This window comes from Arachis hypogaea, chromosome 20 (genome assembly GCF_003086295.3).
Source record: "Arachis hypogaea cultivar Tifrunner chromosome 20, arahy.Tifrunner.gnm2.J5K5, whole genome shotgun sequence".
Taxonomy (NCBI): Eukaryota; Viridiplantae; Streptophyta; class Magnoliopsida; order Fabales; family Fabaceae; genus Arachis; species Arachis hypogaea.
In genome coordinates, this window is record NC_092055.1 from 14,234,076 (window position 1) to 14,306,164 (window position 72,089).

Consider the following 72,089-nt stretch of genomic DNA (forward strand, 5'->3'; position numbering starts at 1 on the left):
TTTTTATCATCCATCTCCCCCCATATAAACCTGCGCTGTGCTTTTTCTATTTCACTGCATACTCCTTTAGGAATTCTTGTGTGTTGCATCTCGTAGTTGGCCATCAGAGCAATAGCAGTTTTAGCAAGGGTTATCCTACCTGCTAGGCTTAAGCATTGTCTCTTCCACTCACTTAATTTATTCTTCACCCTTTGTAGGATGGAAATGAACTTCTCCTTCCCTTTCCTCTGATTGGTGAAAGTAGCTCCTAGGTATCTCCCTAGGCAATGTTGTTCTTGATAGTTACATAAATCAATAATGACTTTTTTTTCTCTTGTGGGACATTTTTTGAGAAGAATATGTACGTTTTAGCTTCACTAACCTTTAAACCCGATGCTTGACAAAATTGCTTCAAAACCTCACAAACAATCCTAATTTGCTCTTTATTCGCTTCGGCAAAAACGAGTAGATCATCTGCAAATAGTAGATGTGAAATGGCCGGTCCCAACTGTCCCACCTTTATAGGCCTCCATTGTTGGTTTTCCACGCTGCTCTCTATTATTTGTGACAGTTTATCCATAGCTATCACAAATAAATAGGGAGAAATAGGATCCCCTTGCCTTAAACCTCTAGATGGGGAAAAATCCTCCGTTTTTCCTCCATTCCACAAAAGGTTATATGAGACTGAGGTCACACATTCCATTATAAGATTCACCATATTCTAATTGAGACCAAACTCAAGGAGGCATGATTTGAGATAGCTCCACCTTAGGCGATCATAGGCTTTTTCAAAGTCAAACTTGATTGCCATGAATCCGCTTCTTCCTCTTATTTTCTTCATTATATGGACCATCTCCTTTCCAATTAAGATATTATCTTGAATTTTTCTTCCAGGTATAAAACTTGATTGGCAAGATGAACCGTCAGTTGTCCAAACTCAAACAATCCTCGGCAACGGCACCAAAAACTTGGGGCACGAAATCGTGATCTATATGTGAAATTGTTGTTCGAAATTGATTCTCTGGCAATGGCTCCAAAAACGTGTGCACACTACCATGGCCCAAACATAACTTCACAACTTCGCGCAACTAACCAGCAAGTGCACTGGGTCGTCCAAGTAATACCTTACGTGAGTAAGGGTCGAATCCCACGGAGATTGTTGGCATGAAGCAAGCTATGGTCATCTTGTAAATCTCAGTCGGGCGGATTAAATTGTTTTAAGAAATTATAGTGGATGAAAATAAATAAAATATAAAATAGGATAGTGGTACTTATGTAATTCATTGGTGAGAATTTCAGATAAGCGTATAGAGATGCTTTCGTCCCTCTGAACCCCTGATTTTCTGCTGTCTTCATCCAATCCTTCCTACTCCTTTCCATGGCAAGCTTTATGTAGGGCATCACCGTTGTCAATGGCTACATCCCATCCTCTCTGTGAAAAAGGTCCAAATGCTCTGTCACGGCACGGCTAATCATCTGTCGGTTCTCGATCATACTGGAATAGGATCCATTGATCCTTTTGCGTCTGTCACTACGCCCAGCACTCGCGAGTTTGAAGCTCGTCACAGCCATCCCTTCCCAGATCCTACTCGGAATACCACAGACAAGGTTTAGACTTTTCGGATCTCAGGAATGGCCATCCATGGGTTCTAACTTATACCACGAAGACTCTAATATCTCAGACTCGGTCCCCTGTATTAGATATCCAAGAGATACTCATTCTAGCTTGATTGCATGTAGAACGGAAGTGTTTGTCAGGCACGCGTTCATAAGTGAGAATGATGATGAGCGTCACATAATCGTCACATTCATCATGTTCTTGGGTGCGAATGGATATCTTAGAAGCGGAATAATTTGAATTGAATAGAAAAACAGTAGTACTTTGCATTAATTCATGAGGAACAGCAGAGCTCCACACCTTAATCTATGGTGTGTAGAAACTCTACCGTTGAAAATACATAAGTGATGAAGTTCAGGCATGGCCGAATGGCCAGCCTCCAAACGTGATCAAAGGATCAAAAGGTAATCCAAAGATGAAAATACAATAGTAAAAAGTCCTATTTATACTAGACTAGCTACTAGGGTTTACAGAAGTAAGTAATTGATGCAGAAATCCACTTCTAGAGCCCACTTGGTGTGTGCTTGGGCTGAGCTTGAAGTTTACACATGGAGAGATCATTTTTGGAGTTGAACGCCAGTTTGTAACGTGTTTCTGGCGTTTGACTCCACTTTGCAACTTGTTTCTGGCGCTGAACGCCAGACTGCAACATGGAACTAGCGTTCAACGCCAGTTTGCGTCATCTAAACTCGGGAAAAGTATAGACTATTATACATTGTTGGAAAGCCCTGGATATCTACTTTCCAACGCAATTGGAAGCGTGCCATTTGGAGTTCTGTAGCTCCAGAAAATCCACTTTGAGTTCAGGGAGGTCAGAATCCAACAGCATCTGCAGTCCTTCTTCAACCTCTGAATCTAATTTTCGCTCAAGTCCCTCAATTTCAGCCAGAAATTACCTGAAATCACAGAAAAACACACAAACTCATAATAAAGTCCAGAAATGTGAATTTTAATTAAAAACTAATAAAAATATACTAAAAACTAACTAAATCATACTGAAAACTATGTAAAAACAGTGCCAAAAAGCGTATAAATTATCCGCTCATCACAACACCAAACTTAAATTATTACTTGTCCCCAAGCAACTGAAAATCAAATAGGATAAAAAGAAGAGAATATACTATAAATTCCAAACTATCAATGAAACATAGCTTCAATCATATGAGCGGGACTTGTAGCTTTTTGCCTCTTGAATAGTTTTGGCATCTCACTTTATCCATTGAAGTTCAGAATGATTAGCATCTATAGGAACTCAGAGTTCAGATAGTGTTATTGATTCTCCTAGTTCAGTATGTTGATTCTTGAACACAGCTACTTTATGAGTCTTGGTCGTGGCCCTAAGCACTTTGTTTTTCAGTATTACCACCGGATACATAAATGCCACAGACACATAACTGGGTGAACCTTTTCAGATTGTGACTCAGCTTTGCTAAAGTCCCCAATTAGAGGTGTCCAGGGTTCTTAAGCACACTCTTCTTTTTGCTTTGGACCTTGACTTTAACCGCTCAGTCTCAAGTTTTCACTTGACACCTTCACGCCACAAGCACATGGTTAGGGACAGCTTAGTTTAGCCGCTTAGGCCAGGATTCATTCCTTTAGGCCCTCCTATCCACTGATGCTCAAAGCCTTGGATCCTTCTTATTACCCTTTCCTTTTGGTTTTAAGGGCTACTGGCTTTTTTCTCTTGCCTTTTGGTTTTAAGAGCTTTTGGCTTTTTCTACTTGCTTGTTCTTTTTCTCTTTTTTTCGCTATTTTTTTTCTGCAAGCTTTGTATTCACTGCTTTTTCTTGCTTCAAGAATCATTTTTATGATTTTTCAGATTATCAAATAACATGTCTCCTTGTCATCATTCTTTCAAGAGCCAACATATTTAACATTCTTAAACATCAAATTCAAAAGACATATGCACTGTTCAAGCATTCATTCAGAAAACAAAAAGTATTGTCACCACATCAAAATAATTAAACTAGTTTCAAGGATGAATTTGAAACCATGTACTTCTTGTTCTTTTGTAATTAAAAAATTTTTCTATTTAAGAGAGGTGATGGATTCATATTCACTACTTTAAGGCATAGACACTTGAATACTAATGATCATGTAATAAGACACAAATATAGATAAACATTTAACATAAAAACGAAAAACAGAAAATTTAAGAACAATGAATGAGTCCACCTTAGTGATGGTGGCGTTTTCTTCTTGAAGAACCAATGATGTCCTTGAGCTCTTCTATGTCTCTTCCTTGTCTTTCTTGCTCCTCCCTCATTGCTCTTTGATCTTCTCTAATTTCATGGAGGATGATGGATTACTTTTGATGTTCCATCCTTAGTTGTTCCCAATAATTGTGTGGAGGAAAATGTATCCCCTGAGGTATCTCAGGGATCTCTTGATTTGTAGTCAAATATTCTACCACTGAGCTATAGACCCTCGAGATGAATCTCTCCATCTTCTATGACTCGAAGGTGAAAGCTTTTGTCTTCCCTTTCCTCTTTCTAGAGGTTTCTGTGGCCTTAGGTGCCATCAATGGTTATGGAAAAACAAAAAAGCTATGCTTTTACCACACCAAACTTAGAATATTGCTCGCCCTCGAGCAAAAGAAGAAAGAAAGGATGAGAAGAAGAAGAAATGGATGTGAGTCGTGAAGAGGTGATGGGGAAGAGAGATTGAGGTGATTGGTGAAGGGTTCTTGGAAAAAGGGTGATATAGGATTATGAGGAGGGAAGGTGAGTGGATGTATGTGGGGATCCTGTGAGGTCCACAGATCCTAAGGTGTCAAGGATTTACATCCCTGCACCAATGAGGCATGTAAAATGCCTTTGCATGCATTTCTGGCGTTTAAACGCCGAAGTGATGCTTGTTATGGGCGTTCAACGCCCATATGTAGCATATTTCTGGCGTTGAACGCCAGCTCCATGCTTGTTTCTGGCGTTCAGCGCCAGCTCCATGCTCTGTTCTGGCGTTGAACGCCAGCCAGATGCTCCTTACTGGCGTTTGAACGCCAGTGAGTGCTTTCTCCAGGGTGTGATTTTTCTTCTGCTGTTTTTTATTCTGTTTTTAATTTTTTTATATTTTGTGACTCCACATGATCATGAACCTAATAAAATATGAAAGAACAATAAAAATAAAAATTAGAATTAAATAAATAAAAATTGGGTTGCCTCCCAACAAGCGCTTCTTTAATGTCAATAGATTGACAGTGGGCTCTCACGGAGCCACACAGGTGATCAGGTCAATTTTATAGACTCCCAACACCAAACTTAGAGTTTGGATGTGGGGATTCAACACCAAACTTAGAGTTTGGCTGAGGCCTCCCAACACCAAACTTAGAGTTTGATTGTGGGGGCTTTGTTTGACTCTGTACTGAGAGAAGCTTTTCATGCTTCCTCTCCATTGTTACAGAAGGAGATCCTTGAGTTTTAAACACAAGGTTGTCCTCATTTAGTTGGAGGACCAACTCTCCTCTGTCCACATCAATCACAGCTCTTGTTGTGGCTAGGAAGGGTCTTCCAAGGATGATGGATTCATCCTCATCCTTTTCAGTGTCTAGGATTATGAAATCAGCAGGGATGTAAAGGCCTTCAACCTTTACTAGCACATCCTCTACTTGTCCATAAGCCATCTTCATGGATTTGTCTGCCATCTCTAATGAGAAATTGGCAGCCTGTACCTCAAGGATTCTCAGTTTCTCCATTACAGAGAGTGGCATGAGGTTTATCCCTGACCCAAGGTCACATAGAGCCTTCTCAAAGGTCATGGTGCCTATGGTACAAGGTATTAGGTACTTTCCAGGATCCTGTTTATTCTGAGGTAATGTCAGTTGATCCAGATCACTCAGTTCATTGATGAGCAAGAGAGGTTCATCTTCCCAAGTCTCATTACCAAATAATTTGGCATTCAGCTTTATGATTGCACCAAGGTACTTGGCAACTTGCTCTTCAGTAACATCCTCATTCTCTTCAGAAGAAGAATACTCATCAGAGCTCATGAAGGGCATAAGGAGGTTCAATGGAATCTCTATGGTCTCTAGATGAGCCTCAGATTCCTTTGGTTCCTCAAGGGGAAACTCCTTGTTAATCACTAGACGTCCCAGGAGGTCTTCCTCACTGGGATTCACGTCATCTCCCTCCCTTGTGGGTTCGGCCATGATTCATATATCAATGGCCTTGCACTCTCTCTTTGGATTCTCTTCTGTATTGCTTGGGAGAGTACTAGGAGGTGTTTCAGTAATTTTCTTACTCAGCTGGCCCACTTGTGCCTCCAAATTTCTTATAGAGGACCTTGTTTCACTCATGAAACTTAGAGTAGCCTTGGACAGATCAGAGACTAAGTTTGCTAAATTAGAGGTATTTTGTTCAGAGTTCTCTGTCTGTTGTTGAGAAGATGATGGAAAAGGCTTGCTATTGCTAAACCTGTTTCTTCCACCATTATTAAAGCCTTGTTGAGGCTTTTGTTGATCCTTCCATGAGAGATTTGGATGATTTTTCCATGAGAGATTATAGGTGTTTCCATAAGGTTCACCCATGTAATTCACCTCTGCTATTGCAGGGTTCTCAGGATCATAAGCTTCTTCCTCAGAAGATGCCTCTTGAGTACTGTTGGATGATTCCTTCAATCCATTCAGACTTTGAGAGATCATATTGACTTGCTGAGTCAATATTTTATTCTGAGCCAATATGGCATTCAGAGTATCAATTTCAAGAACTCCCTTCTTCTGAGGCGTCCCATTATTCACGGAATTTCTCTCAGAAGTATACATGAATTGATTATTTGCAACCATGTCAATAAGTTCTTGAGCTTCTGTAGGCATTTTCTTTAGGTGAATGGATCCACCTGCAGAATGGTCCAGTGACATCTTGGAGAACTCAGACAGACCATAATAGAAGATATCCAGAATGGTCCATTCTGAAAGCATGTCAGGAGGACACCTTTTGGTCATCTGCTTGTATCTTTCCCAAGCTTCATAGAGGGATTCACCATCTTTTTGCTTGAAGGTCTGAACATCCACTCTAAGCTTGCTCAGCTTTTGAAGAGGAAAGAACTTAGCCAAGAAGGTCGTGACCAGCTTATCCCAGGAGTCCAGGCTATCCTTAGGTTGTGAGTCCAACCATGTTCTAGCTCTGTCTTTTACAGCAAAAGGGAAAAGCATGAGCCTGTAGACTTCAGGATCTACTCCATTAGTCTTAACAGTCTCACAGATCTGCAAGAACTCAGTTAAAAACTAATAGGGATCTTCTGATGGAAGTCCATAGAATTTGCAGTTCTGTTGCATTAGAGCAACTAATTGAGGTTTCAGCTCAAAATTGTTTGCTCTAATGGTAGGGATGGAGATGCTCCTTCCATCAAACTTGGAAGTAGGTGTAGAATAATCACCAAGTATCCTCCTTGCATTATTGTTGTTAGGTTCGGCTGCCATCTCCTTTTCTTGTTCAAATTTTTCAGTAAGGTTGTCTCTGGATTGTTGTAATTTAGCTTCTCTTAGTTTCCTTTTTAGAGTCCTTTCAGGTTCAGGATCTGCTTCAACAAGAATGTTCTTATCCTTGCTCCTGCTTATATGACAAAGAAGGGAATAACAAAGAAAATATGGAATCCTCTATGTCACAGTATAGGGATTCCTCATGCAAGTATGAGAAGAGAAGAATATAAGAAAGATGAGAGGAAAAATTCGAACACAGAGAGGGAGATGGGGTTCGAATTTTGGGTGGAAGAGAAGTGTTAGTAGATGAATAAATAAATAGAAGAAGATGAGAGAGGGGAAATTTCGAAAATTAATTAAAATAAAATTTAAAATTTTAAGGTTAAATTTCGAAAATTAAATTTGAAATTAAATTAAATTAAAATTAAAACAGTTAGTTAATTAAAAAGAAAATTTAAAAAAGAAGGAAGGGATTTTCGAAAATTAAAGGTAGAGAGTTAGTTGGGCAGTTTTAAAAAAGATATGATTAAAACAAAAAGATATGATTGATTAAAAGAGAATTGAAATTTGTTTTTGAAAAAGATATGATTGAAACAAAAAGATAAGATTGGTTGAAAAAGATTTGAAAATCAATTTTAAAAAGATAAGAAGATAAGAAGTTAGAAAAGATATTTTAAAATCAAATTTTTTAAAAAGATATGATTTAAAAAGATATGATAGAAAGATATGATTAAAATTAGTTTTGAAAAAGATTTGAATTTTAAAATCAAAATTAATGACTTGACTCACAAGTAATCACAAGATATGATTCTAGAACTTAAAGTTTGAATCTTTCTTAACAAGCAAGTAACAAACTTGAAGTTTTTCAATCAAAACATTAATTGTTGATAATATTTTCGAAAATTATGAGATAAAATTAAGAAAAATATTTTTGAAAAATATTTTTAAAATTTTCGAAAATAAATAAAAAATGAAAAAGATTTGATTTTTGAAAAAGATTTTGAAAAAAATAAGATTTTTAAATTGAAAATTTGATTTAACTCATAAGAAACAACTAGATTTTAAAAATTTTTGAAAAAGCCAACTCAAATTTTCGAAAATTTATGAGAGAAAAAGGGAAAGATATTTTTTTGATTTTTTTGAATTTTTAATGATGAGAGAGAAAAACATGAAAGAGACTCAATGCATGAAAATTTTGGATCAAAACATGTGATGCATGCAAGAACACCATGAATGTCAAGATGAACACCAAGAACACTTTGAATGTCAAGATGAACACCAAGAACTTATTTTTGAAAGATTTTCAAGAAAAGAAAACATGCAAGACACCAAACTTAAAGATTTTTAATTTTTAGACACTAAGAATTCAAGAATGCATATGAAAAACAACAAAAGACACAAAACAAGAAAATATGAAGATCAAACAAGAAGACTGGCCAAGAACAACTTGAAGATCATGAAGAATGCAATGCATGAAATTTTCGAAAATAATTTTTAGAAAATTAAAAAGGATGCAATTGACACCAAACTTAAAAGTTGACTCTAGACTCAAGCAAGAAACACAAAAAATATTTTTGATTTTATGATTTTGTAAAAAAAATTTGTATTTTTCGAAAATTAATTGGGAAAAACGAAAAAGAAGAAATATATATTTTCTTTGATTTTTTTTTTGAAAATAAAACTAAAAAGAAAATTACCTAATCTGAGCAACAAGATGAACCGTCAGTTGTCCAAACTCGAACAATCCCCGACAACGGCGCCAAAAACTTGGTGCACGAAATCGTGATCTAGATGTGAAATTGTTGTTCGAAATTGATTCCCTGGCAATGGCTCCAAAAACGTGTGCACACTACCATGGCCCAAACATAACTTCACAACTTCGCGCAACTAACCAGCAAGTGCACTGAGTCGTCCAAGTAATACCTTATGTGAGTAAGGGTCGAATCCCACGGAGATTGTTGGCATGAAGCAAGCTATGGTCATCTTGTAAATCTCAGTCGGGCAGATTAAATTGTTTTAAGAAATTATAGTGGATGAAAATAAATAAAATATAAAATAGGATAGTGGTACTTATGTAATTCATTGGTGAGAATTTCAGATAAGCGTATAGAGATGCTTTCGTCCCTCTAAACCCCTGCTTTCCTGCTGTCTTCATCCAATCCTTCCTACTCCTTTCCATGGCAAGCTTTATGTAGGACATCACCGTTGTCAATGGCTACATCCCATCCTCTCTGTGAAAAAGGTCCAAATGCTCTGTCACGGCACGGCTAATCATCTGTCGGTTCTCGATCATACTGGAATAGGATCCATTGATCCTTTTGCATCTGTCACTATGCCCAGCACTCGCGAGTTTGAAGCTCGTCACAGCCATCCCTTCCCAGATCCTACTCGGAATACCACAGACAAAGTTTAGACTTTCCGGATCTCAGGAATGGCCATCCATGGGTTCTAACTTATACCACGAAGACTCTAATATCTCAGACTCGGTCCCCTGTATTAGATATCCAAGAGATACTCATTCTAGCTTGATTGCATGTAGAACGGAAGTGTTTGTCAGGCACGCGTTCATAAGTGAGAATGATGATGAGCGTCACATAATCATCACATTCATCATGTTCTTGGGTGCGAATGGATATCTTAGAAGCGGAATAAGTTGAATTGAATAGAAAAACAGTAGTACTTTGCATTAATCCATCAGGAACAGCAGAGCTCCACACCTTAATCTATAGTGTGTAGAAACTCTACCGTTGAAAATACATAAGTGATGAAGTTCAGGCATGGCCAAATGGCCAACCCCCAAACATGATCAAAGGATCAAAAGGTAATCCAAAGATGAAAATACAATAGTAAAAAGTCCTATTTATACTAGACTAGCTACTAGGGTTTACAGAAGTAAGTAATTGATGCAGAAATCCACTTCTGGGGCCCACTTGGTGTGTGCTTGGGCTGAGCTTGAAGTTTACACATGGAGAGGTCATTTTTAGAGTTGAACGCCAGTTTGTAACGTGTTTCTGGCGTTTAACTCCACTTTGCAACTTGTTTCTAGTGCTGAACGCCAGACTGCAACATGGAACTGGCGTTCAACACCAGTTTGCGTTGTCTAAACTCGAGAAAAGTATGGACTATTATATATTGTTGGAAATCCCTGGATGTCTACTTTCCAACGCAATTGAAAGCGCGCCATTTGGAGTTCTTTAGCTCCAGAAAATCTACTTTGAGTTCAGGGAGGTCAGAATCCAACAGCATCTGCAGTCCTTCTTCAACCTCTGAATCTGATTTTTGCTCAAGTCCCTCAATTTCAGCCAGAAATTACCTGAAATCACAGAAAAACACACAAACTCATAGTAAAGTTCAGAAATGTGAATTTTAATTAAAAACTAATAAAAATATACTAAAAACTAACTAAATCATACTGAAAACTATGTAAAAACAATGTCAAAAAGCGTATAAATTATCCGCTCATCAAAGCGATTTCAGCCTTTCCACTATAATCTTAGTAACTCCCTTGTAATTGACATTGCACAGTGCTATAGGGCGAAATTGAGAGATAAATTCGGGAGCTTGAACCTTTGGAATGAGAGTTATTAGAGTTTGATTATAGTGTTTTCTAAGGCTTGGATTCTCCCAAATCTGATGCACAAATCTAATGCAGTTTTCCTGTATAATATCCCAGTTTTCTTTATAAAAAAGAGCCGGAAATCCGTCATATCCTGGGGCTTTTAGAGACCCAATGGAAAAGAACGCCTTTTTTATTTCCTCCTTGCTAGGCCTTTCATACATACGGGTTTGCTGGCTAATCTCCATCTCCTGGTACAAGCTTCTTCTGTAGTTGCTATCTGGATTTCTTTCTTCCTCATCGTAGAGCCATTTAAAAAAATTGACTGCAAGATGCTCCCGTTCTTCTTGATCTTCCTCCCATGTACCGTCTTCTCTTCTCAGCTTTAGGACCCTATTTTTCCTCCTTCGAATTATAGTTCTCGTATGGTAATATTTAGTATTACGATCTCCCTCCACAATCCAATTTTCTCTTGATTTTTGTAACCACAACACTTCTTCTTTTTCCATGATCTCCTCTAACTCTTTATTCAGCTGCTTCTCGAGATCCTCCAAGAACCGATTTCTTCCATAGCTTGGGCTCCTTTGGATTCCTTCAATTCTTCTCAACAATTCTCTTTTTCGTTTATGGATATTACCAAAAATATCTTTATTCCATCTCATCAGCACATTGGTGAGGGAAAATAAGGATGAGTGAAGATCAGTGTTCCCATTCCAATTCTCCTTGACGCAATCTTTGAATTCTGGGTGTAAATTCCACATAGCCTCAAAACAAAAAGGTCTTTGTCTGTTGTTGATGAGCTCTGGTTCTAGATTAATAAGCAAGGGGTGGTGATCCGAGTTAGATCTCACTAGAACCTCCACCTTTGCATTTGGGTACCTCATTCTCCATTCCACATTAGACAATGCTCTGTCCAATCTTTTAAAGACTCTATCAAGTCCCTCCTATTGCGGATCCTTCCAGGTGAATTTGGTACCTATGTAACCCAAATCAATGAGATTACATCTTTGGATCTAATCAGCAAATTTTCTGCACGCATTAACATCAACTTTGGCGCCGCCTTTCTTTTCCATAAGGTCAGCTATCTCATTGAAGTCCCCTACCATCATCCATTCCCCCCTAATCTCATTCGCCATTAATTGGAGTTCATCCCATAGTCTCTTTCGCTCTGCCTCTTGCGGGCTAGCATAGACAGTGGTTAAGAGCCAATTGCCTCTATTACTTTCCTTAACTTCCATATGCACGTATTGACTTTTCGATTTTATTATATTGATCCTTAGGTCAGGATCATTCCATAGAATCCAAATCCCACCACTAAAGCCTGATGCTTCCTCAATATGATGAAAATTCATACCAAAACTTCTAATAATATTAATTGCTTTATTACCACTACACCTTGTTTCCAACAACACCACTATATCTGCCTTAGTTTGTTTACAAAGTTCTCTTAGAGTACGACAAAACTTTCTACTTGCCGCTCCTCTACAATTCCATGATAAGACTATCATTTGAAAGGAATAATGAAAGACAAATACCTCAGTAAGTTGCCTTGTTCTGCTCCCCCTGAAGAAGTGCTTCATTCTCTATCATGTTATGATTCTCTATGCTCATGTGAACATCTTCACATTGCATGTTGCAAGCAATTGCATCCTCATGGCAATCTGTTTTCTCTTGGATTTCCTGCTCCTTTTCAAGCTCCATAGCTGCTTCTAGCATGATCTCTGTTTCAATAGAATGAAGGTCAGGTGGCTTGGGGTCAGGAGGGTGGTTTATCTCTTCTTCCATAGGTGTTGATATGGCGAGAAAAGAATCTTGTATGAAGGTATCTTGTATATCTATTTGGGTGTTGCTTTGAATGCATGTCCAATTTTCAGGATGGTGGCTATGTTGGTTTTTGACTATTTTTGTTTCAGAAGAGGCTATGTTATTTGGCTTGTTTGGTACTGGGTTAAAAGGGCTAGGTAGAGGTCCTGGGTTTGAACTGATAGGTTCATGAATTTTCTGGGTTGTTATTGGCTCATCTGAATTAGAGTTAAAGGTCTTTTTGGTTTTGGGTTAGTTGGGTTAGGTTGGTCTCCAGGTCTTGGACTTGCTGGTTTAGAGGTTTGAGCATGATTTTGTGTTTTATGGGTCCTGTTGGAGGTGATCAGTTTATTCTCTTTGTTTAATGCCTCTGTTTCAACTTGAATTTGCTTTTATGGAATATTCTGTTGACCGTTACTTCCTTCTAGTTCAACCTCATCCTCCTGTGTTCTTAGCACTGCGTACCTGGTACCACTACCCCAGCCTTTTCCATTCGCTCCTTTTTCCATTCCTCCACTACCCCCTGTAGTATTGTCTTTTTTTGCCCCTTTTCTGCCACGTGTGGATCTCTGGACCAACATCCAGGGTCCATATGCTTCATTCCTTTCTTCAATAACCTGCTAACCCTTATCTTTTTTTGAAATATCCGGATTACCCTCCTCTACTCTGTCCACAGTGGTTGTCTTCTCTATTCCCTCTACACCCTCTTTTTCTTTCTCTGTCACCCTCACCTCTATTCCTTCTGAATTTTCTAGTATTGTCTTCGGGCAATTAGACTTCTCATGCCCTACTACCCCACAACTGAAACAGATGTTGTGGATTCCTTTATATTCCACCTTATATTTAACTCCATTAATGGCATATTGAGAGATTAGGGGGGCTATTAGATCCAATTCCACACAAAGTCTGGCAAATTTTTCTCTACTTTTATCTGCAATGTTTGTATCAACTTTCAAGGTGCGTCCAATCACGTCTCCTATTTTCTTCATCATGTTCTCTTCATAATATTCAATAGCCAAACCTGGGAGTCTAATCCAAGCTGCGATTTTGTCTATGGTGGCTTCAAGAGGATTGAAATCTGGTTGCCAAAAACGGATGGATAGATAGTGGTTTAGAATTTTCCAAGGACCCTCTGTAAGAGCAAAATCGAGATCCTCCTGAGAATAAAACTTGACAATGAAAAATTCATTGCCTAAGTCAATGACCTCAATGCTACCCATTTTTCCCCACATAGCCTCCAGTCTTCTAGTAAGGGCCAGTAAGGATATACGCCTCCCAAAAAGTTTAACAATAAGAGTATCCCACCATGGGTATCTAAGTTCCTTCATGGCTACTTCGTTAATCCTGAAATTGAAGATACCTTCAATCTTCTCTACTGTAATTTCTGGAATTTGGCTTCCTTCCATATTTACCTCTGATTCCCTCGAATTCCTGCGGTCCTCGTCCTCTTCCATTAGCTCCTTCCCAGAAGAAGAGATGTGGCTCACTTTTTCTGTATCCATCGACACTCTACCTTTTTTGACGGTGTCGCTGAAGGATCATTTGGGGTTGGTGGTGAAATTGCCTTCCTCTTCCCTTTCTAGCATCCACTCCTCCTCTCTAGGGGTAAGGTGAGAACTAGAGTCCCCAGTAAAAGCATGCCCTTCCAAATCAGTTCGGACCTTTTTTCCCGGATTGTGTGACCGGGAATGTCCTCCTCGGACATAGCCGCCTCTCATGAGGTCGGAATCAGCTAGTTCGCGATTGGAAAAGAAACAGAAAGAAATGATTGTTATATGTTTTCTATTTTGGATGGTTTGAGAAATTGTTAAAAGCATCAACTAGACAGGGTCACTTCAAAAACAGACTGCAGATAGTAAAAAAAAAAACTTGATTTAATGGGCTTAAAAACTTGGCCCATGCACCAAATGTAATTAACTAATTATAATTTAAAGTTGTGTGAGTGTGTAGTGCATGGATATAATGTCTAGGATTGGAGCTGTATTGGACAAAAAATAGATTGATAACCTAATAGCAACTAGCCGCATAGCAAAACATGATATGTTCCAACTTTTAATTCTTCCTCTCCCTCAACGTCTGATTTGTTCCAACGGCAGCAATAGCAGCCGTTGCCGCCGTTTTCTATCCCTCTCCCTTTCGTGTCTTTTTACAACCTTCTCTTTACTCATGTCTACCTCATTGTTTCTTCTTCTTTCCTCATTGTTTTGTTTAGATATGTTTCTACTTATGCCACAATCAATTTAGTATCTCTTTCCTCTTGCATTTGATAATCTACATTCCAATTTTTTTCGGAGGATGTCCCGAAATGAACTGTGAGATGGCAATGGGTTTTTTATTTTTTCCTATTTTTAAAATCGAAGGGTCCTTGGTTTGGTGCGATTGATCGATTTCTGGCCGATTTAGCGGTTCAACGACAGTTTCTCTCCAGGCAGTTTTGCATTGCAAACCGAATCGCATAAGCTAGCGATTCTCGGTCCGACCAGCTAGTGCAGTCCGATTTTCAGAATATTGGTGTATGGTGCTCATCTTAAAGAGGATAAGATTAAAATTTGGGAAGAATTTAAAGAGGTTAGAATAGAGGTTGGGGTCCCAATTATGCTGGGGTTGATTTCAATGAGATTCTGTGTTTTAAGGATTGACATGGATGTAATAGTCTAAGCCAAAGTAGCGAAGATTTTAACCATTGGGTAAACTCCATGGAATTGGTGGACTTACCTTTGTGTGGAAGGAGGTACACATGGTACAGAAGTAGATCGTGTAGTTGTACTGATAGAATTCTAGTAGATTTTGAATGGTTGCCAAATCCTTGCCTTCTCCTTGTTGGCACAGAGAAAGTGAATTGGGGTCCTAAGCCTTTTTGGTCCATGAATGTGTGATAATCTCATGGGAGCTTTAAATCTATGGTGAAGGAGGAGTGGTTGAAATTAGAGGGAATGTGTTAGATAAGATGAAGGCGCTAAGAAAATGGTTGAAAGTTTCGAACAAAGAAAAATTTGGATATATTGACAGAAACATTGACAAGCTAAAGAAAGAAATTAATGATATTTGATGAGAAGAGGGAGTTAGAAGACAATGATGAATATCTTATGGCTAGGTACACTTCTTTTATTGGTTCAAACAAGATCACATTCAATCTATGTAGAAAACAAAAATCATTAATATTAGGATAAATACCCTTTTTCGGCCCAAACAATTTTTCTATGAGACATAGTGCATTCTAATCATCGTTAAATCTTAGTTAGGTTCTCACCCATAAAGAAAATTAGACAAATCGACTCTGCTACTAATTACCAAAGAGTTGTCCACATGACATGTTAGATGGAGTCTAATGTGTCAAAGTGTCAGTGCCATGTGTCAGATCTTTTGGTTGGAGGAATTAAAAACTCCCTCTTGATATCTTCTCCTTCTTCTTCATCCTCCTTCTCTTCTCTTCCATTTTCTTCCTCTTCTTCAGAGCCATCATCAATGGCTACCCATAAATTAGAAAATAACCCCTAAAAACCCACACAAAACCACAAAATTCATACCTTTGTTCGGTGCCACTTCTTTTCTAATTGCACTACTCCTCCACAGCGGCCACCACCAATGTTAGAAGAAGCATCAGAGAGGGAACAACAACAATGACGAAGAATCACAAGTGGAATGTATCCACCCGCTTCGGGCACATCACGTCTTTAAGGAATTCGGCCAAGAGGCGCTCTCTCCTCCGCATCAAACTCGTTTTCTCCTTCCCCTCCTATCTCCACTCTGCCACCATCACCTCCTTCCACTGCCCCTTCTTCACCTTCATTGTCATCTATGCCCTCCTCTTCCTATTCTCCCCCCTTCCTTCACGTTCTCGCCGCCCTCGTTGTCCCTTCCCCTGCCCTAGCTTTCCTCGTGCCGACTATGGCCTTATTTCTGGAGATATACTTGATGGCTATGATGCACGGACACTGACACGGACACGGGACACGACACGACACGGGACACGCCGACACGCGAATTTTAAAATCTTACATGACACGGGGACACGCATATATATAAAATATAAAGTATTTTTTAGATAATTATAATGATATTTTGATATTTTATTGATATTAAATTATAAATTAAAATTTTTAATTTTTTAATGTCTTATTTTAATTATATCAAGTATTTAAAATATTTTTTATTTTAATAAATAATAATATATACTATATCTAAATTTATTTTAAAAATATATGTTAAGAATAAGACTAGACACGCAGACACGTGATTGTATTTAGGTATGTCTAGAAGTGTTCGGAGAAGATTTTTTTTTATTAAGACACGGTTGGACACAGCAGACACGCGTGTCGGACGAGTGTCGGTGAGTGTCGTGTCCAAAATATGTCCGACACGCGGACACGATAACCCAGCGAAGTGTCCGTGCTTCATAGCTTGATGGCGATGCTAATCCTGGAGCTGGTGGTGTTCGTGGCGGTGGAGAGATTTGGATGGGTAGCGATTCGGATTGGGCATGACATCATGGTGAGGAGGAGGATGTGCACGTGGTTGCTGTCGAAGATGTTTGTGGCAGTTTTGGGGCTATTCGGTGGAAGGTGGTTTAGGGTGATGGTGGTGGTGGTTTAGGGCGAGAAAGAGAAGAGTGGGAGGAAGAGGAAACCACGGTGGTAGTGGTGAAGGTGAAACTCGATGATGATGGAGATGGAGATGAGAAGAGAAAGAAGAAGAAGAAAAGGAGGAAATGGAGGAGAAGAGGAGGAGGATAAAGAAGAAGAAGAGGAAGATGTCAAGAGGGGTTTTTAGTCCCTCTAACCAAAGGATTTGACACGTGGCACTAACACTTTAACACATTAAACTCCACCGGACACGTTATATAGGTAACCCTTTGGCAATTGGTAGTAGGGGTTGATTTGTCCAATTTCTTTTTATAGGCGGGACCTGATTGAGGTTTAATGATGATTAAAGTGTTATATATCTCACGGAAAAAAGGTCAAAGCCGAAAAGGATATTTACCCTTAATATTATTATTCCTTTCTCATCCTTTAAATTGTTCACTACTTAATCACACTAAAACTATTCAATTTTCTTCCACAATTTATATATTAATTTACTCTTAATTAATTAAAAATTGATATATTCCAAGATTATTGTGTAGTAATACGATAATAATTAATTAATTGAAGGGGCAAGTTCTGAAATTAGAGCTGAAACAGCAAGGGTGTTAGCAAAGAGAGGAGTAAGAGTAGTTATTGCAGCAAAAGAGTTAAAGAAAGCAAAAGATGTGATAGAGAATATCCGAAAGGAGACATCAAATGCTAAGGTTTTTCTGTTAGAGATTGATTTTAGCTCTTTTGCTTTTATTCATAGATTTTGTTTTGGGTTCTTAGCTTTGAAACTCTCTCTCTCTCCTTATTAAAATTCTATATTTAGGATGCAATGACTTTTGTTTTGACAGAAACAATATAAAAATATTCTCTCCAAACCTTGAATTCTCTGAAGATAAATTTAAAATGACATTTTCTACAAATTATTTAGGTACAATTTTCAATATTTATATATAATTACATTCTTCAATGATCGAATATACTAAAAAACAGAGATAGACTAATACGTTCAATTAACAATGTCTCAAATTAAGTAAACATGACAAAGATCTTAGTCTCTATCCCACCAAAAAAAACTAATATGTATTTGGATAATATATATTCATCTGCTTAAGGAAGTATCCAAAAGTTGAATTTCACTAAGTGAATACATAGCAATTACTCATCCGCTTAAAAAAGTATTAAGGAGGTTTAATTCCACCTAGTGGATATATAGCAATTCATTGACTACTAACAAATCATTAATAACAAACCCTTACATAAAATTATGATCTTTGAGAAATTAGTTATTGGTATATAAAATTAGAGAATACCGACATACAAAAAATAAATTTTTTGAATGATTTTTTACAATACACTTGATTAATGATTGTAATAGTTTTCTATTGTCAAACCGCCATAGTATAATTTATTTTATATAAAGAACATATTTAAAAAGTTATTATTTAATAAAGTTGTGCTATTATATTTTATGAATTAATGTATTTAAACATTTTGTAAAAATGGGCTATTAAATATCCTTGTTATTGGTCAATCTAATCTCCTATCTTCATTAATAATCAGTAGACACTTCTTAATTAGCTGAGAAAAGTTGATATCATATGAAGAAAAATGAGAAGCAACATCTAACATGTTTATATGTTTAAAGCCTTCTAAAATAAGAAAAGGAGCAATATTGTAAACAATACTTTTTTATGCAGGACCATCATTTTATTATGGAGCAAGCTTTGAAATACTTTAGCCTTCATTCAGGATGACAGGGTCCTCATATCTCGCATCTCTTGTTTGTTGATGATCTGTTTTTATTCATGGAAGCATCCCCAGAACAGATGAGAATTGCTATAGAGAGTTTGGAGGAATTTAAAAAGGCTTCGGGCTTTAAGGTAAATCCAATGAAAACTTCACTTTATTTCTCCAAGAATGTTGTTGTACGGACCAGACAAGAGATTGTTAGATTGAGTGGTTTTTCTGAAGTGGAAAGTCTAGGAAGGTATTTTGATGCCGTATTTAATAATAAGAAAAAAGAGAAGGATAAATTTAAAAACATTATTGATAGAGTGGCTGGGAAGTTGAAAGGGTGAAAAGCAAAGTGTCTTTCGTTGGGAGCGAGAATTACTTTAGTGCAGTTTGCCATAAGTCCTTCAATTAACTTTGATATGATGTACACCTCCATACCAGAGGGAGTTTGTTTGGAAATTGAAAAAATGCAAAGAAAATTTATATAGGGAGAGGAGACTAATAAGAGAAGAATACACAATGTTAACTGGGAGGTTCTATGCAAACCAAAAATAATTAGAGGAATGGAGATCAAAAGGCTTGAGGCAATGAATGAAGTTTTTCTTGTTAAACTGTTATGGCATCTACTAAAGAATGAGAAGGCTTTGTGGTCTGAGGTTCTAAGAAGTAAGTACGGGAGAGGAAAAAATTTACTCCATGAACTTCAAATATGCTCATCAGATTCAACACTATGGAGAAGCTTGGCCAAAGTTTGGAATTGCTTGATCCAAAATACTTACATCTCTATTGGGGATGGAAGATCAACTAAGCTTTGGACTGATAAATGGATAAAGGGAGGCTCCCCTTTAATCCAATGCATTGCTGCGGGAGAGGAGGTGGATCTCAGTCTAACAGTGCATAATGCCATCACTGTAGCAGGGGAATGGAATGTAACTTATTTGCAGAATTTTCTGACTGAAGACATCTTAAGTACCATCAAAGCCATGCCGCCAGCGATGGACTCTATGGGACAGGACACGTTAACCTAAGAGCTCACAAATGACGGAGAATTCTCAGTATCTAGCGCCTATAGCGCACTAGCTCAGCATGAGGAAGAGCAAGACCAAGTTTGGACCCTGATATGGAGGTGGAAAGGACCTCACATAATAAAAATTTTTCTTTGGATGGTGGTTCATAAGAAAATACTCACATCAAAGAGAAGAGCAAGAATGTTCTTCTTTAGAGCTCCCTTCTATTCTTGAATTCGGTGGAATCTGACTGCGGATCAGACCAAAAGCGATTGGATGACGTAATTTTTTGTAACTTGTTGGTGGATATGGTAGTGGAGGAACAAATAAATCTTCACACTTCCTTTTTGTAGATCTCAAAATGCCGACCATCTTATTCAGAAATACATTAAGAATATAGAAGAAGTCTTTGAGAGGACCAAACCCTTGGAGAATCAGCAAACGCGGGAGGAGATACATATTGGCTGGTTGAAGCCACCAGAGGGATGGTCAAAGCTCAACTCAAACGGAGCTGTGAGCGGGAATCCAGGAAAGGCGAGATGTGGAGGCTTAATTAGAGATAAGAATGGAAGGTGGATCGCTGGGTATATATAGTGAACATAGGAACATGTACCTCAATTCAAGCCGAGTTGTGGGGAATATTCCATGGTATTAAAATTGCATGGAAGTTGGGCTTAAGATTTTTGGTAGTGGAGTCAGACTCCAAGGTAGTAGTGGATATGATCAACAAGGCAAAGGATTCAACACAACATCCAGTGCCTTTAATAAGAAGAATTGGTGATTATCTCAAAAGGAATTGGTGTATTCAAATCAAGCATATCTATCGAGCAGCAAACCAATGAGCGGACTCGCTTGACAAGGAGAGTTTTAAAATTAATCCTGGCTTTCTTTTTATAGATCAGTTCCCGACTAGATTAAGACTAATTTTTACTAATGATTGTAGAGGGATATCTTTTTCTCGAATAGTTGCTGCTTTATAATTTTTAGGCTTTGGCCACGTCACAATACAAAAAAAAAATACTTTAGCCTTCATTTTTTTTTTTTTTTTGGTCATGCCTTCATTTTTAATAAACAAATATATCAATCACCGAGCAAGAGCAAGCATGCGCCATTTTTTAATTGATTCCAAATCAAAACAAACTACATGGCCCATTCCCATAATATAATACTTCTATTGATTATGTTTTGTTGTTCTCCTTATCTGAACCAAAGAATCGAAGACAACAAAAAGAGAGGGGGTAAAGAAAAATAATGAACAAACAGAAAAGGAGACATGATTAGAGGACACAATAAATAAAATACAACAAAATTCAAGATGGGTCGTAAAGAAAAAGAAAAGTCACATAATTCATTTGTTTACTATTTTCCAACTTTAATTGCAGGACATTTTTTGTTAACGAAGATTCTATTAGAGAAATTGATAGATACAGCAAAGAAGACAGGCATTGAAGGAAGAATAATAAACGTTTCCTCTGTCATCCAGAGGCTGTTTTCGCTTCAATGACATGGTCGCCGGAAAAAAGTACCACCATCACTTGCTTCTTATATGCTAAATTTTCAGAACATGTCTAACAATTGCACTAAATGATGGATACTAACCATTGTAATTCTCTTCCCCATGACAAATGCAGCTATAATGGCACACGCTTATATGCTCAGTCAAAATTGGCCAGCATTCTACATGTGAAGGAAATGGCTAGACAGCACAAGGTTAGAATGACATCATAATAACACACCTAAACTTTATGTTTCATTATGCTACGAAAGTTAAAACTTTGCATGTCCCTCTAAAATATTCTTGGAAATTGGGTGATAACACAGCCAAGGAATGCTAGAGTAACTATCAATGCAGTTCATCCAAGAATTATTAGAGCTCATCGGGGCTTAATTACGGGTAAGAACAAACGCTAATTATTTTGGCATCGGTATGGTTGTTTCACACTTTGATATAAGATTGAAGAAGTTACTCAACGTTCACATAACTTCCTTGCAGATTCCCTATTTTTCATCGCATCCAAGTTACTCAAATCAATATCGCAGGGTGCGGCAACCACATGTTATGTTGCTCTAAGTCCACAAGCAGAAAGGGCGAGTGAGAAATATTTCAGATTGCAACAAATGTAACTGCTCAAGAATAGAGTACACTTTATGTGACTGGCAATCATAATCACTAGGTGTCTAGGTCACATGGTAATTTTACAGCAACTTTCACACGCAAAAGCTTGATACATAATGGTTAACAATAAGAAAATTCACACAAAAGGGTAGCCAAAAAGAAAACACAAAAACCATGGAGATCTAACTGAATACACTGCTTCATTTACAAAGCCAATGCAAGATATTGGTACCATAAGTCCATAACGACGGATATCAAGGGAGGGAGAGGGGGATATAAAAAGAAGCAATTTCCACATAAGGAACACGGCTTTTCAAAAAAGCTACATTAAATTCCTGTTTCCCAATACATAATAAGATACAATATCCATTTTTTGGAGATCTCTAATCTGCTATATACAGACATCGAGAAGGTAAATAAATCTGAAGTGTCTGTTAGCTCTTAGCAACGTTAACCATAAGTCATGCCTATAAAGATCACTTCAGCAAACTCAGCATGCATCATAAAATGAGGAGGCAAGCATCCTCCATTTGGATTCATCTCGTGGCCTGCATATAAGGATATACCACACCAGTAACTGTCATATTCAGAGAGACATACCAGAACAACACAGTTTTCTAATGTAGAAAAGTTGCCACTAAAATGAATTTCTCATTAAACAGTGACAGAATCCCAGAACACTCCCCCCCCCCCCCCCCCAAAAAAAAAAAAAAAAAACCCTCCACATTTTACCCCAGGGTAGGTGGGGAATGGGAGGGGATGCAACATTGCCGAACTGAAGAATGGGTAAAGATATAACCTCAAACATATCGTGGCAGCATGTGTCTACATGCTTGCAATTGACAATATCAAATTCTGAAGACTTCTTTTCTGTGCTGGGAAGAGTTATATTTACATTTTAGTTATAATCTACTTGATTCTGACTTTTCATTTTGGTTTAGTATTGAGTTGAATTTTCTTATATTACAACAAAAAAATCAAAATGAAAATACTAATTAATGTTTTCTATTTTAGGCCATCGAATATGAAAACAGAGTCATAATCATACTCATACTGCTCTACTTTATTCAGGTTGAAATTTTTTCAACGTGGGACCATTTTACCTGTTTATCCATTGATAAATGAATCAAATATATACAACAACAATAAAGCCTTATCCCACTAGGTGGAATCGGCCACATGGATCAAACGACGCCATGTCCAGTAATTTATTATGCAAAACAAAATTTGAAAATCGATACAAACATACATTTTTAAAATCACTTTTCAAGTAATATATCCAAACACAACTAATTGCATCATACCTTCAAACGAGGAGACCGGCGAATGGATGATGCGGAACCAGGAGATAGAATTCCTGAATTTACCCTTCTTTGAATATGTTGTTTGTTAATATTTGAATTAACTTTGACAGGCTCAACATGATCATTGATTCCCTCAGCCGTAGTATCACTTCTAGCAGATGACATTGATAAAACTGGAGCAGATGCAGACATCAACATAGATTCTTCATGTTCAACTGTAGTCTGAACAAAACCCCCTGTTTTTTCATAATTTTAGAATATAACACTTATAAGAAGCCCTTTTTCATCAATGTTCCAAATACTATTTAACAAGTTGAGAGAAGGGTAACATGTCAGAGCTTGACAAAGATAGAACTGCAACAGACTAGGGTTCATAATATTATCTTAACAGACAAACAACAGAATATATTTGAAAAATAACATTCATATAATAAACAATAAGAATAGTAATGATAAACTGGACTAACAAATAAAACATCATTTGACCAAGATAAACATGATGAATAGCAATGACTCAGTTTGACAGAATACCATCTGGTTTACTCCTCATAAAGACAAATTCATGGTTTACATCAAATAATAATTAGATTGAACAAAAGGTCAGCTCAATTGTGATGTGATTGAAGTGGCCGTTCCAGACTTCCAGCCTCATAATATATAGGAACCCCATGGTCTTAATGGCTTAATGCACTCATATAAAAGACTAGAGATATGACTATACCTTGTGTCACTGCCTCCTGGAACTTTTTCCTCATTACTCTAGCAAATTTAAATAACCCATTTGTCTTGTTTAATTCATGGATCAGATCTTCTGTGTTTTCAAGGGAAGGTTCACAACTTAACACTGATACAAAAGACAAAATTCAGATTTCTTGAGCTAGTATATCAGTATACTTTTAAGATCATAGATGAAACCGGATATCCTGCTTACATGTGTAAGTATTGTTTTCATGGCGGATGGTAAAAGAATATTCCTCATTTGGGTTGTTCATGTTTATATTCTTGAATGTGAATTTTACTCCTGAAGAGCAGAAGAATTAGTGATAGTAAGTTTGAAAAGAATAATCCATGGACAAAAATATTGACATCAATTACCGTGTCCACCTTCAACATGAAAGCCAAGGACCCTATTGTACCAAGAGATGGCCTCCTGTGTTTCATCTTGTTCAATTCTTTCATTTGACCTCCCTTCAGATGCTGCTAAAGCTATTTACAGAAGAAAAAGGAAGCTAGGAGAGATGAGCTCAGAGTAGTTCATAATATCTCTTACATCACAGAATTTCAAACATCAGTAAGTCGGTCAATAAAGATAACGGAAAAGGGAAATAGAGACGACATAGTTACAAAACCATTGTAAATCATCCTTCAAAACTTCTTTCACAAGAGTTGCAACCAGAAATCATGTGTAAATAGAGAATATAGATTTCTTGATATTATAGTATGAAATTACTCAGTCTAAATGTTTAAACTAAAAAAGGGATGCATATGAATAATTATATTTTTAACATGTTTTTTAAATTTTCTTATACTATTTTTCTTTTTTTTTTCTTTTTTTTTTTTTTTTAGAATAACAAATATTAAACTCTAGCTTTTTTTTAGTCATAAAAATTTTAATACTATGTCATAAAATCACTCAACCAAAAGATTAAATTGATAGGATATACATGAATGGAAGACCAGGATGAAAGCACTTTTGACTCGTGCTAAAAACATGATTAAAAATCAACATTCCAGAGATCAAAAGGATTAAGAGATGAAAAGGAAATTCGCACTATGCTGCATTCTGGCAAGTAATGATACTAAGGGATAACTATTTTTCTCTTTACAATGTTACTCATTTATAATATTTGCAGCTTGCTATAATGATTTCCAAGATGAATTGCAGATAGTTGGTGGCACCAACACCTTTAATTATAATGCACAATAATAATATAATATATAGTAGTAGCATAGTAGCCATTACAAAGATAGAGGCCAGAGGGATTTGTGTTGACAGATGCTAACTGCTACATTTTAAGTTGGTCATTATGGCTTATTACACTACACCAGTGCTAATATCTAATTATTATCTTTACCATGGAAAATGAAGGGCAATAATGCAAACTTAATCTTCGTATACTTCCCTTTGAAAGTGGTAGATGCTGTCTTTTCTTTTCTTTCTAATTTAGTACGTTTATAATTTTATGTTGAATTTCTTTAAGATTTTATTGTTTTTAATTTTACTTTGAATTTAATTTTTTATTTTCTATTTTATTAATATGTATGAAATATGGAATGATTGAATTTTATATTTGCTTGAAAATTTTAATTTTCCTGCGGATAGGGTAAGGTAGGATAGGATTGAGAACTTTATGGTGCAGGTAGAGTTACTCAACCCACGGGTAGGGTAGGATTGAGTTTTAAAAAAGTTTTCAACCTGCAGGTAAGATTAGGGTAGAGTCCAAACCCTACCCTACCCTATCCATTGCCAACCCTAAATCTAGCCTTATCCCACCATAACTTGGGTTTCTTTTTTCTTTTGTTTATTTGCTCAAACCTGTTTGTTTGAGTTTGAAACCATCTTTATTTTCATTTAAGTATTATTTGTTCCGAGTTGATTTTAATATCATATTTTGTTCCTTTTAATCCCGCCCCCTATGCATTATTTCTTTTTCTGATTCTATGACTTGTGTTTTTCACTTCTGCATATTTGAGCTTACTGCGGTTGAAAATTCCCCATATGTTCTTAAGTAATAGACCAGAGATTGCTGCACTAGCACTATGGCTAAAACCATAACTTCAAATACCTCTCACAAAATCTGGAACTGTACGCTCCCTTGAAATAAACAGCACTAACTTTCTCTATGTAATACTCACCACTGAGTATCCTCTTATGACAGAATAATGCAACAATAATGTTACAATCAAGACAACTTTTATTGGTCCCAATATCTAAGATATATCCATTTATCTGTCCACCCATGTAGTAGAGATTCAGAATGTATGTTGATGTTATGAGTAGCATCTTTTTATAAACGTAAGTTAAAGTAGCATCTTTGTCATTGGCCAGCCCACTTTGATCCATAACTCAATAATCAAGGATCCATAGAGTATCTTACATCAGGAATTTCAATAAAGAACTAAACCTCAAACATAAAATTCACACATTTTTCACAATATTTAAATCTTCCAGTGAATTATAGTTCAAGTCAGAAACCTTTCTGTACAAATTACATATAACAAAACTTTTGTAACAAAATCTTTGACAATTCTGCTATGTCGACCCAGCCAATGTATTATTTAGTATAACTTGATTCCATTCAACATATAATTTGTGAAAGTTTACACATAACTACATAAGTTTTAATCCATCACGTAAAATACAATCATACTAGATGTATACTAAAATCAGTCACCAAAATTAGCCAACAGTATAGAATATACATTGAAATACAAAATACACATTGAAAATGAGTTAAACTACATATATATTTATACAAAAGTACAAGGTGACTGATTTTGGTGTGCAAATAACATTTTTGCGTAAAATATGCCCACCAAAAACAACCAAGTACAAACACAAGAAAAATTATCTACAACCATGTGATTCAAATGTCAATGCCAGAACAACTGAAAATCTTTAAACAAATTACGTATTAGGTGTTAACAAGTTATAAAGCGGATGTTAACAACTTCCACTCTACTACAGAAACAAAACCAGAAACAGCTTATTTATTTAAATAGCTAGAAATAGTTGCAACCACATGCAAAAAATAGGTAATTACCAAGAGACTGTCGAGCGAGAAATTCCGCAAACTCTTGTTTCTTTGTCTGCTGCTGCTGAATGCTTGCCTTAAGGCCTTCCACTCTAGCCTTTGCAGAGGCAATAGCATCCGACAAGGCCATTCGTTTGGCTTCTTTACGGGTCTTAACTGAACCATCAAAATAATATACAGCAGATCAATTTAATTTTAAAAAACAAAAAAAAAAAAACAAAACAAAAAAAAGGTTGCAGAGAGGTAACACTAAATTATCAATATGTTCCCAAAAGGTTACACGATGATTTATTGCAAACACGAAAACTAGATGAGCGATTTCAATTCTAACTAAAAACCACAAAAATAAAAATTTAAGAAGAAAATCTAGAATGAAAAATAAAAAAGGAAGTTGTAGAATAAAAAATGAGAAAAGAAAACCAGGAGTACCTGCAATTGCTTTGACCAAATCATCCTCGGCTTCCCTAACTTTACCTTTAGCCTCTTCCAATTTCCCTACAAAAAAAAGAATCAGTAAAGTACAAGAATAAAAACTTAACGACAGTAACATTTCTGATTTGTAGCCCAGAGTAAAGCATGAAGTAGAAACCCTAAGACCTTGAAGTTGAGCTGTTTCATGAGCGGTGGACTTGAGGGATTGGAGGGATTTGGAGGATGAAGCGACCAAGTCATCAATTTTGCGCAGTTGAAGAGGGATCTCTGAGTCACATATTGAGCTCACCGACAATTCCATCCTCTTGTTTCTTCTCTCTTTTTACTCTTCCCCACGAATGCTTTTCAGCAAGGCTGCGAGAAATAAAAAAAAATGACATAAACTATGCATTGAATAATAAACCACTCCAATTTCACAAAGTTACAAAAGTTTCCAAATTCAATTTCCATCATTCCCTCGAAAAGGTGGAATGCATCAAAAAAGCAGAACCGTGCAATCTAATAGCCAATGATAGTACAAGATTCAAACTTTAACCAATTCTAAGTTTCTAACAACAAGAAACCACACACAGACACGGAAGGACAAAAATAAACTGAAGAAGCAGTGCTTACGGGCGGCGAGGGAGAAATGGAGGTGACAGCGAGGAGAACACGGCCGAGCAGAGAGAGACACGTTCGCAGTGAACCGGTGAGACAGAGTGAGGTCGGAGAGAGAGAGAGAGAGAGATCGAAGAGAGAGCGCGCGCTTAAAGAAAATCAAACAAAGACGAGGAGAATAGGCTCGAAGAGAGAGAGCGCGCTTAAAAACCAAGGTTGTGACTTGTGAGAACCGAACTGGTCACTGATTCAGTAAAGTGACTAATTTAATGAAATTGGAATGCAATTTTAAATTAATAAATTTTAAAATTTTATTATTTTATATAATAATTTATTTATATTTTATCATTAAAAATTTATAATAAAATTTTTTTATTTAATTTTTAAACTAGAATCAAACTCAACCGCTTGACAATTAAGATAAGAAAAAATATAGGAAGACAATGAAAAATACTAAACAATGTGAATAATGAATATATCGGATATTTATTTTACTATGTGTGCGGATGGTTATTCTAATATTAAAATTTAGGTGGTTAATTTAAAAATATAATGTGTTTTGATTTGATTGGCAATTATTCATGTTATTCAAAAAAGTTATTTGTTGCCTAATATTACCCGAAAGATAAACACTCTAAGAAAAGAATTCTTGTAATATAAGAACTAAAGAAATGAATTCAGAAATTTAGAATGGAAAATATTATTAAGAATCAATACACACTAATCATATTATTTTGAGCTAAAAACTGAATCACACTTCTAAATACAAGATTTGCAATCTATGCTATATACATGAAAATTATTGACATGAAACAGAATAACTAACTAATCAAGATTTTATCTACTTTTCTTTCGCTCTTTTCTTGAACCGAATCTTGTTCTATTACATTTGTATCCTCAATATTAATCAAGTATTCAACAAAAACTCAGAATTTAAAAACTTCTCGGCATCCAAAGTCATCCAAAGCCAGAGAATCCAAAAACAAAAAATTAAACAAAGAATCTGTTATGCAGATTTTTAGCAAAATCTAGGTTGGTTCGATATCTAATGATTTATAAGTGAAACCTACTCCTCTTATGAGTACCAGTTTTCAAATTGTGCACCAAAAGATCCCAATTTTGGACGAATATAGAAGGAAAGGAAAAATTTGAAATGTAAAGGGAATTTAAATGACTTGAAATCAAAATTACAGAACAAAGTAAATGACTTGAAATTAAAATAAAGCAATAAAATACCTTTAACAAAGGTCAAAGGACTTTGAATTCGAAAGACAATACGGAAATGTTAAAGAAGAAAACAAAGACTTTGCAAAGGAAAGTAAATTTGCAGAAAGAGTAAAGATTACAAAAAATTTTAAAGAAATATAAAAGACATGAAAGAAATTTTACGAAAAAAAAAGCTCTTTGCAGACTCAGAAAGTCAATGAAGAATTGGAAATGTGAGTGTGCGAGAGTATTTTTCTAAAAACGAATTTCAACCCTTATTCCTTCCATTCTTCAACTATTTATAAGAATCATTGACCAATCAAACTTCAACATATTTTCCATGTGTAAAAATTCTTTGATAATTGTTCGCGCATTTGTAGATGATCATGTGACTGCTACTAGTTATCTTTACTTGTTAACCTCCTTACCATTTCAATTGTTTCACCTATTTTTTTTAAGAGTTAATCTGATTAAATCCATCTTTCTTGTCGATAAACTCTTCCTGATGAGATTCACAATCTTTGAAGATACCAAACGAGTCTCAAACTCGATTTTTAAAACTTGTTTAATTTTGACTAACAAACTCTCCTTTAGGATTGACGTTCATCGCAATCAAACTGGGAATATAATGTTTAATCCTATATGAACAAGACTCTTTAAATGTTATATTCAATTAATTAATCTAAACAAAGTCCATTAACTACCCATGCCTCCATAAATCCAATAATTATATCCATTACAGCACGTTTTTCCATTAATTACAGCTTCTCTCTTCTTTAGTTTTACTTTTCAAGAATTTTTTTTTCAAATTTGAAAAAACAAACCACAAAAACCCTTCACCTCCAATAAAGAAGAACTCTATTTTCCTTTCACCGTTCTCTTCGGCAACACCTCCTCAATCAACGATAACACAACAGTGACTTCCTTAATTTTCAGGTTCTTTCACTTATTCTTCTCCTCATTCTATCTAGTAATTGTTCTATCTCCAACTTCATCTTTTTTCTTTCCCTGATTTTATTCCCTTTTCTATAAAAATGGCTTCATCTAAAGCTCCAGAAACTTCATCATCCAGAGATAAAGGGAAACAAATCTTAAATTGAAACTTTTGAACAACCCGATTTGAAAAAATGCAAGAAATAACAAAAATGAGATTGAAGAAAAAAATGATAAACCTGTACAAAAGTATGTGTTAATTTTCGGTGTATTTTGTCAATTTTATTATGTTTATTTGCATGATGATTGTTTGCTTTTTCAAGATACAGGAAAAAACTACATATATTCCAAAAAGTGGGCTCCACTTGACAAAAGCTCAATATGATTTTTCACAAATGTAAGATTCAATATCTGAAATTATTTCTTTGCCAAAATTTCCTAAAACCTTATGTAATTACTCTAGTTTTACTGAATAATATTTATTTTGTCCTTAGAAAGCCACATGTAAATTTGTCGAGTGAAAATGATTTTGTATTTCAAACACAGACATGCTGTCAGAGTTTTGTAAATCAGTCAAGTGATAACATGTAATTTCTATTTCTCTTACCATTTCCTTTATTTCTTATGCTACCATAATCTGCTTCTAATTTCATATCTGTTTTTTAGGATAAAAACCCCCTTTAAGATTTTATTCAAGAAAAAAAAAAGAAAAAACTACAAATATATAAGTTCTCATACAACAGAAGATGTATTTTTATTACTTGAGGTGTTGTGGTGAGATGATTTCGGTACATTACAAGTTCAACAAACAAGAAGAAACATTGCATGAAGTAAACCTTGTTCATGAAGCAAGAATAGAAAAAGAAATCTAATTGCAGGAAAGGATGAGTAGCACAACTATTGATATCGATAATGATCCTAAAGAACAAATGATTGTTCTTCGAAAACAAACTCATTCTCAATCTAAATCACTGGACATGTGAGTTTTCCAATTCACTTTCAATGTTCTAATCATTGAGTTAATCATTTGCACCTGAATGTTTACTGAATATTAACTTCTTCATTGTATGTCTTTATTAGAGTTCCACTTCAAGTATTTGCTCCTTCTTCGAAAACCCCTATCTCAAGTCTTTCGCAAACTCAACAACCTGCTGCAAAGTCTCCCATAAAGGAATATATAGAAGAAGAAGCCTATTAACGCGTAAGTATTAATTAAATTCTTTTTCTTATAGTTTCGGTGTATTTGGCTTGTCTTTCAATGTGTTTCACGTGATTTGAGGTGCATTTGGTGTTGTTTTTCTCTTTTAGTTGTAACTAGGCAACAGAATGTTATTATAGTGCTTCTGATATTTTTTTTGCATGTTTGAGTGATTTACATGAATTTTTGTCCATTTTTGAGGGATTTTGTTCAGGATTTGTGTAACTAGCCCATAGAAATTTGTTGTAGTGCTTCTGATGTCATTTTGTGCATGTTTGATTGAGTTGTATGTCTTTTTGAATTGACATTGTGTGATGCAATTGAGAAATAATAGCAGCGTATTTAGTTTGTATTTCGGTGTATTTCATGTAAATTGAGGTGCACTTAGTGTTGTTGCATTAATTAAATTCCTTTTCTAATATTTTTGCTGCATAATTCTTTTTGTGTAATCCTGCAATCCTCCACAACCTCAACAATTTGTTGCATTTGGTGTTGTTTTTCTCCCACTTTGGTGCACCATCATTTAGCTGTGCCTTTAGTCAATCAAGTAATGAAGCTACAATTACCCAAGAGGGTGAATCACCAGCTAAAATGAAAAATTCTCAAGACAGCCCAGAGCTGGTTGAAAAGTTAGAACAGTTGGTTGAGGTAATGAATACTGGGGTTGTAGCAGTATTGACATATGCTAAGGAGCAAAGTCCCCCACCAGAAAAGGTGCAGCCTACTTTGAGCTTTCTTGACAAGTTTAAAACTCCGGTAAAGTAAAAGGAAATACCAGAGGAACTTAAAGAGAAATACTATCACTGGGTCCCAAATATCAAGACTTATCAAGATGACAACACTAATGAGTGAAAAATGATATTCAGACTGAACCATGAATCTCAACTCGAGGCAACTAGAATGCACTTTGCATCTTTAAAAGCAAAATCATATATTGAAAATTTGGTAATCCTAGATTAACATTAATGATTTTCTTATGAGTTGTTGCGCCATATATGTAATAAGTTTGGATTTTTTTTTTTGTTTTTGTAGGTGGTTTTTGCAATGTGTCTCAATTTTAACAGGAAAAAAATTGAAAGATTTGAAAAACTCATATACTGTCCCCTCTGATATTGTGGTAAGCTCTACAGCCTCTACTACTATTGAACTTTTAGTGTATTTTAAAAATATATTGTGTGCTGAAGCTGTTTCTTTCGGTATTATTCAAATTTTGCAGAATGCCATGTTGGAAAAACATAAGGACAACTACATCGATCCAAAAACTAACAAGCCTTTCCACATCGAAGAGATAAGGAGTATCTGCCATTTCTGAACAAAAAAAGCTTTCATCCCATCCATTTGTAAGTTTTATTTATAAAGTTTCTTAAATAATTCTTTTATTAGGTGCCAATTAGTTTAAAATATTGTTCTCTCTAGCCAAACTTTAGATATTTGTCCCATTTTGCTATACGGATCATTGGTGGCTATGGATTGCGGATGTTCCAAACAAAAATTTTCATGTCCTTAACCCATATCACAAAAAGTTCCCTTCAGAAGCTAGAACAAAAATTAATAAATTTGTTATAAATTATTTATGTGATACATATTTCCATTTTTTTTGTATAAATGCTCTTGCTTTTGTCTATTGTTATCATTATATAAATTTGATGCACTTTGGTTTGAAGCAAGGTGCACTGGTATTTGTTTGTGTGACGTTATCATTTATTCATTTTGGTGTAATTAGATGAATATACTATGTCCCACTTGATATTTGGCTTTCTTTGATTTTTAGGGCTTGATGATTTCACAAATGAAGGTGTTTGCTAGAGTAAAACCTTTAATAGATAACGATGAGGGAGTCGAAGCACCATACATTAACATCAGTGGGCAGCATACAACGTATCAATCTTTCTATCTAAGAAATTTTACTGTGTTTTTGTTACTATCCTATTTTAATGTGTTATTTCATTTTTGTCTTTAATGTTCTTTTTGTGTAATCCTGCAATCCTCTACAACCTCAACAATCTGTTGCGAAGTCTCCCACGGAGGAATATACGGAAGAACAACCTCAACAAAAAGCTCATGAGGAAGCTCTAAAAAAAAATCAGCATGTAGCTCCTCCTAATGTGTAAGCTCTACTTAATAAAATTCTTTTAAAATATTTTCTGTGCATTCTTAAATTATTTTATGTGTCACCATGTAGTCATCCACCCGCTCAAGACTTGAAAGCTGGGATAACGATAGTTGCTAATTAATGCTTTATTGAATGATGACTTTGGTGCACCATCATTTAGCCTTGCCTTTAGTCAATCAAGTAATGAAGCTACAATTACCCAAGAGGGTGAATCACCAGCTAAAATGAAAAATTCTCAAGACAGCCCAGAGCTAGTTGAAAAGTTGGAACAGTTGGTTGAGGTGATGAATACTGGGGTTACAGCAGTATTGACATATGCTAAGGAGCAAAGTCCCCCACCAGAAAAGGTGCAGCCTACTCTGAGCTTTCTTGACAAGTTTAAAACTCTGGTAAAGTAAAAGGAAATACCAGAGGAACTTAAAGAGAAATGCTATCACTGGGTCACAAATATCAAGACTTGTCAAGATGACAACACTAATGAGTGGAAAACGATATTCAGGCTGAACCATGAATCTCAACTCGAGGCAACTAGAATGCACTTTGCATCTTTAAAAGCTAACTCATATATTGAAAATTTGGTAATCCTAGATTAACATTAATGATTTTCTTATGAGTTGTTGTGCCATATATGTAATAAGTTTGGATTTTTTTTTTGTTTTTTTAAGTGGTTTTCGTAATGTGTCTCATTTTGAACAGGAAAAAAATTGAAAGATTTGAAAAACTCATATACTATGTCCCTCTAATATTGTGGTAAGCTTTACTACTATTGAACTATCAGTGTATTTTAAAAATATATTGTGTGCTGAAGCTGTTTCTTTTGGTATTATTCAAATTTTGCAGAATGTCATGTCGGCGAAACATAAGGACAACTACATCGATCCAAAAACTAACAAGCCTTTCCGCATCGAAGAGTATAAGGAGTATCTGTCGTTTCTGTATTAAAAAAAATCTTGCATCCCATTCATTTGTAAGTTTTTATTTATAAAGTTTCTTAAATAATTCTTTTATTAGGTGCCAATTAGATTAAAATATTGTTCTCTCTAGCCAAACTTTAGATATTTGCCCCAGTTTGCTATACGGACCATTGGTGGCTATGGATTGCGGATGTTCCAAACAAAAAATTTCATGTCCTTAACCCATATCACAAAAAGTATCCTTCAGAAGCTAGAACAAATTATTTATGTGATACATATTTCCATTTTTTGTATAAATTCTCTTGTTTTTGTCTGTTGTTATCATTATATAAATTCGATGCACTTCGGTTTGAAATAAGGTGCACTGGTATTTGTTTGTGTGACGTTATCATTTATTCATTTTGGTGTAATTATATGAATATACTATGTCCCACCTGATATTTGGCTTTCTTTGATTTTTAGGGCTTGATGATTTCTGTAACGCCCTAATTATCCTAAGTCTTACCTCGTGTCATAAAGCAAAGGTTAATCAAAGGTTACGACAGTTCTAAGGCTTATACGTATTATATATAGAAGAAGTAGTATATTCTAGAAGCCCGATGAAGGATACAACTCAAAAACAGGATTTGAAAAGCTCAAAACGTACTCACGAAGCTACAAACTTAACGCACAAGATTTAGACATAATATAACAAAATATGAGAGTATAATAGTATGAAGATCTAGCCACAGCTCGCGGAGTTTAAGCCGGCTAGCTATATATACAGACCATACAGAAATCTGAAAGTTTAAAAATAGCTTATACAAGTTTTTCTCTCAAAGTAAGCCTCTAGGCAAAAGTAAATACAAAAGTGAGAGGTATAAACAAAATAAGTAAAAAGACTCCAAAATACATCCAAGATCCTCCACTCTGTCACCATCAGAACAACTCACCGAGGTGGGTTGTGACTTGTGACCTGTATATGAAAAACAACAACAGAGTATGGTATGAGAACCGGAGGTTCTCAGTATGGTAATAGTGCCCGATGATGTAAGATATAAGACTCCGGGACGCTAGAAGCAATCCTAGAACTTCATATCCATCACAAGATTCATCTTAAAGCATAATTAAAACAATAAAGCATAATGTAAACTTAACATAATAAAATCTTAGGGAATTTTTTTCTAATCTAACAGTTCTCCGCTGTCCCACAGCCTTCACCAATCTATCCTCCATGCGATCCCATCGCCACCGCCTTCCGAACCTCCTCAATCCCAGTAGAAAACATAATTAATATTAATGCAAGTAAAACACAAGTATAGGCATACATGGCAAGTAATTCAAGTAGGCAATTAGACATGTTATACAAATAGGCAAGCAATTTTAAGTCGGCAAAGCAAACAAACAGATAGAAGATGCACATGATGAATGCCTGTCCTATTGGCTGTGATATCACATTGTCGGTTCAATTGCCAACCCGATACATCTACATGGAGATGTCGCCCTTCAGAATCATAGTTGGGAACCCTCGAGATATGGTACTCGGAATACCATCTAGGATTTTGTGCATGCACACTCTAGTGATCCGAAGGGATGCAAACATGATACTCTTGCCACGGACCTCACATCTCAACGCAAGCGGGACGAACCACCGCCTTTACGCTGCTGCCGCTACCTCGACAAGCGGGATCCAACCGCCGTCCCTGCCGGGCACATAATGTCTCAATAATCTCAATTTGAAAATGGTACATCAGTGGTTTTGAAAAATTATTACTTCATTGTATCAATAATTCATCATTTCAAACTCCGAGTCCTCGACTCATCTCAACCATTGTCAATTCAACATTTCCTTTCCGAACTCATTAGTTCATCAATTTCTCAATTCATGTATCTTCCTTCTTTCTCACTCTACCAAACCCATCCTCAGTATACCAAAAACCTAAGCCTCCGTTCTCTACTTTTCTAGAAAAATACCAATTAATTCCACCTAAGACTTTTCTATATGTTTTAATATCCAAAATAAGCCAAAAAGTATTAAATAGGTGTCACAGAAGTTTACAAGCTTGTTAAAAAGGTGGAATAGTTAAAAACAAGAGTTTAGTTGAAAAATAGGGCATGTGCGTACGCACAGGGTGCGTACGCACAAGTGCAAAATTTTTCAATTCTGTTCGCTCGCACAAGGCGTGCGAACACCCTTAACAGAATGCACCTTCCAACGTGTGCGTGCGCACAGCTTGCAGAACTTCGTTGGTTGTGTGTGCGCACAGGTTCAAAAATTCACGGGTTCTGCGTGCGCACACAAACCAAAAATCATAAAATTCTGCAACATTGCAGAATTCAAATTTTGACACCAAATTTTCAACAATCATATCTTCTTCTACCAAATTCGGATTTCCACAAATTTAAACTATTTTAAAGCTTGTTCAATTATCTTTCATTTGATATAGAATGCATTGAATTTCAAACATGGTAGCTCAAGATATGATTTATTGAAGTTCATCAAACTTTCAGTTTTACCAAAAGTTCACAAATTCTCAATTTTCCCATTTCACAACCAAAGCTAAACCACCATCTTATCAGACTCCCAAAAATATCAAATTCACATTTTTCATACCTCAATTCACCACCAAACCTCATGAAATCATCAATCTCCATTATTAAATACATAATAATACATTCATGTCTCAACCAATACATTAATTCAATTATCTTTCCACCATTTCTAACATTCATCATAATCAATTTCAAATCTCAATCTCCAATACAATACTATCAATATCAATATTTCAATTTGTCAACATCCCAAATCATCAAATCATCATACAATAATTCCAACAACCAATTTAATTCAATCCTATCCTATGGGTCACTAGCTTAAGTGTCCAAAAATATTATATATTATATAGAGGAAACCGAAATCATACCTTGGCCGATTCTCAATATGCCAAAAACCCAAAAATTGAACTCCAATAAGCTCCAATTTACCAACAAGCCACCAACTCATATTCAAAGGCTCCCAAATGTCCAAAGCAATTTCAACAAGCTTCAATATTCAAACTAACATTATTCATTTCACATAAATCAAAATCTAACACTCAAAATTAATCAATGTACAAGGGTTCTTGAGAAACCTTACCTCATTCACTGAAATTTGGGATAGAACCCAACATTTTCTCACTAATGATTAGTACCTAAACAACCAAAACACAAATTTTTCTCAAGATCAACACTCACCAAACTCGAAATTCTTAGGGCAATAGGAAGAAGGGAAAAATTCAAAATCTTACCTATGAAAGTTAAATGAAAGTAACGGGCTCGACAAGAGCTTCGCGTAACCGCTGACGGCACGCAAATCGGAGCACTGTAGCTTGAGATATGATGGATTGAAGTTGTATTTGAATAGTAATTTTGGAAACCCTCACTCTCTTCTCACTTCAGCTGCTCTCCCTTTCTTGAATGTGTTTAATGAGCTGAAGTGGGTGCCTTCAAGTGCTTATATATGTTGGGCTTGGGCCTAACTTGGGCCCGATCCAATCCGTTAGCGTTTTTAGCCCGTTTGGCCTAACTTTGGGCCAAACCTTTAAAATTAATGCCTGGTTTTCGAATTTAAATATTTTCCTAAGATTTTCTACTATTTTTAATTTTTCTCGCATAGTACCGGACAGACTTAAATCGGTTCAACCGATTCAGCTGCCAGTTTGCGGTTTTACTCGATTTTTCGCATAAAATGTATTTTTCGGCTCAGAAAAATCTACTGAGTCTAAAAATCATATTTAAATCCTCTAATCCTCATTCTAAATTTTCGGATTCTATTTTGGGTAATATTAATTATTTAATTAGACGATTAATTAGTCTCGATTCTTACAATTTCACAAAATAAAAGTGTTTGCTAGAGTAAAACCTTTGATAGATAACGATGAGGGAGTCAAAGCACCATACATTAACATTAGTGGGCAGCATACAATGTATCAATCTTTCTATCTAAGAAATTTTACTGTGTTTTTTGTTACTATCCTATTTTAATGTGTTATTTCATTTTTTGTCTTTAGCTAGAATTGTGCAATATATGTGATGAAATAGCTGAAAATAATTTATCTGAAAAAAAAATCAAAAAGGAAAAATATGTATGGAGGAATTGGAAATAGGTAACTATCGTTAAAAATAGATAACTTTCTATTACTATATTAACAGAGTTTAATAAATAAATTTCTTTAAACTGTAGGAACAAGTTGATCATTTTAGAGTCGAACATGTTTCGCTCATTCTCTTTGACAAAATAAATCAACTGAGAGATAAAATCTTTCAAGAATCCGAATCCATCAGACTCTCCAAGCCATCTGTTGCATTATTAAGTCCTTATTGTAAATTTTCATAATGAGATATTGTTGGGAATAATACACCATTCCCCCTTGAGAAAACACCTTTGACAGAGAAATAAAATAGACACAATCACAACACAAGAATTTAACGTGAAAAACTCCAATTACCGGAGAAAAAACCACGGCCGTTGTCAAATGACAACCAGAGAATATCACTATGTAAAAATTGTTATAACACATAGACTTCTTTCTCTCACCGGCACCCCAGTACACCCACACTCTCTCAAAGCAAATATCTAACTACACCTCACAATACTCTCTAATAAAGAGTACAGAGAAAAAGAAAAATCAGATACAAGCTTAAAGTTTTCTGACTGGTGCAAAAACAAATGGAGAACTTAGCCTCATATTTATAGCCTAGGCCACCCACTCCATTTGCTATCCTGAGCAATGTGGGACTAATTCAACAAAATCCTAACAGATATTAATAGTAGATAGTTTGAATGTTGTAAATTGTTAAGAAATTTTATATTGGTTGTCTACTAAATTGTCTGTATAATGTATAGTTAAAACAAACACATATTTTGTATATTTGTAAATATTCAATCCAAGATTTTCATAAAATTTCTTTAAAAAATTAAACTTCTATGAACCTGTCTGTACTATATTGATATCATGTTAATATGAACGAATCCAGGTTCACAAAAATGCGAAAAAAGAAAAATAATTTCTATAATATATCGAATTGCTACACCAAATACATCGAAAGCTATTCAAATAAACACCGAAAATGCTTATAAATTTTTCTGTAGATTTTCATGGGAAGATATAGAAATTGTGTAGGTTGAATTTCTACATTGCTTAACTATTGAATTGTCTGTGTACTGTATATTTAAAACAAACAAATCCCTTGAAAAAATTGAAAAAACTAATTTCAAAACAAACAGTAATATGGTAAAATGGAATAAAATAAGAAAATATAAAAAGTAAACCTCATTTCCATAAAAAAAATATTATATAGATTACACTGAAACTGTTACAAAATACCGAAATGCCTTCAAATAAATACCGAGAAATATATCTTATTCTCTTGAATTTCTGAACTGATAATTCACAATATGTCCATGATAATGGCTAAAATTTGACTACACCACTAATCAACCATCTAAAAGGTTCAACTACAAAAAGTAAATCATATATTAGCACAACTATTAACATGCACAAACTCAATTTTTTCTATTTAAAGCACAACACTTTTACCTCACTTAGAGCTTTCTTTTTTTTCTTTCTTTGAAGTTTTGCAATTTTTTTTTTCGTATTTGATTCCAATATATTTTTAGGATGGTCTCTTGTTGTCATGCGTGGAGGGTTTTGAAACTCGTTAATATCTTCCAACGAATCATCGTTGTGAGATAACAGACATTTTTCTTTGCTTTTGACTTTATATTCTTGCATCTCAACCATCGGATTATCATAAGCGCGGTGCAGAATCGCTGTTAACCCTCAGATTGTGATGCAAATTCACAAATATTTTGTGACCGAAATACCAAATCATCAAATCTTCTATTTCTTGGCTCCAATAAGGACTCGTCATGGCTATTCTTGATATGTGTGTGTGCCTCCTCTTTACGTTCTTACTTCGTCATTCTAATATATATCTTGGTGACACTTTATCTACTAGCTCAAAACTTAACGCGCTCAGAGAATGACGGTACAATATCCCTGTTGACTTGAATAATAAGCACTGGCATTTAACTTTAGCTGATATCCCATCATATGTAACTACTAACTTGTTGAATGTTGAGTTAGAAACCTGTTCTACAATTTCATATACCGTAAAATCTAGAGCGAACTACGTTGATCTTGTGATGTAATTCACCATTCCTCTAAATTGTGCATGGACTTCTCTAAACTTCTCGTGAGTATACATATACTGAAATTTAGCTTCTATTGATGATTTTGTTGCATACGGTATGATAGTATGAAAATCTGCAGCATCTGATTCTCTCTCTTTACTCTCTATTTCCTAGACAATTATCATACTATTTGACAAATTGGATAAATGAGCTATTGCGTGTAATAAACTTGTTAAAAAAAAGTATGCATGCTCTTGTTCCTTTGTGTGCTTCTCATTCCGATCCATAAGTGGTGATCAAGATAAAATAGGATCCATAAATGACGATTTTCAAAAAACTCTGAAAAAATGATAAAATACCTAAATCATAATCAAATATACCAAAAGATATATAGGTTGACACCTCTACTACACAAGCAAAACACATAAATATTCAGACACTAAAAGTAATAACATCAATTAATCCTAATAAATACATCATTACATGAAAGCCATTTATTATCGCCAACACCATACTTCATCAAAAAATCATTCAAATTCCTATCAAATGCTTCTTTTGTAAAAGAGTTCCAAACAACATGACCTATCTCGTGTTCAATTTCTTCGTGTCGCTTGTAGCCATTTAATTTATGTGGAATCTTCTTCATGATATGCAAATACACCATCTGTGAATTGTTGTGGGCATACAAGTTTCAATAGCCATTTGCATCGATGCACATTAATTAGTAAGAATGCCTTTTGGACCATTTTTTCTCATACAATAAAGCCAACATTCAAATAACCATTTGAATGATTGAATATTCTCGTTTTTCATCAAAGCACATCCCAAAAGTGTTGACTGACCGTGATGATTCGCACCAACAAAAGAACCAAAAACCAAATTATACCTGAAGACAACAACACATAAACAAATCATATATACACCGAAAAACGATATTATATACACCGAAAGTAGTTTCAAAAAACACATAAACTAAAACAACAAATTACTTATTTGTATTGTAATTGGTATCGAATGAAATAACATCTCCAAAATACTCACAAGCAGCCCTACTTCTTGCGTCGACCCAAAAAACAATCTTAATTTACCAATCAACCTCAAGTTCAAGCTCGAAAAAGAAATTCTTATTATTTTCTTTCATTCTTAATAAGTATTTTTCAAATTCTTTTTCATCCTCTAGTTCTGAAACATTACATACTTCTCTCGTAATGTAATTTCTCACATATTTTTAAATAAAACTTAATTTACGATGACTTCTTATTGATGTCACAAATGATTGATATGTTTTGCTTGGTCTGATTCCAATTTTGTCGTTATTCTCAATTGTACGGTGTACAGACATGCTTAATTATCTGTGCCATTTAAGCATCTCAGTTTGATTTGGACAGCACGAATGTGAATGATGCAACACAACTTTCAAAATGATCCAAACACCAACATCATTTAATATATGTATATAAATTCTTGTAGGACAATTTAATCCAGCTGAGGGATTTGTCTTCTGAGTTGGAGATAGTTCAATTTCCATTTTTCCTCTCTGCTATATGTAATCAGTTAGTTCTTATTTTCATTTGTCTTCTTATTTGTGTTCCGAATTTTTGTAGAGAAATATGCAAATTTACAATAATCTTTGTAAAATTTTTCAGCTTCTTCAAGCATGTTAAAAATCATCCCAACCTTTGGCACAAGCTGCTCATTAACATCACACATAAATTGAAAAACACCGAACGCATTTTCAAAAATAAACCAATTTATAATTCTAAATGCACTAAAACTGAAAACGAAATAAATTCATCAAAATAATAATTCAAATTCAGAACTCCTACATTATTACATTCAAATTCAAACTATCAACCATGAACAATAATTTCACAAACAAAAACAAAATTATTCAACTACAAAATTATAAACTACTAACAAACTATATAAACTAGATTCGAACCACACCTCAACTACTTGATTCAATTCAAAATAATAATCCAATTCGCCCTGGTTTAATTGACAGCCTGAACTTGGAAATACACCGAAAGCATTTCAAAAGTAAACCAAATTATAATTTCAAATGCACCAAAACTGAGAACAAAACAGATTCATCAAAATAATAATTCAAATTCAAACCATCAACCATGAACATCAATTTTCTCAAACAAAAACAAAATTATTTAACTACAGAATCATAAGCTACAAACGAATTACATTAACTAGATTCGAACCACACCTCAGCCACTTGATTCGATTCAAAACAATAATCCAATTCGTTTTGGTTCAATTGATAGTCTAAACTTGAATCATTCTCGAAAATGAAATACCTGTTCAAACCTGATTTCACTACTTGATTTCAAAAATTTGATCCAGGTCTTCAAATCAGATAAAAGAGTATTGATCTTGGACGAAGAAAACACAAAAAATGAAAATAACACATAAAAAAGAAGAGAACGCATAGAAGGAAGAGAACGTAGAGAATGCAGGAAATACTGAGAAAATTCAAAAAAGCAAACAAAATCCAGATGAAAAAGACAGTTATATATATTCGTGCGTTAAGTCAAAAATTTGTTAAAAGTAGTAGCGCGTGAAAGTGAATTAGGTTAAAACTACTTGGTTGGACTTAGTTGGTTAAATAACTTAATGTAGAGATTAATTGAATCTAATTTTCTTTCATTTTTTTCATAAAAATAAATTTAAAAAAATATATAATAATAAATATAATTATAAAAATTTGATTAAAATAATAAAAAATTATATCTCTTAATAATATTTTATATTTTTTGTCAAAAAATATAAAATACATTAATTTAATATTTATGAACATAATATTTCTATTTATATCTTAGTTTTTTAAAAGAGACATGCTATACATACAAGCATTTTTGGCTTACAAGCTATACAAGTTGGGAAGTCCAAGAGAAAAACACGCGCCCACTCCTTTAAATTGAGCGTCCAACGCACATGCCCTACAACACGTTCATTATGCCGCACTCTTCCTCTTCTTCCTCAATCAAAACGCAAACCATCAAGATTCAAGCGACATTCGAAACAAACTACGATTCTTCGAAGAGTAGAAGAAATCAAGAAGAAAAGATACAAATCTCCATAAAAAATCACCAAAAAAACGAAGAAACATTATTCAAGGTGCTGTTTTACTGTTCTTCTAGGTTTTTTTTCTAGATTGTCTCTGTCATGTGCCTCATCCTTAACCAGCAAAACATTAAAAGATTTCAAGAAGAAATATACTATCTCCTCTTGATATTGGGTGTATTTCTGTAATCGTTTGGTTTATTTCTGTAACCGTTTGGGTGTATTTCTGTAATTCTTTGAGTGTATTTCTATAATCCTTTGGGTGTATTTCTGAAATTCCATTATCTTCAAAACAATTTCAAAGTTTGATTTCAGAAATCATGAAAATCGAAAAAAATAGAAGGAGATCGAAGGCAAAGAGAGAACGCACGAAGGAGATCGAACAAATTTGGCAAAAAACTCAAAAAAAGAAACAGAATCTTTTGAAAAATGGAAGTTATATATTCATGCGTTAATTGATTTAGATTGATTTAAAAGTTCGATAAAGAAGCCTGTAACATAAGCAGCGCGTTTATGGAGTTTCGTTCTCTTCGGACTTGTAAAATTTGTAAACGCAAAACACTTGTATGGAGAGATTAATCTTTTTAAAAATACTAAAAAGCTAACAATTATATAATAAGATTAAAATTTTATTTTCAATCTCAAGCTAAATTCCGTGAGCATCCGACAGACGACATGTTAGTGTGTCTGTCTGTGTGAGAGAGGAGAAATTTGAAATGAATTGTTTACAATTTACATAGCTTGGACTTTGATTCACCAATCACGCGTTACTTCCAGTGCTCCATTATCAAAGCTCTTCCACAACAATTCAACCTTTCTTTTTTCTCTGGTAAGAATAATCACTCTCGTTCTTCATTATTTTATTTCAGAATCAGAATGTGAATCTAGCCAGTACTTTCGCTTTCGTGTTTTTTTATTTACTAATACTGGAATTTCCTCAGTTACTAGTAGTATTTCGTTGAGGACTTTTATCGAACACGTAGAGAAATGAAACTGAGTCCAAGAGAGATAGAAAAGCTAGAACTGCACAATGCTGGATTCCTTGCACAGAAACGCCTTGCTCGTGGTTTAAGACTCAATTATACCGAAGCTATTGCTCTTATAGCAACACAGGTAGTTTTGCTTGTCTGCTTTTTTTTTTAAATCTTTTTTGCATGAGAAGTTTTGTAATCTGTTAAGGATTCCACTGTCAATTGCATACAGAAGCCAAAATCTTAACCCTTTGAAGGTTGATATATTATATATGATATGGTTTAATTTAATTTGTCCAAATGGAGTTGGTTTAAGTGGTACATACTTAGGGTGCGTTGGTTTCTGATTTCATAAAGTAATTTTACAACTTGATTTCTTTCTCTTTTTCTTTCTTTAATCTTTTTTATTATTAGGTTATACATTATAATCAAATTCTTGAAGTTGATTTCTTTTTTCAGTAAAAATAAATAAATAAATAAGCACACTGAAACAAAGGCACCCTTAATTTCCTTAAACAAGGTCTCAAGTTATACATAAAATTCAAAGACGTGAAAGTTGTTTTCTTTTTTTCTGTAAGAAATTGCTGAAACGAACAAACCCTTAATTTAATTACTGCGGATTGAGTAAATCCCCACTAAGAGAGCTAGCTTTACCATGAAAAAGATTCTAAAGTTCAACATGATTGTCTCATGTTGAAGATACCTGTGATTTTGGGAAATATATAATTTAATTTTTGTTTTTCATATTCCATAGATTCTGGAATTTGTTCGCGATGGTGAGAAGACTGTGGCAGAACTAATGTGCATTGGGAGAGAACTCTTAGGAAGGTACTATGTCAATTTAGGTTATCTGGTGATGATTGCCTATGCTTGCTAATCATAATTATTATTACTAGTTTGAGATTTCATCTCTTTGAATTGATATTGTTCGGTAGTATCAGAAGAGGAATGAACCAGTTCTCTAGTCTTTAAAAATTTTGTCCTCACACCTTTTATTCAACAGGAGACAAGTTCTTCCTTCTGTTCCACATCTCTTGGATGCTGTTCAGGTAATGTGGCTATATTTTTAAAAGAGAAAAGCTTAAGGGCCAGCAGAATTTATTGGTTTTTATCAGCATGTTTAACCATTAGTCCAATTCCTTTAGTCTAGCAATCCAACAACATACTTTTAGGCCACACTTTTAAACATTGCCGGCTAACTGCTGGCTAAAAACAATAAATTATGCTGGTCCTCCGGCATTCCTCTTTTTAAAATTATTTTTGTTGTCAATTCAAAAGGTTAACTTGTTACTGTGAGATGTTGGAGAATATTTGAAAATGCCTGTAAACTAATCTAGAGCATATCCAAAGTATATTGTGGACTCAATTAATTCAATTAATCTTCTAATTGAGTAGGAAAATCTTAGAAATCATTAATGATGTTAGTGGAATTGGGCCTGTACTACTAATACTAGGTTACTAGTATTTGATCTATTCATTAGTTTAATTAAGAGGTATTAGGATTTGATTTTTGTATCCTGTCATCCATCAACAATGTATTCAGTGTTATATGTGTTTTATCTTTCTGTGTTTCCGTGACCCTAAATTCTTCACAATTCTTCAAGATTGGCAATCTTCATGTCTAGTGCCAAGAATACAACAATGACAACAATAACAACCAAGCATTGTAACTAGGCGGAATTTACCTTGTATATGTGATTTAAATCAGATTTGCGAACAAAATTCTTAATATATTTTGACCCCCGCTATTCTCGTTAATATGGCTCTTAAAACCTAAAAGGATAAAACTATACAAGTAGGTCAATCCTTTTGTAATGTGTTAGTACATTTTAGTCTCCCTCATCCTCCTGGTGTCATCTTATTCCATAAATTTGAATGTAGGTTGAAGCCACTTTTCGTGATGGGACTAAGTTAATCACTGTTCATGACCCAGTTGCTTGCGAGAATGGAAACCTTGAGAAAGCATTGTTTGGTTCTTTTCTTCCAGGTATGCCTTGTATATGATCTTAAAGATAGATGTTTCATTATATATCTACTTAATGCTTCCATTTCTAAGCATCTTTTTCTCTAATCAAATGTTGCATGTACCGTCTTTGCAGATTAACAAGATAGGAGTTTTACAAACTATTTCTTTTATAATTTTATTTGTACTTAACCCCTGATTAAAATTCTTATATAATTTTTAGTTGTTGATTAAGATCAATATTTCTAATTTTTTAGGCAAAGGAGAATTCTGTTGTCTTGTTTATATATAAATGTAGTGGGAGACAAAATTGTTATCAGCTAATTTGAAGCATTTTTTCCCCCGAAAAGATCATTGATTTGCCTAGAACTCCAATAGTGTGTGCTTTTAATTTAAATAGTGACTATATATTGTAAGGCAAGAAAACTTATATAGATAAGCCAATATATATTCCTGTCTCTCTATTGTGCACCCAAAATATCTTGCAATAGCATTATAGTGCTCAGACTGCAATTTTTGAATCACCTGTAATGCAGTTTGATATTGGAGAACTTTTTTTTTAGTTGAGTTACAAAACTGCAAAGCACAAATTGAAGCCTTACTTACATTAACATTTTCATTGATGCATGGAAACTGTGTTCACAGTACCTTCACTTGACAAGTTTCCCGATAATGAAGAAGATGATAGAATTCCAGGCGAAATAATATGTAGAGGTGGAAGCCTAGTTCTTAACCCTGGAAGGAAGGCTGTACTTCTCAAAGTTGTCAACAAGGGAGACAGGCCAATTCAGGTGTTTGCTTACAAATGACAAACATGTCTGATAAATTTATGCATCTTTGTTTATTTTTCTTGAGAATGGGAAATTTATTCATGCCATGTTAAAAATGTTTGGAGTATGCAATAATTTATCTTAGTGCCAACACTTCTAATTGCAGCAATATAAACTGTGCACAAATTGAATATCTTAAGTGTTTTCAATCAATGCTACTCGGTACTAGTTATGTAAAATGATTTTTGGATCTATTATCGAGGGATGTATGACAATATGTATTGTGAGCAAGTGCATCTTGTTGATCCCTCTGATCCAGCAATGTACCATCTTTTGGCTATACTTATTTCAAAAAGTAGAGGCTTTTGAGTTTTTCTTGTTAATTTTATATTTCAGTAAATAGTGAAGCTTGTCTAAATATCGTCCTAAAGAGCTTAGTTTCTGAAAAAGAATAATTGCTACATGGACATCAGAAATCAGCCACCCATTTAGGAATATAGAATAACTCTATATTCACATTTATGAAAAAAAGTGCATAAACAATATAATCAAACTAGATTTACATTTATAATTAAACTTTATAAACAATATAATCAAAATACAAATAAAATACAAAAATACAGTGATGGCTGATTGGTGGATGAGATACCTACTATTATTTCATGATCATTTCCTTATTTTAACTAGGATTAGGGTTTCACTTTCATTATTTACATAGATAGTATTCCTCTCTTGTAAACACATCCAATTCTATCAGAATAATAGCTAAAACTTAAAATCTCATTATCAACTACTTTATAACATTCTGAAAAATTTCAGGTTGGCAGTCACTACCATTTTATTGAAGTAAATCCCTACTTAACCTTTGATAGAAAGAAAGCATATGGCATGCGCCTCAATATAGCTGCAGGGACTGCAACACGCTTTGAGGTGGAATTCTAAATCATGATCAGTTTTCAAATTTGATATAGTAATTGGAATGCATATTTCTTTGAATTTCTTACTCTTTTGTACATTTGATAGCCCGGGGAATGTAAAAGTGTTGTACTTGTAAGCATTGGAGGTAACCAAGTCATCAGAGGAGGTAATAACATTGCTGATGGGCCAGTTACTGTTTCCAATTGTGTAGCAGCCATGGAGGCTGTGAAGACACGACAATTCGGGCATATGGAAGAGGAAAATGCAAGGTTTATGATTTGTTATTGATGCAGTTTATATAACTTTTCCTGCATCTTTGTCAAGAGTGAATGAAAATTTCTCAAATGTCAAATTTGAATTTCCCAGGGAAGGTATTACTGGGGAAGATGATTCACTTACTACAGAAATTCCTCTAGAGGAATATGCTAACAAGTATGGCCCTACTACTGGTGACAAAATCCGTCTTGGTGATACCGACTTGTTTGCGGAAATTGAAAATGATTTTACTGCCTATGGTGATGAATGTGTTTTCGGAGGGGGGAAAGTCATAAGAGATGGAATGGGTCAGTCATGCGGCCATCCATCTGCTCACTGCTTGGATACTGTTATAACAAATGCTATGATAATCGATTATACTGGAATTATCAAGGCAGATATTGGTATCAAAGATGGCCGAATCATCTTGATTGGAAAAACAGGAAATCCAGACATCATGAATGGAATACTTCCAAATAATATGATCATTGGGGTAACTTCCCTTAACGATATTGGACACAGCAAGTTGAATTGCTATGATACAATTTAAACTCACATCTTCTATTTTTAGGCTAACACTGAAGCTATTGCTGGAGAGGGTTTGATTGTAACAGCTGGGGCCGTAGATTGTCATGTGCATTTTATATGCCCTCAATTAGCATATGAAGCCATATCAAGTGGTGAGTTTCATAAGTGGAAATAACCTCTACTGAAAGTCGTGGTTACATGTATTTCCAATATTTAACATGTCCTAGTGTGCTGGGAGATACTTGTGATTGTTTCACCGTGCTTCAATATTTTTATCATATTTTGTATTGAAACTCTAGTCTCTATCTGATTTCTTATTAGTTTGGCAATTTTCTTTCTTTCACCAAATTATTAATTGGGATCCTTTTTCTACCTTGTGTATAGGTATCACTACATTAGTTGGAGGAGGAACAGGACCAGCTGATGGAACACGTGCTACTACTTGTACGCCGGCTCCAATTCAGATGAAAATGATGCTGCAATCAACGGATGACCTGCCTCTAAACTTTGGTTTCACAGGCAAAGTGTGTTTTCTTTTGTTTGATGTATAAAATTGTGCTTCTTTTTGAAGCACAAATTTTCTTGTTTTGTGAAGAATATAGAATCTCTTTCTACTTTCAAAATTCAATTAAAGTAAACCTTCTGTTTGTTGCTTCAGGGGAACAGTGCTAAGCCTGAGGACCTACATGACATAATCAGGGCAGGAGCTATGGGACTGAAGCTGCATGAGGATTGGGGAACTACACCTGCTGCAATAGATAGTTGTTTAACCATTGCGGAACAATATGATATCCAGGCACATCTCACTTATTATATTCACTTATTTACTATTGTATATTTGATTGATTTATTAACTTTTGTTATACCAGGTTAATATACATACTGACACGTTGAATGAATCTGGATTTGTGGAACATACAATTGATGCATTTAAAGGAAGAACTATTCATACTTATCACAGGTATAGACTATCTTTGAACTGCTTTTCTTTTTATTTTTTCCTAACAAAATAATTTTGTATAAAAGCAGAGACATGTATATGCTATAGAAAGAGGAATTAATGGAGATGATATATAATTTGACTGCAAAATCGGTGATTGGTCTAAACCTTTGCTTTTCCCATTATATAATACTAGTTCTATACTTGTCCTATGCCTTCACATATATTTATCTGTTTGTCTCTGAACCTCTTCTTTCTGGCCCACAGAAGTTGATGAGGGTGTGGTTTTCATTCTTTGTTTACCCAGGTTGATAGATCAATTCTTTAATTTTATCTGTTGTTTTCTTGGGCAGTGAAGGTGCAGGCGGTGGCCATGCTCCTGATATCATCAAAGTATGTGGTGTGAAGAATGTTTTGCCCTCATCAACAAACCCCACACGCCCCTATACGTCTAATACCATAGATGAGCATCTTGACATGTTGGTATGAACCTTGACATGTTGGTTTGAAGCAAAATTACCAAGAAGTAATGTAGCTTGTGCAATTTGCTTCTGAATTTAGAGTTCAATGATGTACAGATGGTATGTCATCATCTTGATAAGAATATTCCAGAGGATGTAGCTTTTGCCGAATCAAGGATCAGAGCCGAAACAATTGCTGCTGAAGATATTTTGCATGATATGGGGGCAATTAGCATAATATCTTCTGATTCACAGGCTATGGGTCGAATTGGCGAGGTCCTTCCTTTATTCAATTAGTCCATCAATTTAAGACATAACTCTAGACTCTTCCATCATGGAAAATAGAAATATAATGCTGGATAGTGCCGAATTAAATCTTTATATGAAATGATGTGTTCTTGTAGCATTTTTCTCAATTTCTTAAAATATCTCTATGCTATTATCTCATTTAAAAAATTGTGTGGAATACTAACTATGAATGTCTCAAATTTCTCCAGTAAAAATTACTCATGAAAATCAAGATTAATTTTTTGATCCTAGGGAATGTGATGTTGGATTGGTTTCTTCCTTAGGTTATTAGTAGAACATGGCAAACTGCCAGTAAGATGAAGTTGCAAAGAGGACCACTTAAACCTGGTGATTTGGACAATGACAATGACAACTGTCGGATCAAACGATATGTTGCAAAGTACACTATAAATCCAGCTATAGCAAATGGCTTCTCTCAACACATTGGTTCAGTTGAGGTATGATGTTTAAATGTTTAGTGCTTTATCAATCTAACCAAGAATTTTCCAGGGCAAAATACATGCAGAATTTGTGTCATTTCCCATGAAAAGACATGAATGCAAATGTCATGTTTGAGGATTGAGGTATTTAGTGGGTAGTGCCAGTTATACAGCACTAGTATTTAGTGGCTCTTACTGTAACTTTCTCTAAGTAGTTTGCCGCGTTTTTTTTTTTTTTTTTGGTGTTTAGTTTAACTTAATTGAGGTATTAAAAGTTGGGGTTAAAGCTGATGCTGATCCTTTTTTATTTTTTATATATTATTCCAAGTGCCACATTCATATCCAGTTTTGCAGGTGGGGAAGTTAGCTGATCTTGTGTTATGGAAGCCGTCATTTTTTGGAGCAAAACCAGAAATGGTAATCAAAGGTGGGGAGGTTGCATGGGCTAACATGGGTGACCCAAATGCGAGCATCCCAACCCCCGAACCGGTAAAATTTTTAAGTCTATTTTTTAAAGAGCGTTCCGCTTTGTTTAGGGTTGTAGTTGGTTAATGCTAAAAACTTACACATTAACTAGCCTGACATGAATTTTATTGAAATAATTCGGGGTTTGGAGGGGATGAAAGGAAACTGAAGGGCTTGAACTGTAAAGTGAAGTTCTTTTTACTCTTTAAACCCTTTTCTTTTATCCCTTCCCCGCCAAAACTCTAACTCGCAAATACGATCTTAGTCTACACTTCGTTACTTGTTTGTTTTCTCCATGGAACTAGTTCAAACTAAACTATGAAACGCAATTATGTAGGTCATAATGAGGCCTATGTTCGTAGCATTCGGCAAGGCTAGCAGTGCACACTCTATTGCTTTCGTGAGCAAGGTATGCAACCCCTCTTTTTCTCTATCTTTTGCAAGAGAATGGATCCCTCATTAAATTTTAAATGATTTTGTGACGCATAATTTTCACGATTAATTTAATTACTCTATTAGTCTCTGGGGTAATGCCCAATTTAGTTCCTATAAGATTAGTCATTTTGGTCCTTTACTTTTAATTGGATTAAATTAGTCCCCATAGATTACTAACGTGAAGCAAATCAGACTAGAATTCGTTATCACACCCTTAACACGTACTGACGTGGCATGTTTAGTGACATGGAGGAGTCTGCGCTAAACAAAAAATGCTAATTTAGTCCCTGTATGTAACACTGAATCATTTTGGTCATATACTTTTAATTGAACCAAATTAGTCCTTGTATGTTACCATTGGAATCAATTGGTCCTCTCTTCTCGGAAGCTAGCAATTGTTGTGTTGATTGCAAGTTTTAGGTTATTTTGTGCGCACAAAATGTTAATTTCAAGTAGGTTTTTATGGAAAAATATCTTTATTCCAAATTAAGTAATGACACCTTCGATATATGATTTATGTTAGCACAGTTCCAGTTTATGATTTATTAAATATGAATACAAGGCAAACTATAAACGAGTACAATTTTACACAAAAAAGACCATAACTTTTATAATCACCTGGACATAGTTTCCAAAAGGTCATCATATTAGATTATGAATTCTGTGTGTTTGTAAATTTTAATCATTTACAGCTTGATATTCATATTAATATATCAGAAATTGGCAATGCGGTAACATAAATCTCATCTATAAAAGGCTACTTGACATAAAAAATAACCCGAAACTTACAATCAACACAACAGCTGCTAGCTTTCAAGAGGAAGAGAGGACGAATTTGACTCCCTCGGTAACTTAGACTGCGGTTGATTCTGAAAACACAATAAGACAAGACACTGAAAATAAGACACAAAGGATAGAGACACAAATTTTAGTGTTCTTGTATTTTGTTTAGTAATAAACTAGAAAAAATTATGAAAGTCTAATTTATTCTCATTTTTTTTCATTCAAAATTTGAGAAAAAAATATAATTATGAAAAATTAACAAGAATATGAAAGAAAAAATAAAAAATAAGTTGTATCCCTTGTTAGTGTCTCTGTGTCCTTCCTGTTAGGATGGATACAAAATATACTAATTCAGTGTCTCTAGATACAATATTTCTATCCATGTTTCATCTCTCAAATATGATTTTGTGTTTTTGTATTCCTATCTCAATGTCCTGTACCTATAAACAAACGCAGCCTTACAAACTAATTTGGTTCACTTAAAAGTTAAAAGTACAAATGCCAAAATGACTCAATCTTGTTACACACAAGGACTAGATTGAGCATTTTTCATTTAGCACAGACTTCTATGCGGAAAATTTTCTGCCACATCAGCATGTGTATAATGGCAAGATCTCTAATTTTATTCGAGAGACTAATTTGATTCAAGTAAGATAAATAAAAAATAAAAAAATTATTCTCGTTCTTACTAAACTAACACAATAATCTTAAGAGTATTTGTTTTTTGGAATATTCTACTATTCATCGTAAACAAACACAAAAGCGACTATTCGGAGAATATTTCGCAATTTTTAATAAAAAATAGTAATTTAGGACCTAGTTGAAAATTTGTATCTAATATAGAGACTCAGATACAAATTTTTAAACTGTAAGGTCTTAATCCAAAATTTGGTAAAATTATAAAGATCGACTGAATAATTAAGCCATAATTTAAACTATATTACCCATATGTTACACATAAGAGAAATTAATGGATGAAGACACACGCAAGACAGTCATGTAAATTTCAAAATGAGAAGAGTTATTTCCCTAATTCCCTTTCTTAGATAGACGCATGCACAAAGAACATTTATGCTACGTGAACACCAAAATCAGTCATTAGTATAAAATACATGTTAGAATATAAATATATATTAAAAATAAATTAAATCACACATATATTTATGTATAAATATATTGGTGGTTAATTTTAGTGGCTGATTTTGCTGTACAAATAGCATTTTTGTACAAAAATTGTATGTTCCCAAAGCACATATATATCTACAAGCGCTTATTTTCATTTGTAAAATGAGTGAGAGTCCTAACTTATCTTTCTAATTATTCTCCTAATTTTTAAATAAAGTTTTTTTTTATGTTTTTAAAAAAATAACACATATTTGAATTTTTTAGTAGTTTAATTGTGAGCAAGCTTTAAATATACTCTAGAAACATAGAAGTATTTATCCAGTTGAGAACACACAAACACCCTGGACATCCACGTTTTTTTTTCCTCTCCAAAGGCAGACATTGACGCCACAATGTCGATTTGTTGGTATGTTTGCAAGCAGGCTGCTTCACGGAACAAAGTAAAAGACTTGTATGGACTTCACAAGAGAGTGGAAGCCGTTGAGAATGTGAGGAGGCTCACCAAACTTGACATGAAACTCAATGACTCTCTCCCGGAGATCACTGTCGACCCAGAATCATACACCGTTACAGCGGACGGAGAGGTTCTAACCTGCTCTCCGGCCACGACCATTCCCCTTTCTAGGAATTACTTCCTCTTTTGATCTCAAATTTCACATTTTGTTTATTCCGGTTTGTATGAACCTCTTGTGTAATAAACTTTTGGTCTTGGGATGTATCATTCGTCAAGCTGCACTGCCTTCAACATGATTGATGATGCACTTTTTTTCTTTCACAATCCCTTCGGTATGATTCATTTGAACTTAAATTACAGTACAGAAATGAAAAATGATGCATTAGATGCATCATGCAATTTCGAAATAATATAATATCGGGTTCTGCTATTTCAACATCAAGAACTATTTTACAACTACTACAAGAATACATAGAAAAAGGTGCGCAAAATACGTTAACTAAAATGTTAATTTGAAAAAAAAAAATACATATTGTTTTGTTGGATGCTGGATGCCTCTCTCTCTTACATTTGCATGGCGTGTGTACTCGCGGAAAAAATAGCATGGCCCTCCCCGCAGAAGTTTATAAGTTGTAAGTTGTTGATGAAAATTGTAATTAAATGCCTCGAAGTTTGTAAATGTTTTTTCAGTAAGTTAGGGAGATAAAAAAAATATTTTAATAAATATTAAATAAAGTAAATTTTTGTTTTTTAATCAATTATTTTTTGTTATAAAATATTTTTGATATTTTTTAGCATGTAACTTTTAAAAAACTATTTCATGTAATTCCAATAGCAAGTAGTTAAGAATGTGAGGTGATTTTGTGTTATATATATATATAGTGATAGTGTGAAATGTGTCAGAAATTAATTTGGTTATGGATAAAAGATTGGTAAAAAACCTGTATATGGATGCATGGTGTGTTGTCTACAAATGTGGAACTGCGTTGATCAGAAACCTATAAAACGCAGGTAATGTTTTGCAGGCGTTGAAATCAGAAAGTGTGAAGGAGCTTGTTGAAGAACAACAACTGCACGGGATAGGAAAAAAAAATGGTGCGTGACTATACAATACAAAACCGGAAGATTATATTATTGAGTATTTAGATCATCCTCAATTTGTAAGTAATTTTTTTTAATATTTAACAATAAATATATAAATTTATTCAAATTTTATTTATTTGTGTTGTAATTAGTGGTATTGGGGTTATTTATTTCTCATTACGGTTTAATTTTTTTAATACTGTTATTATATTATTATTGTTATTAATAGGCAAATTAATCTCTATATTATTAGTGACGTTATTATTGTTATTATTATTATTATTATTATTATTATTATTATAATAATAGTGGGTATGTTAATGAGAATAATTTATTAATAATTTTTAATAACAATAATGTGTAATAATTTATTATTATTTTTTAGTGATTTATTATTATTTTTTATGATAATAATAATAATAATCATACTGTTAACAGTAAACGGTTTTTTTAATAATGTTTAATTAAAAAAAATTATTATGTTTAATACTTTAGTAAAATTTTGTAATAATAATTAATACTGTATGTTAATAACAAACTGTTTAGGTTATAGATAATATAATAAATGGTTATTATTATTGTTATTATTGTTATATTTGAGTAATTATTATAATTAGAGTGTTATTATGATTATTTTATAATACTGGTTATGATAGTGAGAATAAGTTATTATTAGTTTTTAATAATTAATAATACTGTTTAATAAATAATAGACAAATATTTATTAATTTTTAATAATTTATTATTATGTTTTAAGATAATAATAATAATAATAATAATAATAATAATAATAATAATAATAATAATAATGTTTAGTTGTTGTTGCTAATTTTTTTTTGAACAAATTATTAACCGATATTATTTAGAATTTAATAATTACCATTTTTCTTTTTGCAGGCTATTAGAAATTTATTGCCCAGAAAATTAGATCCGCCAGATACCTTTAACGAGGTAGCTGCAGCGACATTGGCATTGACTGGGTTTCAACACGTTTCGCGAGTAGGCGAAATGAGAGGTCATTCTCCACTACTGAGTGCTTTGGTGGAACGATGGAGGCCGGAGACTCACACATTTCATCTTCCGGTCGGTGAAGTGACGGTGACGCTGGAAAATGTGAGCTATATTCTTGGTCTCCCGATTAATGGGGAGGCCGTTATAGGTAGATCAAATAGCAACCACCAGTTTTTGGTAGAGAACTGCATTGCGTGTTTTGGTCGGGAGCCCGGTTCGGACGATCACGTGTTCGGGAAGGTTAATATTACTTGGGTCCGGCGGTGCAGAGACACCGAGCCGTGTGATACTCAGGAGTCTCTCGAGCGGTACGTTCGGGCGCACATTTTCTGCGTGCTCGGAACAATTGTGTTTTCGGATAAGTCGACCGTTTCACTGAACTCGAAGTTTCTACCGCTACTTCGGAATTTTCATCGGATTTCAGGGTATAGTTGGGGAGCAGCCAGTCTGGCACACCTATACAGATCGTTGTGTCGTGCCTCACGATACAACTACAAGGAAATGAATGGCTCACTGATACTGCTTTTTGTTTGGGCGTGGGAGCGTATGCCGTTCCTGGCACCTATACCCCGCGATCAACTCGGCGATATTGGTATTCCACTAGCGCGACGGTATTGGCTTTTATCGTTATTGTTATTGTTATTATTATTATTATTATTATTATTATTATTATTATTATTATTATTATTAATTTGTTCTTCTTATTAATATTGTTATTCTGTTTTCGTTAGGTGGAGTCATTGGCGCCGACATACGAGATATATACGGCGGCCTACTGCGCATTTTAGGCGAGGACCACGCATCTCACGCGAATCCATCTCATTCAAGTAGCGGGTGGACTTCGGTCTTCCTTTCGTCGCGCGCCTCAATGTCCAGTTGGCGATCACCTTCGCTCCTTCGTATCTATCTCATGTAGATGGGTCACCCATCGGAACAAACTCGCCTCTGTACACCTTGCAAATTTCAGACATCTTGTACACATCGTGCACGTACACTTGCCAATCGAGACGCTGGTTGGCGCAACATGCAAGCACATGGCGACATGGAAGTCGCTCGACCTGAAAATGGCCACAGTCGCAGTGTCGTTGCGCAAGGTTGACAGTGTAAATGGTACCATTTTGCATTTCGCGAACCTCAAACATCTCGTTGCGCCTGTCGAACCGGTTGACCACAACGTTTCCTGCACGTCGGAAGCTTTCTTCAACTCTCTTCATTGCGAACTCTGAATACGTTAATTTGTTGCGGAGACGCTCATGAGCCTCGGTACTCTTCCGAGTGAACAACTCATTCAGCCGATAGAAAGTTGACCGGACCAGGGCAGTCACAGGAAGGTTGCGTGCACCCTTCAGGACAGAATTTATGCACTCTACTAAGTTTGTCGTCATATGTCCCCAACGATGACCACCATCGAATGCCAACACCCATCTCTCAACACTGATCTCATCGCACCATTGAGTATATGCCTCACCCCGCTCTTTAAGCCTTTCGTAGTTTTTGTTGTACTCCTGCTCCGTCTTAGAATAGCCTGTTGAGAAAAACCATTTAGTCATAAGCAGATGCCACAAATTTACTATGAATAGAACCATAACAGGGAGTTGAAATACCTGTGTTAACCACGAGTTTATGCAAATATGGAGCCTTGAACCTCCTTAAGAAGTTGGAGCCGATGTGCCTGATGCAGTACATGTGCCACGCCCTTGGTGGTGACCATGCACCGTTACTGCGAGCTATTGCAGCGTCGATGGAGGTATGGCGGTCAGAAATAATACCCACACCATCAATGGTAACAACATATCTCCGCAAATTCGTTAGAAAAAACTCCCATGCGTCTGCCGTCTCGCCCTCGACTATGGCAAATGCAATAGGCACAATGTTTTGATTCCCATCTTGTGCAACCGCTACCAGAAGTGCACCTTTATATTTTCCGTACAGGTGCGTGCCATCAACTTTCGCCAGTGGCTTGTAGTGTCTAAATGCTATAATACATGGATAGAAGCTCCAAAAAACGCGGTGCAGAACTCTTACACTTTGAACCTCCTGAGTCTCACGGTAAACGGGGAGCGTTTTGATTTGAACACGAGACCTTGGCATTTTAACCGTCATTGCTTTCAACCATTCTGGCAGAGTCTGGTAAGAAACTTCCCAATCACCGAAGACCTTGGCAACAGCTTTTTGCTTTGCCAACCAAGTCTTGCAGTAACTGACAGTGTAGTTGAATCGGAATTGAACTTCTGCAATTACAGACTTCACCTTTATCGAGGGGTCTGATTCGACCAACAGCCTAATGGCATCTGCAATTGTGTCCGAGTCCAACTTGGCATGATCTTGTGATATCGTTCCCACAGTGCACGTGTGCTTGCCATTCTATCTCCTGATCTCCCAACAAGCTTTCTTTCGAATCAAGCTAGCCCAGATAAGCCAATTGCACCCTGCACCATACCCCTTGTATTTCGCATAGAATGTCTGCGCCTCAGACTCGTACACAGTGTAATCAACTCCTCTAGAGATAGTGTAGCTTTTGATTGTAGATATCACCGACTCTCTCGAACCTAATTCCATTCCAACACTAAACTCGCCATCTTCCGTCGCCGCAGCGTTGCCTTCACCTACGACATGCGCACCACCATCAGTCAGACAAGGCAAATAAAATAAACACTGTAGGAAAATTTAGTTAATAATCATAACATACCCGTATTTGGATACTCACCGGGTCATGCATGGCTTTAAGATCTAGAGTCCGCATAAAAGACGGAACACCAAACGGGTGCTGGCTTACAATTGCATTCGCTTCATTTTGCACCTCCGGATTGTCTGCCAAGTCTCTGTCATCGTTTTCGTTATCGACTTCATAGTTAGCTTCGAACTCCTCTTCACTGTCATTATTATCTTCTTCCCAATCTATATCCCCGAGCTCATCAACATTGACCTCCTCGTCGACCGCGTCCGACCCTGACTGCTGTTCAAACTTAACGTACAATTCTATCATCGGCACGTGAAATCGGATTTGTTGATAAATACAAAACATCTGCTATATACTGGCATCGTCAGTGATGGGCATTAATTGAAACTGTATTAGCCCACCAAATACTTGCACAGGACTTCTGTATAAAAGGTTGCTCACCCTTTTCAAAATGTGGCTTTGAATGTTATTACAAAGCCCATTTTGCAACTCGACAAAACTCATGGTACATGGAATAGCAAATGACAACGGACATTCACAAACAAAAGTCACTCCTTCATGTGTGTTTGGTATAACTTCACCGTTATAATATACTCGCAAATTTGCAATATTTTCCATAACTTCAACCTCACCTACTCCAATTTTTTTGACACACCTAACTGCAAAAAAAAACTAAAAACTACAACATATGTATTCGAAAGAAGAGTATGATTAGTAGAATGGGAGTGAGGCCATTTGGGTGAGGAGTGCTTCATATTTATAGGCAGGCCTCTTCATTAAAATATTTTTTTCTCAACAAACGCAACCTGCGTTTTTTATTTTTCAAAAAAATAATCTGACAATGCGAAAAACGCAGCCTGTGTTTTACCTTTCCCCCCAAAAAAAAGCTGACACTTAGCACAAAACGCAATCTGCGTTTTGTTATTACGAAAAAAAATTTTAACCCATCACAAAACGCAGGCCGCGTTTGGGTTGAAACAAATAAAAAAAATTTTGAAAAGCCTTCAGAAAGCAAAACGCAGCCCACATTTGTTCCCTTTCCTGAAAAAAAAAAAAAAACAGGCCAAAAGTAAAACGCAGGTAGGGATGTCAACGGGGCAGGACGGGAGCGGGGGATGCCTCCCTGCTCCCCATCCCCGCCCTCAGATTTGCTCCCCATCACCGTCCCCATTCCCCACGGGGCTCCATTCCCCGCGGGGACCCCATTCCCCATCTACATAATAGTTCTAACTAATTATTAATTTCCATATGAATAGAGTTACAAGTATCTATCTTATACAAAAATTGCAAGATTTTATACAAAAGTCTAAATGACACGATGGTGACTTCTTTCGAAATGACGCAATGGGGGGACGCAACAACGAGCCAAAGGACAAAGCAGTGGACGAGGTGGGAGACGCGGCAACAGAGAGGAGAATAGACACGACGGCAGAGTTACGAAAAGGAACGCCACAAATAGAAATTACGACACGATAAGGGTGATGACACGGTGAGGTGTGACGATGCGGTGAAAAGGGTGGCGATGGGGTGGCTGCAGAGAGGTTGGATGGAGTATGGACAACGTTAGGGATCTCTGAATTGAAGAAGGTTATACAAATAAAAATTAGGAGTTTTGGGTTTCTATATATATGTGTGTGTGAGAAATGACTAAAAAACATATATGAGAAATAAAATATTAAGAATAATTCAGGAAATTCATAAATTTCGATGAATAGCGGGGACGGGGCGGGGATCCCCGCTCAGGTCCTCGCGCCTGCTTCGGGGGAATTTTGTCCCTCATCCCCATCCCCACAGAAAAAATTCTCCACAATTGGATCCCCATTCGGGGCAATCCATGCAGGGATCCCCGCGTCTCGGGGAGTTTTGCCATCCCTTTAACGTTTTACACCTAACACCATAGCAGAAAAAAAATTGTCCATGCGTCCATTACATTGAAGAACACCAAATTTTGTTCCATATAAAAAAAAATGAGCCGAAATGTGTTTGTGGACATAATACTAGAAAAAAATATTGAAAATTTTTTTTATTTAAAAGTTAGAAAAATAATTTAAAAAATAAGTTAGGACTCCTAATTATTTATTCTAAAAAGTTATTGATAAAAACAAAAATTATATGTCATGATTAAAAAATATTTGAAATAAATGGAAACTGTTGTATGTATTAAAAATTTAATTCTTGACTTAGATTAAGAAAATAAAGTAATATATATATATATATATTAAAAAATTGAAAATTCCAGTTAAGTACAATTACTTAGTGAAAAAATATTAATGAGACAAACACTCTTTTTAACCAATGAGGTCAAATGAATTAAACTGATTGTAACCTGTATTATCGACACATATATAGTGATAAAGAAATTAGAGAATGCACTTTTAATTTGTAGCTTGTCCCTACCAAAAAAAAAAAGGTAGCTTGTCAATAAATTTCTTTTTCATGCAATCTTCCACGGCTAGACTTTATGAAATCAATCATAATAAATCGGCACTAATAAGGGTGAAAATAGCTCAGGACAAGTTAGACTTCACTTTTAATAAATCAAGTTTGTAATCTATTTAATTGGTTTGAATTTAACCTGTAATTTGTTATAAACTTTATTTTAAGTACTAAACATTGTTATTGAACTTAGTCTAATCTAAAACCTAATAAAAAAGTTGATATATATAATTTTTTTATCAAAATAAAAAATAAAAATATTTAAAAAAATATTTTTTTTAAAATATTTATATGTAATATACTAAATTTAATCTTTAGAATAATATCAAAATTTTTAAAATATTTAAAATATAAAAAAATATTTATAATAAAATATAATAAATTTAAAATTTTTAATAACTATTTTAATTATAAATAATATTTTTATATTTTTTTATATTTTAATAGACTCAAACAGACCTGACAGACTTATTAGACTATTTTTTGAGTTTAAATTTGATCTATTAATAGAATTAAGTTTTTAAATTAACTTGAATTTAAAATTATTTTATAACAGGTCAGACCATATCAGTTTGCAGATCCCTAATAGACCACCTGACCTATTTTCATCCTTAAGCACTATCCTTTTAATTTGGTTGAACCGTTGATCCTCAAATTTATATTTTTGCAATCTATACATGTATTTGTCTCGGATTACAAGTATTAGAGCCGAAAGTTATAAGATATGTAATTTTTTAGTACATTTTATTTTACTGCATTCTTTCATAACTAGACTTATAAAATTAATCATAAATTAACCAAAACTACCCTTCCGACCTAGTTCAACATAGGTCTTATCTAAAATTGTATTTTCTATTATGAGACTTGCAAGATCTGCTGTCAGGTGATATTAAAAGACTTGTATAGACTTCAAAAGAGAGTGGAAGCCATTGAAAATGTGAGCAGGCTCATCAAACTTGATATAAAACTCAATGACTCTCTCCCAAAGATTATTGTCGATCCAGAATCATACACCGTTACAGCAGACGGAGAGGTTCTAGCCTGCTCTCCGATCACGACCACTCTGCTTTCTAGAAAGTAGAAACTACTTCCTCTTTTGATCTTAAATTTTTCACATTTTGTTTATTCTTGTTTGTATGAACATCTTGGGTAATAAAGTTTTGATCTTAGGATGTATCATTTTTGATGCCGCACTGCCTTCAACATGATTGATGATGTAATTTTCTTCCTTCATCAGCTTTTCCATCCCTTGGGGATGATTCATTTGAACTTAAATTACAGTACAGAAATAAAAATGAAAAACTAGGTGTATCATGTATCATGCAATCTGAAAATAATATAATCTAAGATTCTGCTATTTCAACATAAAAAAATTATTATGATGAAATAAATAGAAAAAGATAAGTAGAAAATACGTTAGCTAAAAAGTCAATTTTTTTTAATTTTCATTTTTTATATTGATATTGTCATCTAGATTTTCTTCCCCCATCCCAACTCTTCTTTCGTCATGTCACTCACGCCGTCATATTTACACCTAAAGTTTGCTCTCCTTCACTTCTATTTTATATTTTAAATTCTAAATCTACCTCTTAATCTTTATATTTATTTTAATTAAATATAATACTAAAATATAATTCAGTCGAATATTTTTCTTTTGCCAAAATAAAATTGCATTTTCTCAAATTAAACGGATTACATGAGTCTAATAAGACAAAAAAAAAAAACAATAGATGAGGATCTTACAACTTATTATGAAGTGAAAAGAAAAAGTAAAGAAGTAAATACTAAATCAGTATCTAAAAGATTCTAACACTGATAAAATAGTACCTGATCTTTGTTATTGACAAAATGATTCTCGAAAGATTTTAAAATTTGACAAAACTGACTAACCTTCAATTGAGTTACCTAGAGTTAACATTTAAGTGTGACATGTCAGTTAACAATTTTTATAATTAAAAAATTTATCACTTTTAACTTTTATAATTTTAAAAATACCCCAATTTTTATTTTTAAAAAACCTAATCCCTTTTTTCTGAAACTCTCATCTCTTCTAAATCATCATCATTTTCAAAAAATTCTAATATCTTTTTTTTTCTTCTCCTTTTTACTAGAGAGACCTCAAATAAGACAGCTAAAAAGGATGCATCAAATATTTTAGGCAAGATGCTTATGAAAATTGGGAGTGAGGGAAAGTTGACAGCGAAAATCTGATTTTTTTTCGGGTATATCAAGAGATTGAAAGTGAGTTGAACCACGCTATCAAGGCGTCAGTTTCCTTGGATAATAATGGTAATGAAAATGCGAACATTCTGAGTGAAAAATTGATGGGGTTTTGTTAGTTTTGCTACTACTATTTTTGCTAAAAATCCCTTACTGGACATATGTAAAACTGTCTTGATTGACAAAGAAGAAGAAGAAGAAGAAAAAGAAGAAGAAGAAGCGTTAAAGTGTTGGGGTTAAGTCTGAGAGAGGATGCCACTTCTTGGATGGCGTTCTCTTCAGCCTTGGAAGCGGCGAAGCCGCTACTACTGTTGTCGTTTCTATAACCACCCATTATGAGCTCAACAGCTATAGTAGCATCACAATCATTGGGTCAAGAAAAAAAAGAGAAATTAAAAAGGGGTTGAGTCTTGAGAAGAAGGAGTTGAGTCTCAGATAAGCATCTTTTGTTAGAAAAGAGAGAAGAAGGAGGAAGGAGGAAGGCGGCGCTGTTGTAGTAAGCTAGAGCCGGAGGTTGGTCGGAGGAAGAAGGAGGAGGAAGGTAGAGGCGGCGATGCACAAAAATGAAGATGATTTTATTGGGGAAGAAGAAGAAAATTGGAGGGGATGTTGAGGAAAAGGAAGAGACGAGGGTTCAGAAGAAAGGGGATTAGGGTTTTAAAAAATTGAAATTAGGGTGTTTTTAAAATTATAAAAATTAAAAGTGGTAAATTTTGTAATTATGAAAATGTTAACTGACACGTCACCCTTAAACCTTAACTCCAGGTAACTCAATTGAAGATTGGTCATTTTTGTCAAATTTTAAAATCTTTTGGGGATCATTTTGTCAATAACAAAGATTAAGTACCATTTTGTCAGCGTCAGAATCTTTCGAGTATCGATTTAGTATTTACCTCAAAAATAAATAAAGAATATTTATCCATTTTCATTCTCAAAAAGTTTTGGACCAAACACTTTAGTCCCTAACAAAAATTAATTACTTGATTAGTTCTCAACAGTTAACGCTGTCAGTCACTTTAGTCTTTAGTCCAGTTTGTTCCGTCAAATCTAGCTAAAAATATCTTACGTGTCGCGTTAACTTTTCACGCACATGTTTAGTGCCATGTGGAAAAAAGGGACAAAGTGGTCTCTGGCCCAAAATGTGCTTCCAATGCTTCTAGTCAGAAGATGAGTTAAGTCTCAAAGTGGTCCCTAAAGTTACACTCAAGACTCATAGTAGTCCTTTACCCATATTCATCCTTAAAGTAGCACTCCGGGACTCATATTCGTCCTTCCGACATATTCTGTCCATCTGGCACCACCAGAAAGATGGTTTGGATAAGTCCGTGACACATTGGCTAGGTAACGGCTAGCTGACGTGAATTAGTAAACTTTTATGGTGCAATTTGCCCCTAAATCAAAGTTAAAAAACCTTAATCCCCAAATTTGATCATCATTCTCTGCAATAACCCCTCTCTTCTCTTCTCTTCTCTTCTCCATCTTCAAATTAGATGAAATTGGATATATAGAAGACTATTCAAGAACAGATACTATAAATAATGCCGGTTGACAGGTAAATAGAAAGAAATTTGCCAAAATCATCTCTGCTGTACCCAAATGTCATTTGGATAAGGTCATTAGTTCCAAATGAAAAATTCTACTTTCTCTGCAATCTACATGAACATATAATAAAATTCTGAAGTGTGAGAAACCAAAAGCGAATAGCATGCCACTTTAATTGTTCCAGTCTAAGCAAAATGGTGGAGTCGATTGCCATTCTTTATGGCTTTATCATATTTGAAATTAGTAATATGCAAAGCTAGAATCTAAATGTGGTTCTTTGAGTTGATAAATAAGAGAGGATTTAAGTTATAACTCATCTGCAATCAGAGTAGCTCTAGGGACCTCGATCATGGTTCTTACTTTATAGCTTAGAGAGGAATCTATCTCAAAGAACACTTTCACAACAACATTTCTTATTAAACTCACTTGGTACTTCAACTTCTACCAAGGATAAAAAATGAAAGATTATAAATAACCAAGACAAGAAACTAATGTAGTTGTATTTAGTACATACTGTTTAGAAAAAAACTAAAAATACTACGGAGCCTTGGCTCAAAGAATGTATGGTAAAGCTATAACATAATTTTTATGATTAATGGTACATGTAGAGCAAAAAGTAAAGCAAAAAATTAACAAGGGAATAAATGAGGTTGAATAAAGATCATGCTTGAGGCGTACCGACAAGTGGAACCATTATTTTCGGCTGACCTTTAATGCCATGGTTACTCACTGAAACTGCAGCCTCAAAGATTGCACGAACTTGCATCTCAGTTAGTTTCAGGTATGATATTCCTAGCCTGTTGATAGAAAATTCACTAGTCAGATATGAATGCTATGAACCAATCCATAAATTAGGGGGGATGCAAACCTGCAACCTCGGCAACCAAGCATGGGATTCACTTATGATAGTTTTTCAATCCTAGAGAAGATTTTTTCTTTATTGATTCCTGTCTCCAAAGTTAGCTCCCTAACAATATGATGCAACTCACCCTCAGGAATAAACTCATGAAGTGGAGGATCCAAAAATCGGATTGTCACCAGGAGACCATCCATTGCGCGGAAGATCCCCTCGAAATCTAATCTCCGATAAGGTAGTGATGAGGGGAAATTGTCGGTTAAGAATTTTCACTAAATAATCACGTTGCAAGTATAGATGCAAACTAACAATTTATCCTCCAATCAAAGTGTAAAAAATTTGTCACAATACAAATCAAAATAATCGGGAGTATTAATTCCGGGTCGTTCTCCCTAGAAATTGTAATGAAGTTCTCAATTATTGGCTATGAGAGAAATTGGGGGTGAGATAGCAATTGACAAGAAATGTAAATAACAAGGTAAATGACAATTAACTAATAAAGAAAAGGAAATCAAATGGTAAAAAGGTCTTGACAATGGTTGATGGTTAAGGATCTCTATCCTTGTTACCAACCACAATATGATAATTGCAAGGATCAATTCCATTTAGTCATCCTCTAACAATTGGAGGAAGGTCAAATGAGCTTCATTAATCCTAACCCATAAGTCCTAGCCACTCACTAATTGAATTAGTGAAGACTAGTGTCAATGGACACCAATTATTAATCACTTAGACATTAGTAACTCAAGGTCACCCAAGTTACCATCCTAAGCCAAAAATAGGAAAAATCTACTCTATAGCTAAAAGAAATATTTCATCAAACACCTAGAATTCAATAAAAACAAACATCATAAAATGCAAGAATTAATAAAAGCTATAACTATCATAAGCAAGAAATTAATAATAGCAACTAAGGTAAACATGAAAAGACATGGAAGCATAAAATTGCATTAAAAGAGAATTAAAATTGACAAGAGAGTTCATAAACTAAATTGGCAAAATAAAAAAATTAACAAAAGAAGTAGATAAACTAAAGTGCTAGAACAAATAAAAGTAAAGGAGAACTAAATTGAAGCAAAAATAAAATCTAGATCTAAGAAGAAATTGAAATAAGAACCCTAAAATCTAGAGAGATGAGAGAGCCTCTCTCTAGAATTCTACATCTATCTAAAACTAAACTTAATCTAATGTGTGTAATGTGGAATCCCCATCCTCCTTCACTCCCCAGCCTCTAATCTACAGACTGGGCTCGAAACTGAGCCAAAATTGAGCTCTGAAATCGCCCCCAACGTGTTCTCTTTAGTGAGGCATGTGCCGCTTGTCACGCGTACGCGTCGGCCACGCGTACGCATCGTAGAGCTTTGAACAAGGTCACGCGTACGCATAGGTGGACGATGATCCTGGTCACGCGCACGCGTCAACCACGCATACGCGTCGGGACCAGCTTCTCAAATCTTTAATTCTTTGTGATCCTTCCACTTTTGCATAGTTCCTTTCCATCCTCTAAGCCATTATTACCCTATAATTCTGAAATCTTTTGACAAACATATCACGGCATCGAATGGTAATAAGAGAGGATTGGAAATTAGCAATTTTAAGGCCTAGGAAGCATGTTTTCATTCTTAAGTACAAATTAGGAAGGATTCATAAAACCATGCAATTTATATGGATAAGTGTAAAAATAGTTAACAAAATCCACTCAATTCAATTCAAAATAAACCATAAAATAGTGGTTTATCAATCTCCTCACACTTAAACCTTAGCATATCCTTATGCTAAGCTCAAGAAAAGCCATAAAGGGGTGAAGAGGAATGGTAGGATTTATTAAATGCAACCTATCTATATGAATGCAACTACATGCTAAATGCTTCTACCTACTTGGTTAAAAGTAAATCATCTCCAAGAACATATATGAGCAAGTAAGGCTAAGATAGCATGATGATCCATGAATTTCACTAATTCGATCTCAAAATGAAGCACAAATAGACTTGTAAGAAGAAAGCTCATGAAAGCCGGGAACAAGGAATTGAGTATCGAACCCTCACCGGAAGTGTTTACACTCTAATATCTCTAGTGTTTGAGGGTCGATTCTCTCAATTCTCTACTAATCTTGCTTTCTAAGGCTTGCTTTTCTTCTACCAATCAACATATGATCAATGCATGAATACACATATCAAGAGGTCTTTTCATGGGTTGTAATGGGGTTAGGGTCAAGGTAGGATTGTATTTGGCTAACTAGACTAAAATTTAAATCCTTGATTAACCTAAACTTCCCACCTAACCTAAGACAATCCATGTAATCAAAATACAAAACCTAACTACCCATTAACTATCTTTTTCACATATTCATGCATCCCAAATTTGAGTACAATACATATGCATTGCTACCACTATTTACTTTGGGGCATTTTGTCCCTTTTTATTTCTTTCTTTTTCTCTTTTTCTCTTTTTATTTTTCTTTTCTTCTTTTTTTTATTTTTTTATTTTTATTTTTTTTGTTTTTATGTATAAATAGTGGAATATATATATATATATATATATATATATATATATATATATATATATATATATATATATATATATATATATATATATGAGAGATTAATGCATATGATTAAAGTGTTGGATGCATGAGCATGTGCCAAAACTTTTTTTTTTTCACATTTTAACAAAAGAATCTAAAATACCCAATTTTCAAACCAAGTGTTCCCAAACCCAATTTTCCCACACTTAATTCATGCACACTCTCACTAGTCTAAGCTAACCAAAGATTCAAATTAAGGACATTCATTGTTTTCTGCTTAGAGTTAGTGATGTACTAAAATAAAGAACAAATGTGGTTAAATAGGCTCAACATTGGATTGCAAAGATTGATAACAAGGTAAGGCCATTTGGGTATGTGAGCTTAGTGAAATAAATGCCTCAATCACATAAATGCATTCATACATCAAACAATGAAAATATAGAATCAAGCAAGACAAAGATCACAATCTTAGAAAGAACAACACACACCAAAATAAAATATTGGTTGATAAGATGCAACCAATTAATTAGGCTCAAAATCTCACTAGACTTGTGTGTTCTAGCTCTAAAACCATGTTCCAAAATTAATTCCTTCAAGCAAGTTCAACAAAACTTTTTAATTCAATTTAGTGGAATGCCCTGAAACAGTTTCTTGAAAAAGAAATCATCACTTCAACCAAGTAGTCCTAACAAGAAAGAAGTGGTAGAATATGTACAAACTCTAACTATTATGCAATCTATCATGCAATACAACAACTAACTAACAAAGAAGATTAAGAATTGGTGTTGAAAAAGGGAGTAGTTACCCACGGAAGTCGGTCCCCGACCTCTCCACACTTAAAGATTGCACCATCCTCAGTGCATTCAAAGATGAGCAACGGGTGGGATGCTACCACTGATAAGTTTTTTCAAAAGATTATACGGAGGGACTTGTTTAGAAGCCTTTTTCTTTCCATTCTAGGTGGCCATCCTGAAAGAAGAGAAAAAGAAAGAAGATTAAACCCACAAACAAAGATATTAAAACAAATAGAATATAGGTAGGACTAATGCCAAATAAAAGTGGGGTTCTTAACTACATGGTAGCTACAACATGTAAGTAAGAAAGCAATATAAACGAAGAGCATATCAACTAACACTTGATGCAAGAGTAAAATCAAAGCATAAGTAAATGGCATGAAGAGCATTTGGGGCATCAAGTTTAAATAGGAAAGAGTGGGTCATGAAAGACATGCAAGTTCATATCAATGCACAAAGGATGCAAGACTCATCAAAGATTAAACATTGACCTAAAAATTTCATCACCTAATCAATATCAAATAAGTCAAGAAGCACCAAAATGATCCAAGAAATTCTCAACAGTTGCGTAGAAAAATTCAACACCAATGTTAAAATAACAAACTTAGAAAAGAAAATAAGAACAAGCAAAAAAGTTAAAATGTAATGAATAAAATTATGCAAATACAATAAGCAAAAGAGAATGAAAGAAGATAAAGATGAGAAGTAAAACTTTGAAAAGGGAGAGAAGAAGAAAGTAAGAAAGGAAAAAGAATGAGTAGGAAAGAAATAAAGAAAGAAGAAGTAGACTGAAGAATCAAGGTAGAAACAGGGCAGTTGAGGTCGCGAAGGCGACGCACACGCGTGGGTCATGCGTGTGCTCGACAAAGAGGAAAAGGCAGGTGACGCGTACGTGTGAGATGAAGAAAAAGAAACTGACGCGTACGCGTGAGAGCTTTTCATGTCAAGCGCACAACACCCGCATGGTTCTAGCACAACTCTCTGTTCGGAACCAGGCAGCAGCATCCTCCCCGAACCATTTCAGCATGGCGCTCGCATCACCAAAATTTGGGCGTCAATGCGCACGCGTCGGTCATGCCTACACGTGACATCCCCCCCCCCTTTTTTTAAAGAAAGCATAAAAACAGAACAAAATTATCTCAACCACTATATACATTCTTAAAACCAACCAAAATCAAAATTACCAAAATTCCTAACTTTTAAAAACCATTTTAACATGCAACTAACCAATTCAAACAAAAAATGCAATTCAAAACAAGGATACAATTCAAAACAACTAACCTACAAAGTAAAGCATAGAATTAACCAAACAAACTAACAACTAAGGTAATATATACAAGAGTGATATCAAAGTAAGAAACTACCTAACAATGGCAACTCAATTCATTCATTGATTATATCTACAAGAGCATGGAAAGAGGTTATCATGATGGAGTGTCTCCCACCTAGCACTTTTATTTATTGTCCTTAAGTTGGACAATTGATGGGGTCCTTGCTATGGTGGCTTATGCTTGAATTCTTCATTGAATCCCCACCAATGTTTGTATTTCCAATAGCCTCCAGGATCCCAAACTATGTATACCACTCTTCCAAGAAACCTCAAGCAAGTAGCAAGACCCCAAAATTGATTATTGTTGATGTGTATTACGGGATCCCATACTTTCTTTGTCAACACCCTTTCTTCTTGATGATCATGCTTCCAATTGGGTGACAAACTTCTTGAATTCTCCTTAGAACTCTTAATCTTCATCCTAAATCCTTTGAATTGAGTTCCACTCCACCTTTGAATCCTAAAGTTTGAGCTTCTTCCCACTATGCACCTTGATTCTAGTTGCCAACCAACATCCAACTCTTTTCTACTTTCTAACCCACAAATAGCTCTAAGTTGACCATCTGTTTCTAACAAAGCATATTGATAGGGGTTAAGGAAATTAAAGGATGAGATGATTACCCACTCAATTTAATTTGGATGGTGACTTAGCAAGGAAGGTATCCAATGGTTTTGATAATGTGAGCTTTACTCCTTTTGACTCCTCCTTTATGACTTCTACCTTTTGACAACTTTCTTCAACTTTCACTTGTTGTCAACTTCTTCCAACTCCTCCTCATCATCAATCAAATCAAATTTTGGAGGTTATATGAAGTCCACTTCAACCTCAATTTCACATCAAATGGAAGAAGCTTCAACAAGGTCACCAATGTCATTTGGTATAGAGTTGTCTTCAATGATGGAATTTGTCTCTTGTTCAACCTCTCCTAGATCTTCAACTATTCCTTAATCTTCAAGGATCTCTACTTCCTATATACAATAGCCAATAGCATAACACCATTGAAATTCCCCGGCAACGGAGCCAAAAACTTGAAAGAAGAACTTATGTTGATCTAGAATTTATCATTAAAAATGGGATTGTTTTGTTGCAAGCATGGTCTAGACCAACAACCACTCCTCAATCAAAGTTTAGAGTTTTGGTTGTCACAAGTCTAACTCAATAAAAGTAACCGAAGTATTTAAACCTCGGGTCGTCTTTTCAAGGAATTGTAGTGAGGTATGCATATTATTGGTTATGGTATTAAAGGGGGTTGGGTTGGTAAAAAGGGAAAGAAATTAAAGGACAACAAAAGTAAAGTAAGAAACTAAAGCAAACAATAACTAAAGAGAGACATTC

The 72,089-nt window shown here is 34.9% G+C and overlaps 4 protein-coding genes, 1 non-coding gene and 1 pseudogene across 7 annotated transcripts; 4 read left to right on the forward strand and 2 right to left on the reverse strand.

Moving 5' to 3' along the window:
- Nucleotides 1-6,503: 6,503 nt before the first annotated feature.
- On the forward strand, nucleotides 6,504-6,611 carry LOC112787191 (small nucleolar RNA R71). The gene has a single exon (XR_003194618.1). It is a non-coding gene; the product is annotated as a small nucleolar RNA R71 (small nucleolar RNA).
- A 6,378-nt stretch (nucleotides 6,612-12,989) lies between these two features.
- Nucleotides 12,990-13,871, reverse strand: LOC140182960 (uncharacterized). Its single transcript, XM_072230942.1, has one exon. It carries the CDS (start codon nucleotides 13,869-13,871, stop codon nucleotides 12,990-12,992), a length of 882 nt encoding a protein of 293 aa, XP_072087043.1.
- Nucleotides 13,872-16,773: 2,902 nt separating this feature from the next.
- LOC112785474 (short-chain dehydrogenase TIC 32 B, chloroplastic-like) lies at nucleotides 16,774-21,947 on the forward strand (annotated as a pseudogene).
- A 30-nt stretch (nucleotides 21,948-21,977) lies between these two features.
- On the reverse strand, nucleotides 21,978-28,127 carry LOC112784651 (kinetochore protein SPC25 homolog). 2 transcript variants are annotated; one of them, XM_025827941.2, is made up of 9 exons: nucleotides 27,904-28,127; nucleotides 27,457-27,645; nucleotides 27,289-27,354; nucleotides 26,869-27,015; nucleotides 24,200-24,310; nucleotides 24,036-24,125; nucleotides 23,826-23,948; nucleotides 23,105-23,340; nucleotides 21,978-22,348 (listed from the first exon to the last, which is right to left on the reverse strand). In XM_025827941.2, the coding sequence occupies exons 2-9, from the start codon at nucleotides 27,590-27,592 to the stop codon at nucleotides 22,337-22,339; spliced, it is 921 nt and encodes a 306-aa protein (XP_025683726.1). In that variant the 5' UTR covers nucleotides 27,593-27,645; nucleotides 27,904-28,127; the 3' UTR covers nucleotides 21,978-22,336. The 2 variants fall into 2 exon arrangements, with proteins under 2 accessions (XP_025683726.1, XP_025683727.1); XM_025827942.2 differs by lacking the exon at nucleotides 21,978-22,348 and having other exon boundaries at nucleotides 23,099-23,340.
- A 15,971-nt stretch (nucleotides 28,128-44,098) lies between these two features.
- LOC112783261 (urease) lies at nucleotides 44,099-54,707 on the forward strand. Of its 2 annotated transcripts, none has more exons than XM_025826114.3 (19): nucleotides 44,099-44,310; nucleotides 44,423-44,594; nucleotides 45,207-45,280; nucleotides 45,456-45,501; nucleotides 46,334-46,439; nucleotides 47,061-47,206; nucleotides 48,005-48,115; nucleotides 48,209-48,372; nucleotides 48,470-48,851; nucleotides 48,930-49,038; nucleotides 49,271-49,410; nucleotides 49,545-49,682; nucleotides 49,756-49,847; nucleotides 50,180-50,309; nucleotides 50,405-50,563; nucleotides 50,860-51,033; nucleotides 51,370-51,504; nucleotides 51,818-51,889; nucleotides 54,246-54,707. In XM_025826114.3, exons 2-19 carry the CDS (start codon nucleotides 44,469-44,471, stop codon nucleotides 54,465-54,467), a joined length of 2,526 nt encoding a protein of 841 aa, XP_025681899.1. In that variant the 5' UTR covers nucleotides 44,099-44,310; nucleotides 44,423-44,468; the 3' UTR covers nucleotides 54,468-54,707. The 2 variants fall into 2 exon arrangements, 1 of the variants encoding a protein (XP_025681899.1); XR_011878559.1 differs by having other exon boundaries at nucleotides 44,105-44,310; nucleotides 51,362-51,504.
- A 1,556-nt stretch (nucleotides 54,708-56,263) lies between these two features.
- Nucleotides 56,264-59,087, forward strand: LOC140182611 (serine/threonine-protein phosphatase 7 long form homolog). Its single transcript, XM_072229762.1, has 2 exons — nucleotides 56,264-56,982; nucleotides 57,103-59,087. Exons 1-2 carry the CDS (start codon nucleotides 56,369-56,371, stop codon nucleotides 57,200-57,202), a joined length of 714 nt encoding a protein of 237 aa, XP_072085863.1. The 5' UTR covers nucleotides 56,264-56,368; the 3' UTR covers nucleotides 57,203-59,087.
- Nucleotides 59,088-72,089: the final 13,002 nt, after the last annotated feature.

Bases quoted from the DNA above. Each gene is read 5' to 3' on its own strand.
- LOC140182960 (XM_072230942.1), bottom strand. From the start codon at position 13,871: ATGGATACAGAAAAAGTGAGCCACATCTCTTCTTCTGGGAAGGAGCTA.
- LOC112783261 (XM_025826114.3), top strand. From the start codon at position 44,469: ATGAAACTGAGTCCAAGAGAGATAGAAAAGCTAGAACTGCACAATGCT. The intron at 46,440-47,060 runs GTATGCCTTGTA...CTGTGTTCACAG, and splicing joins GTTTGGTTCTTTTCTTCCAG to TACCTTCACTTGACAAGTTT. The intron at 49,683-49,755 runs GCACATCTCACT...TTGTTATACCAG, and splicing joins CGGAACAATATGATATCCAG to GTTAATATACATACTGACAC.
- LOC112784651 (XM_025827941.2), bottom strand. From the start codon at position 27,592: ATGGAATTGTCGGTGAGCTCAATATGTGACTCAGAGATCCCTCTTCAA. The intron at 24,311-26,868 runs GTAATTACCTAT...TTCTGTAAATAG, and splicing joins TCTCGCTCGACAGTCTCTTG to CTTTAGCAGCATCTGAAGGG. The intron at 23,949-24,035 runs GTAAGCAGGATA...CTTTTGTATCAG, and splicing joins TGAAAACAATACTTACACAT to TGTTAAGTTGTGAACCTTCC.
- LOC140182611 (XM_072229762.1), top strand. From the start codon at position 56,369: ATGAGAGGTCATTCTCCACTACTGAGTGCTTTGGTGGAACGATGGAGG. The intron at 56,983-57,102 runs GTATTGGCTTTT...TGTTTTCGTTAG, and splicing joins GGTATTCCACTAGCGCGACG to GTGGAGTCATTGGCGCCGAC.